Source organism: Coregonus lavaretus (assembly GCF_964263955.1).
Source record: "Coregonus lavaretus genome assembly, chromosome: 26".
In the NCBI taxonomy this organism is placed as follows: domain Eukaryota; kingdom Metazoa; phylum Chordata; class Actinopteri; order Salmoniformes; family Salmonidae; genus Coregonus; species Coregonus lavaretus.
This window is the reverse complement of record NC_140013.1, coordinates 19376379-19448467: the sequence shown is the minus strand read 5'-3', so window position 1 is coordinate 19448467 and position 72089 is coordinate 19376379. Positions and strand designations below refer to the sequence as shown.

At 42.8% G+C, this 72089-nt stretch overlaps 2 protein-coding genes across 3 annotated transcripts; both read left to right on the top strand.

Moving 5' to 3' along the window:
- The first annotated feature begins 37459 nt into the window (after nucleotides 1-37459).
- On the top strand, nucleotides 37460-50325 carry LOC311101633 (arfaptin-2-like). 2 transcript variants are annotated; one of them, XM_084142766.1, is made up of 11 exons: nucleotides 37482-37698; nucleotides 38266-38367; nucleotides 41767-41799; nucleotides 42391-42499; nucleotides 42949-43044; nucleotides 45493-45594; nucleotides 46180-46295; nucleotides 46576-46797; nucleotides 47065-47222; nucleotides 48415-48589; nucleotides 48697-50309. In XM_084142766.1, the coding sequence occupies exons 2-11, from the start codon at nucleotides 38275-38277 to the stop codon at nucleotides 48850-48852; spliced, it is 1260 nt and encodes a 419-aa protein (XP_083998892.1). In that variant the 5' UTR covers nucleotides 37482-37698; nucleotides 38266-38274; the 3' UTR covers nucleotides 48853-50309. The 2 variants fall into 2 exon arrangements, with proteins under 2 accessions (XP_083998891.1, XP_083998892.1); XM_084142765.1 differs by lacking the exon at nucleotides 42949-43044 and having other exon boundaries at nucleotides 37460-37698; nucleotides 48697-50325.
- Nucleotides 50326-52493: 2168 nt separating this feature from the next.
- On the top strand, nucleotides 52494-61968 carry LOC311102069 (uncharacterized protein). Its single transcript, XM_084143290.1, has 13 exons — nucleotides 52494-52624; nucleotides 53048-53525; nucleotides 55442-55503; nucleotides 56637-56739; nucleotides 57012-57097; nucleotides 57240-57340; nucleotides 57454-57524; nucleotides 57728-57835; nucleotides 57926-57996; nucleotides 58137-58254; nucleotides 58925-59089; nucleotides 59365-59516; nucleotides 59661-61968. Exons 2-13 carry the CDS (start codon nucleotides 53136-53138, stop codon nucleotides 61087-61089), a joined length of 2856 nt encoding a protein of 951 aa, XP_083999416.1. The 5' UTR covers nucleotides 52494-52624; nucleotides 53048-53135; the 3' UTR covers nucleotides 61090-61968.
- The last annotated feature ends 10121 nt before the right edge of the window (nucleotides 61969-72089 follow it).

The following is a 72089-nucleotide window of genomic DNA, read 5'->3' as shown; positions in this document are numbered from 1 at the left end:
AAATTGCTGATCCAAACACCCAATTATTTACAAATGGAAATCATGGAAATTGTCAGGGGTGCCCAAACTTTTTCATACAACTGTAGAAGCAAACCGGATGGACATCATGAAAATGATTGGAGAGGTTGAGGGTAGAGGAAGTTCAGGAGTAAAAACAAACAAAATAGTGTCCATAAAATGTATATAGTATGTATTAGCTGGAAGTAGAGGCCTAAGCATTGTGTTCACTAGTTTACTCCAATTAGGGAAGGGGTGGTGGGGTTGGAAAGTAATACAGGGAAATATTTTTTTTTTAAGGATATGTATATGTATGTATGTATGTATGTGTGTGTATGTATGTATTTGCGAGGGGAAAATAACTAATGGGGGATTGGAAGTGATGCAGACAATTACATTGATGGAAGTTAGTCTATCTGCAATAATAAAGCTGATATACCCCCTAAAAAAAATTAATAAAAAAGACATGTTGCTTAGGGCCCCCAAAACGCTAGGGCCGGCCCTGCCAATCCATCACAGACACACCAGCCTGGAAGTGTTTTGAGGCCTTTTCTGCTTACGTAGCTATAAGTTGTGCTATAAATATTTATTTGAATAATTTTACCCAACAAAGAGTGTTGTCTGAATGTCTGCAGTCTGTGCCTTCCTCCCCCGCTGGCTCCTCTAGTTCAGTGGTTGGTTGGGTTCAGACCTGGGTTAAAATACTAATTGAAATCTTTCAAATACTTTGAGCGTTTGTTTTAGCCTGCCTGGAGTGCCAGATGGGCAGGGTTTGCAGTTTCAGGACAATTCTATTGATCCATTAAGCAAGGCAAACTAAATCAAGCACAGGTAAAGTATTTGAAATTATTCTTAAATAGTATTTGAACCCAGGTCTGGTTGGGTTAGAATCAGGAGGAGGAGTATTTGGGATCTTTTTCCACAAGGAGATTTCAGAGCAGAGCGTGACGACCCTTCTCCTGTTTCCTCTCTCTAATCACCTCAGCTTCAGACTCAGCTTCAGACACATTAACTCTGGCTGAGTCACACATGGCACCCGTACGGCTCTGGTCAAAAGTAATGCACTATATAGGGAATAGGGTGCCATTTGGGACGCAGCCAATGTTTGGTCTGTTAGGTCTGGGAGAAGCTTAACAGCTCTGCAGGTAGACGGCCCCAGCTATTAGCCTGTTGGCTATTACCATTCATATCAGGAGAAAAACGTTCCTTTCTTTGCCCACTTAGAGTAAAACACAGAGCCGCCGACGTGGGCCACCACCGCTTAGAAGGACTGTGAGCTCTCATTCTCCGTGGCCGACGTGAGTAAAATATTTAAGCGTGATAACCACAGAGGGCATCCTAAGCCGCATCCTCAGAGCATGTGCAGACCAACTGGCTGGAGTGTTTACGGACAATTTCTCCCTATCCCAGTCTGTTGTCCCCACTTGCTTCACCATTGTTCCTGTACCCAAGAAAGTGAAGGTAACTGAACTAAATTACTATCGCCCAGTAGCACTCACTTCTCATGAAGTGCATTGAGAGGCTAGTTAAGAATCATATCACCTCCACCTTATCTGACACCCTAGACCCACTACGATTTGCATACCGCCCCAACAGATCCACAGATGACACAATCGCCATCGCACTGCACACTACCCTATCCCATCTGGACAAGAGGAATACCTATGTAAGAATGCTGTTCATCGACTACAGCTCACACCATAGTGCCCTCGAAACTCATCACTAAGCTTGGGGCCCTGAGTCTTAACCTGGCCCTGTACAACTGGGTCCTGGACTTCCTGACGGGCCGACCTCAAGTGGTGAAGGTAGGCAACAACACCTCAGCCACGCTGATCCTCAACGCGGGGGCCCCACAAGGGTGCATGCTCAGCCCCCTCCTTTACTCCCTGTTCACCCATGATTGTGTGGCCACGCACATCTTCAACTCAATCATCAAGTTTGCTGATGACTCAACAGTGGTAGGCCTGATTACTAACAATGAAGAGACAGTCTACAGGGAGGAAGTGAGGGCCCCGGCGGAGTGGTGCCAGGAAAATAACCTCTCCCTCAACGTCAACAAAACAAAGGAGCTGATCGTGGATTTCAGGAGACAGCAGAGAGTATACCCTCATCCACATTGACGGGGCCGCAGTGGAGAGGGTGAAAAGCTTCAAGTTCCTCGGCGTGCACATCATTGACAACCTGAAGAGGTCCATTCACACAGACATTGTGGTGAAGAAGGCGCAACAGCAACTCTTCAACCTCAGGAGGCTGAAGAAATTCATCTTGGCCCCTAAGACCCTCACGAACTTCTACAGATGCACCATTGAAAGGGAAATGGGATACAGTTGAACAACTGAATGCATTCAACTGAAATGTGTATTCCGCATTTAACCCAACCCCTCTGAATCAGAGCATCCTGTCGGGCTGTATCACCGCCTGGTACGGCAATTGCAGAAAGAAAGAGAGGGAGGCCCAAACACCAGCAGTATACTTCAAGTGGAAAATATTCCAGCCTCTGCTTTCACTTTACAACTTAATTCCCCACCTCAGTAGATACTGTCTAAAAGTGTGTCCAGAATGGCACCCTATTTCCCATTCAGTGCACTGCTTTTGACCAGGGCCCATAGGTCTGTTCAAAAGTAGTGCACTTTATAGGGAATAGGGTGCCATTTGGGACGCATCCCGATACTGTATATAACGCTCAGCTGTAGTAGGCTGTAGCTTTTTTATTTTCCTTGTCAACAGTCATTTTACAGGATGAGGCAGCAGACTCTGTTCAGTACTCCCCTGATCATATAAGGAGGATCCAAGGTCCCTTTCACACTTTTTATATCACACGGGAAAACCTCCAAAAACCTAGTAGCTTCACTACGATGGATTTGAGGGAAGGGCTTCAGTATGCTGCCCTACCAGAAGACAGAAGTGTGCTACCATTGGAAGAGTGCCCTACAGAAGACAGCACTGTAGCTACCATTGGAAAATGCATCTCATTTTATAGGTTTGATCTGTGACATATATTTTTATACAGAGAGATAATCCCTTACAGTTGGCTCTAACCTTCACCAGACTGACCACCTACACTGGGCTGTGTTCAGAACACACACACACACACACGCACACACACACAAACACACGTACATACACACAAAAACACTCTCCTTTAATTATGTGCATTGGAGATAAAAAAACAAAACAAAATATGAATGTGTTATTGGTATTTCAAGGTCATTGTGTTGTGACCTCACCCACATTGGATGTATGTAACATTCTATATATTACTTCGACTCGCTCAGCTTTGCAGCTCCACCAACACCCCATTAAATCCTCAGGTGGGTTTCCAGCACTCTGATCCTCAGGTGCTTGTGTGTGTGTGTGTGTGTGTGTGTGTGTGTGTGTGTGTGTGTGTGTGTGTGTGTGTGTGTGTGGTTATGTGTGGTTATGTGTGTGGAGGGAAAGAACTCTTGGATCAACCCTTGGAAGGAGCACCTGACTTTACTACCAGTTGCAGTGAGAATAATCGCTACAGTACAGGAGAACCCATAAGTATGTAACACAATGGCAACATAATCTACCATTGTTGTTGGTCTTTCCCACCCAACGCCATGTATTACAGAACCTGGTGGGTTTATGCTTTAATTGACGTCCAGAGCCAGAAACTGTCACTACGGATTTGAGAGAAACCATTTGACTGTGTCTGTGTCCCAAATGGCACCCTATTCCCTATATAGTGCACTACTTTCGATGGGCTCTGTTCAAAAGTATTGGCTCTGGTCAAAAGTAGTGCACTATATAGGGAATAGGGTGCCATTTGGGATGCAGCCTGCAATGAAGCAAAAGCTTAAACCCAATGAAATCACAGCTAACAATGCACACATTTTATCACCAGTATGTTATTTTACAATACAGTAGCACCCAGGTGGTCGTTATGAGTTCTGGATGGAGCCTGCTATAGCTACCTATGTGTGTTTCCTATACTAGAAGACCTGTTTTGACTGGTCTGCTGTCCATCTGGCATGGCTATAAGGGAGCCAAAATGTGGTTTGTGTTGTTACAGCCCAGACCTAGGTTACATCCCAAGTGGCACCTTATTCCCTAGATAATGCACTACTTTTTACCAAAGCCTTATGGACCCTGGTCAAAAGTAGTCCACTATAAAGGGAATAGGGTGCCGTTTGGGATGCAGTTCTGGATACAGAATGTGTTTTTTATTGTTACGCCCCAGTCAGACCTAGATACCAGCGGGCCAGCAGCAGAATGGGTGGATCAAAGAGGAGTGTAGAGGAGTTTAGCAGGCCAAACAGTGTGTCACTACTGCTTGAAAACCTCCCATACTCTGGACCTGAACAACATTCATCATCACTGATTGGAGACAGGTTCCTTCCGGCCTTATCTGGACACACACACTGTGTCCCAAATGGCACCCATAGCACTCTGGTCAAATGCAGTGCACTATATAGGGAATAGGGTCATTTGAGACACACACAAAGCTGACGTTTACACTACTGTCGCTTAGCTTCAAACACCATCCCCATGCTTCATGGTTGGGTGGTTTCGCCCATAAACTACTGGCAGAATATCTCTGTTTTTCCCTCACTTTATTTCAGGTTAGATAAGTCATATGTTCCTTCTCTCTGTAAAGCTGATGCATAACCAGCCTAGATTCACTGGGTGTATAATTGTTTAAAAAATATATTCTTACCAAAGTGTTGAGGGTGGTGCACTGTGAAAGATTTATCTACAAGAAAGCCCCCATACCATGGTTGAGAGTTTGGTGCCACACACAAACACACACACACAGCATAGCGGCACCACAGTGATTGATTACATTTTCCAGTTCTCCACACAACTGGACCAGGGTTTCACCCTCTGATTAGCCAATTGAAAACCCTTCAGACAAATTGACAGAAACAGTTGCAATGCAACACTATACGAGTTACCATGGAAAATCCATTTCCATTACTACATGTCATCTTAAAACACACACTATTGACAAAATACCCGACAGTACTTTACAGAGCAAAACAATATATAAAGGAGAATGACTGTAAATGGATGACCTAGACCCAGTAAAATGTAATGTGGTATGCAACGGTTGGTTGCTCCGTCTTTTTCCCTAAGACATTACCGTTTACTGACTTTGTACTGCAATTCTAGATACGCATTAATACACAAGGGCAAAGCAACAAGAAAGACAGTGACTCTACTGTAAATCCAATCTAAACTCCCCAGATCCTTTGAGCTGCTATAAACCTGAAAGCACCCTATAGAACTGTGATGACTTGAACACCTGGACAACACTGTTAGCAATGGTAGCCAGGGTCCTGTCTCCCAACTAGATCCCCTTTTCCCTATGTGCTGATTTTTCTGCAGGTGTTTGAGAGTGAATCAAATCAAATCAAATGTTATTTGTTACATGCGCCGAATACAACAGGTGTAGACCTTACAGTGAAATGCTTACTTACAAGCCCTTAACCAACAATGCAGAAGGTGTGTGTTGGAGAGCGGGACTGAAATAGCTCTGAGAGATCTCTGTGATCTCTCTCTACAAAGAACTCATTACAATGTCTTTCTAAAACAATAAGAATATCCATTGAGTGATTTTTCCATATCTTCCACATTTCATGTCTGTTTGTCTGTCTGTGTTCTTAGGCACTGTTCAAAGCCTTGGCCGGACTACTGCATTTGGGTCCCCTGGGGTCTCCCGGGGCCCCCCAACCCCCCCATCGCAAAAATGAAAGTTTTACTTATTTTATTTAGGAAAACATGCCCACCCAGGCCCACCCGTGCCTACGCCCCTGGGTCCTCATTTGTCAATATTGCTTGAAGAAACTATTCTAAAATACTAATTAGGAACGGAATTGAGAGTAAACATAGAAAAAGTGTGATTTATTAAACAATCCTACCAAGCCTCATATGCACACTGGTAGGAGATAGCTGTTGATGAATACCAATTGTTCACAGCCTCTGTGCTCATGCACTACCTTAGCTATCTGCATTTCGAAACGCCCATAATTAACCATTATAGTCAAAATCATCCCTTTAAAGCCAATGGGGAATATACAACACTATACCATGAAATAGCTTACAACAGCCAACCAAAAAAAGCTTAGATTTTTTTTTTCTTTCCCAGAGACTGAAATAGAGGTGCTTGTGTCAGAGATTAAGTACAACGAAAAGGTTTTATTTGGCTTACTCAGTTGTGGTTTGACCTGTAAAAATGAAAACATAGCTACAAAGAGAGGACCATTAGGCAAATTCAAGTTGCCTTAGCAATGGCAAATATACTTCAAATGAGTAGGAAACACTCACCAAGAAGCCATCCATCCTCAACAGCTCCCTCCTCTAGGCATATAGGCCAACATTGCTGTTCTGCAGAATGAACGAGTTGTGCGTTCCACCTGGCCACCTCAGCAGCGTTTTTTTACGCATCACATAACCTTTCACCTGCATATTAAGAGTGGAAGCCTTTTCTGTTCACGTAGTTGAACTCATTTTGTGATGGTGCTTTTATGGCAAAGTGGGTGCCGTCTATCGCTCCGTTCGTACTTGGGAACCCATTGATGGCAAAGAAACCCATGTTGACTTCAACCTGTTGTGCGATGGTGTAGAAATGGTATGTTACAGTTTGTTTAGCTGATGATTGCGTTCAAAACATTGGCTCATCAAGAGATGTGAGTTGCCGATGCTCAAGCTCCCGCTGAAAAGTGCCGGTTGCCAAAAACCCCAGGGTGGATAGGACTTTAATGTGCACCTGAATGCTCATTCGATTGCCCATTATCTCAGTCTTTTACAATACTTCAACAATGGTTTCACTTTCATACGTACCTCTAATTGAACAAATTACTGTAATTATATATCGTAACAAATGCACTGATGTGGTCAAATTATATTATGGCCTGTTGCATGAATTCACAATGGAAATACAATTAAATTAAAACAATTGTGAATTATTAGGCCTACTCTTACAATTTCACAAATGTTCAACTAACTTTTTCCACATTCTATGCTTGACAAGTAGTTCCCTTATTCCACCACTTGGCACTGTGCGTTCGCCTGGTCATGGCTGTTCGTAAATTTACGCACACTATCAAGCAAATGTTCATATTGATAAATCTCAAACTTTGCGTGGAAATGATCCCACGCATGGTTTACGACAGATTTGTGGCTACGCGTGATTGGTAAACTAGGTCTCTGGTCTTTACTCTTTACTTCTGTGTCTTTATTTCTTTACTTCTGTGTTCTTAAGCCAAACATATCACATGGGAAATGTATTAATCTTCAATGGTGACTGAGAGAGAGAAGAGAGAGAGAGAGCGAGGTGAGAGAGAGAGAGGGAGAGGGAGAGCAGGGTGAGAGAGATAAAGAGGAGAGAATGAGAGGAGAGAATAGAATAAAACTTTATTGTCCATCCAGGATGGACATTTTTCTTTGGCATCACCTTCCATTAAAATGATCACATACACATACATTCTCACATCATACACATTTAAACGTCAGTCCATCATGTTGCATACACTAAAGACATAGAGGACATCGATACATTCACTCATGTCGTATATGATGAATGGTGGTCGTCATTGCTGATGAACAAAAGGAGTCTGCTCATACTGAACATTGATCATCAGGTTTATTCAGACCACAAGCTTCAGCATGAGTAACAGACTCGCGAGGTCTGGAGAACAGTGTCCTCCCATTCTAGGGGCTGCTCTGGGGTTTATTGTCTAAAACCCTTCTTATATAGACAATACCAAAATAAGGGTTACCCCCTCTTCTGGCCAATCACCAGTCTCCCCTCGGGCGTCACCCTCCAAGCGGCACATTTCAAATAACATCATAAAACATCCCCCCTCTGGCCTGAACAACCAACATTCTTTCAGTTCCATCTAAAAACCTTTAACACCATCATATTGTCAATACACTACATTCCCCCCTTTCGAGACAACCTAAACGTCTCGAAACCAAACAGAATAAGATTACAACAAGTAACAATTTATCTCATTGAGTATCTTTAACATTAAACCAAAACATTCTTCTCTAGAGCGTAAATTCCTTCTTATGCAATAACTGTTTATGAAGTATGAATACATTACTATGACATATGAAGAAATCTCTATGGAGTGTAAATACATTACTATGACATATGAAGAAATCTCTATGGAGTGTAAGAGCGAAAAACTGTCCAGCAGCCATCCATCCATATCAATCAAGACAGTAAAATTCTCTCACGGTCCCTCTGCCCCAGGCAACCACCGTCGGTACTCCAGATAACCTCATTAACCATGTAAATGCATTTGAAACTATGATGTAATTAAATACACATGTAAACAAAATCCTATCCATAAATATCCATTGTACGGCTGGTCCACCCATCGAATCGTACAATGAATCTCTCCCTTCCTAGACCTTCTGTCCCTAACCCCATCGAAATAAACAAAAGCATCTAAGATCCTCATCTGCATTCAATAACATCAAACATCATTCTACTAAAATCAATACCTAAGAATATGACACAATTATGTATTACACATCAAATATGTCTATATTTCATTGCAGACACTGGAATGTAGTCCACTACACTTCCTCTCCCTGTAGTGTCCTCTTCCAATGGACTTGTTGATGATGGAATCAGCCACACCCTCCTTGTTTCATCTCCTCCAGTCATATTGTCCCTTCATATTGTCTTTGTTTGAGTATTCCAATCTCCACATGTTCTCCCAAATGCTTCTGGAATGACAAGAAAATAAACGACCAAACAGTATCCTTTGCAAAACAACCACTTTCAAATTAAACCTCCATTTCACCTAAGAATTTAAAAAATTATACATAAATGATGCATGAATCACATTATCCATTCCCCCCTTTGATTCATAAATCATACTAAAAATCATACTAATATTGAAAAAACAATTTGAAAAATCATCAAATAATCCAAAATGATATTTATCCATCAGTTCCACTTGTCCATCTTTATCCAGATCAGGAACAGTCAACACCGGCATCTGAGTGTTGTCTCCAGGCACCACGTCTCCAACCTATCTCAATCTCATAACTTTCTCAAAAGTCAGTACAAACATCACACAGTGTTATCAAAGCTTAAACTAGAATCTGACCCATCACTGCCCCTACTGGCCTAATTGATCTTGCATCCTCTCAGATCTCCCAAACACATCCCTTACAATGCCTCTATAACCCCAGTGATATTATCTGAACTATCTGGACTCAAAGTATAACTAATATTTATCAATATTATCTTCCCAAATGTTACACCATACCATGAATGAAGTCCCCCCTTCTCCCTTAAACTTATTCTTCAATGATAGGCTTGAAGACTATGACATGTCGCCATGTGTCTGCTAAATGACTAAAATGTAAATGTAATGTCACCCTTTTAACCCTAGAGTTAGCTGTGTCCAATGCTATCCCTCTTATAATGGTAAAACCTCATATGGAAGCTTCAACGTTGACCTGTAACAACATCCTATCCCCCATAGGGTAAGAATATACTCTATCATCACAAACCCACCAAATATCTCTAAAATTCCCATAGTCACATTGTCAGTCAAAAGCTAATCTTTTAACCATCAAAGTCCTGCTCTTCTTACTACCTGATATATAAAAAGTAACCTATTATTTGTCATTACTACCCTTAAGGTCATACTTAGTTATCATATAACATCCCAATCTGATCTTCCCATAAACATACCCCTTACCTCATATGTTTTATTAGAACAAAAACAACTTTTATCCTCACTGGTTCACCTGAATACTTCAGGTTTCCACTGTTACCTGACTTTACTTTCCATCTAACAATTCCCATAGGATAATTCATTTACCCAAGAACACTACCTAGGCTTAAACCACTGTTCTGACAACAACATTATTTTATCTGTCAATGACTGTTGCCGACACCACAGTCATGACAAAGCATAACCCTGACCCACACCTGCCAGAGGCCGCGCGACCGTCTAACACGTCTTGGGCTGGCATCCCCAACAGACATCAACCCTCAAGATTCCTCACTGATTCTTACAGAATGAGTTAATCTATCTCTAATTTTCACAACAGAGGAACGAGCAGCACTGATCAGATGCCCCCCCCCTCTGTCATCAAAATCAAAAGACCCCATCCTGCAGCTTCCATGATGAATCTCTATTCTCCATTTCAGATTAATCTATATTGTTTCTATCTGCTCTCCTATTTTAACCCCATTCGTACCATAACCTCCTGAGTCATTAATCTAACCCCCTTTAATTTCAGAACAGTTGTTGTCGGTATCATACTCCTATATTTACTATTGCCATAGTATCATTAATCCCTTCCCCAAAGTTACCATTAACGTTGTTGATTTAGTTGATTAATTAAAACCCTTAATTCCTTCTAGTGGAAAAGCTACCACTATACTCTGTGTATTATTTACTGTTTGAGTGACTACTGTAATCTACCCTTCCTGAACTCCCTCAATGACTGTGGAGGCTACAACAGACCTCAACTCTTCCATTATAAGCATTACTCTATGAATCACATAGCCCTTTACCCAATAATTCCCAACCAAAACAAATTCTAATGCTTGCACTAGATAAGTACACATATTCTCCCTGACCTTTCTCTGTAACATTACGCAACATAAGTGAACAGTCACTCCTAACCCTCTTCTAAACTATACCTCCTTTTACTCCTGGTCCTGATAACAACACTTATTCTCCATAATTATCTCTCCATATGGGAGAAACGTCCCCATCCAAAACCCTAATAAGTATTTTTCCCCCTAAAATTGGTGCTGTATTGGTTCCCTTATAATCAAATGCAATATATTTATGACTTTAATACCTATCAATGTTGAAAGAGTTAAATTGCTTCTCCCTGTTGTTCTAATAGACTGAAGTGTTAATGTCCTTATTTACTCCTAGTTTTCCCCCAGTTTTCCCCTAAGACTTTGAACTCCTTCCTTGTACTTCCATCCATCACCACTAGTGTCACGTTTTCCCCAAATCTCAGTCCTATCTCTAAATCCCTGACTTTCAAACTTTTGATTATAACAAAAGGTACCCACAATTACCTTGATCTTCCTATTCTAAAGTGTCATTCATTACGGTTCTCTCTCACTACTAACTTTGAAACTTAGCTTACTGTCTCAGAGTCCCTTCAACCCTAATCTACTCCTAACTTATTTTAATCTAATCTTTTCTCTCATAACATTTAAAACCTTTTCCCCTGATTTATTGACAAAATCTCTTACCACCAAATTTTTGGAATATGTGATTGGGAAAGTGTCCCACCTGCTTCTGACTCATTACACACAGACTTGGCAAAACCGACTAAACACCTTTTAGCCTAACCTCAAATCTCTTTGTGTCAGGATGTAACCCAGAATAACAGTCACTCTATTAAGTTTATTTTCCCAGACAGATTGTCTAACAGGTAATCTAATACATTATCATCCTTCCTATGATATTATCTTTTAAGCAAATGATTCCCAAAAAACCCTACTTCTTAAAATATTCTACCAGACAGTCAGTCGTCTAGTGTACATCTTATTGTACAATTCAATTCTCTTCCCAACACTGCAATAACAGTATCTTCTAATATTAGTACCTTAAGAGTAAGTACTACCTCAAATCCCTATCCTAATTAGTTATCAATTAGTGAGATGTTTAACCTCTTTAGGCTGAACACAGATAAGTTTTCCCCTATTCACTATCACTTCTAATGGCCAGTGGTTTCAACTGTTAGCTATTTTCTCTTCTTCTCTAATCGATGCTCTCAGCAATGCACCCCTTCCGGATATTCTAGGCACTCTAGAATATTTAGTGTTCACCTGAAGCACAGGTGATCTTCACTTGCTCCTTGATCTTCCTCTGTTTCTTCTTCTCCAATTCTGTGTCTGTCCAGAAACTGACAGTCGATATGGAACATCTGGTCCCCCCTTGGCTGGTACAATTGCCTTTGATATTGTTCAGTTAAAGCTGTAACAGTGATTGTTGATTTGATTCACTCTGATTCTTCATAACCAACACTTCTTTTCTTCTTCTCCACCACCAGTTATAAGTTGTATTTGATAGAGTTTTCTTCGTCCGGTTCTTCTCGTTGTGGACCTATCAGTATTCTTCAAAAGGTTATCTTCTAAGTTCTGTCCTCGAAATATCGTCTTCCATCATCTTCTTACTTTTCTTCAGCATCTTTGCCTCAATGTATTCTTCTTCTCCTCCAATTCTTGGGATTAAAAATGTTCTCCACAGGTTTTCTCCTTGTCTCTTCTGTATCTTCAGCGTCTCGAGCTGTTCCTCTAGCTCCCTTACCTCTCCCAAAGTCGTCTCTTCCTCCAGGCCTGATACGCCTCGGTCTATATCTCCTATTTCTTCTTTGCCAGTCATTGTAGGATAAAATCCTCTTGAACATACAACACCTTTAATCTCCAAATCTTCATCACTTTCTTCATCAGAACTCGAATCTCTTGTCTCCTTCTTCGTTCAACTTTCATCAGAGATCAAGTCTCCAGTATCCTTCTTTCCTCTCTTGCCACTTCCTTCTGATCACAGAGTCACCTCCACCCATGGCCTCTCATCAATCACTCTCATCGTCATCATCCTCATCTCCTTAAGTTCCCAGACATCTCGGTTTTCTTCCGTCTTCTGGATTCATCTTCATCGTTGTTTCTGCTCGTATTCGTCTTCATCTCTGATGCCATAATCACCCTGCTGGATGATGTCTTTCTGCTGAATCCATATGTGAGAAAGGTGTACTAACATCTGCCATTAGTCTTTCTAACACTACTCTAACCCTACTTTGATTAAAAAATGACTATTTTAATCAATTTTCCCCTATATCAAGCCCTTTATATTCCTTTATTGTGAACTATCCTATTTTAGACTATATAAGTTATATAGGCTTCCCCCTGTAATTCTTAATATAACCTAAACAAATCCATTAACCATCCTGAATAATTAACCCCAATTCCTATTCCTATGTCACCAATATCAATTAGTGTTGAGTATATCTTACCACAACCCATCAACTGCCAGTAAATGCAAGTTAGTCATCTTCAGACTAAAATACCCCTAAACAAAGCCTTTTAACCTTACAACCCTTCAATACTCCAATTCCCATAACCCCTTGCTCTATTAGCTCTAATTATCATAAATTTACAGAAGAATCCTCAATCCATCCTGGATTCCCAACACATCTGTAATTAAACCCCAGTGATGCACATAGCCTCCAAAATGCAATTTTTAATGAAATAGTATTTGCCAAGTCTCTGTAAAATCGTCATAACATCACATATCTTGTTAGGGAAAGATCCTGTAACCATAATCAGTACCAAAACCTTTTTGACTTGATCCTCTGCCACGTGACGTGCACGTCAGCACGTCCTCTCTCTCTCTCCTTTGCTCTCGTCTGTCGTCTAGTCCTATTGCTCCTCTCATATGACAGAAGAACATACACAGAAAAAGACTTTAGTAGTTAATGCAATCACTGAGTATTTCCAACCATTCAATATTCGTTCGTTCTACCTTATTCACTCTAAGACTTTAACTCAGGACTAATTATAGATCGCCCAAAAACATTTTGCTTTTAATCCGTCATTTAATTATTTAATTCAATCTATTATAATCCGTTATCCTATATTTAATTTATAAATTCAATAGGCTACAAAACAAGTTTCATCTTTAACCAATCGCAGTTTAAACTAGAATCATCGTGTTAAAATCTCTTTATGCGTATTTGTTCCGTCGTCTGTGTTCCTCTGTCTCCCCCTGCAGTTTAACCAATGTGTTGTTTTGCAGAATCCCACGCATGCGCAAATATCATTTTAACCTCATGCTTGAGTTTTAGCATCCCCTCGTGGTGTCGTTTAGTGCCGTAAAACAAAACGTTCCCTAATCTCGTGCCATAAACTCCCCATCTGTAGGGTAGTTTCGCAAAATTAAACGCATGCCCATACATTTATTACATAAATCGCTCCAAAACATTTCATTTAATTTTAATCGTCTTTTAATTTAATTAATTATACTCCGTCAACATATATTTGATTTATAACTTTACTACATCTCGCCAAATAGTTTCACGTTCGACCAACAGCCGTTTAACACCTAAGAGATTTTTCCCCAAAATCTCTCTTATTCTGTGACTATTGTCCCTTCCGACCCCCCACATGGGACCTATGACCCTTACCCATAATGCCGTGCTTTGTAGGCTTAGCACATAACCACATGTTGTAGTTTTTAGCCCCGTAAAATCACACGCACATGCGCACAACCCCTTAAGCCCATGCTTCCCACACAATAGACCGATAGCATTACGCTACAGCGTCACTATTTTATACGTTATACTCACACAATTACACATAACAGAGCTCACATTTGCGTAGAACTTTCAGCTCCACCACATACAAACAAGTTTAAGAGGCTTGAATCCATCGCAGTGGACCTCTTAGGTTGAAATTATCATGTAGCACACAACACACTTAGCATTTAGCAGTTAGCCATTGCTAACTGCTGCCTACAACATGTAACAAAACCCAGCATTGCGTTCCTTTAATTGAGTACTGTTTCGTTTGCCCTAAATTTATTCTGCCGTGGGTAAGGCTATTTAAGTGAGCGATCCTCCCCAATGCAAATATCCCGTCGGACAGAAGTTGAGCAAGCCATCCCCAATAAATTTTCAACCAAACCCCAGTCCCAGACTGACCTGAAACTCCTAGTGCGTTCCAGGTTTTATGGCCCACCCTGTTGGTCGCCTCGTCACGAGGGCTTATCTAAACCTGCAATGCTCTAAAATTGTATACATATCTTGGCCCCGACTGTTCTTGACTTACTATTCAAGCAACACATCTCTATAAACAATTTTTAAAATTTGTATAATGATTAGCCAGACCCCAGTCATCAGCAAAAACACCACCTAAGGCACAGTCATAAGGGTACATTCCTCCAGTGTACACAAGCAGTAACAAAACCAACAACTTAGCTGTGTCTAGTCGGGTCATGACTCCAGACCAAAGTCAGCCTGAGTTAGCTTGACGACTCCAAATGCAGCAAAGAAGGATTGCATCATCCCTCCTGGCAAGCTCGCCATTATGTCGTATATGATGAATGGTGGTCGTCATTGCTGATGAACAAAAGGAGTCTGCTCATACTGAACATTGATCATCAGGTTTATTCAGACCACAAGCTTCAGCATGAGTAACAGACTCGCGAGGTCTGGAGAACAGTGTCCTCCCATTCTAGGGGCTGCTCTGGGGTTTATTGTCTAAAACCCTTCTTATATAGACAATACCAAAATAAGGGTTACCCCCTCTTCTGGCCAATCACCAGTCTCCCCTCGGGCGTCACCCTCCAAGCGGCACATTTCAAATAACATCATAAAACATCCCCCCTCTGGCCTGAACAACCAACATTCTTTCAGTTCCATCTAAAAACCTTTAACACCATCATATTGTCAATACACTACACTCACAACCGACCGCTGTCCCAACTGCACTGGATAGAGAGGGAGAGAGAGAGAGAGAGAGAGAGAGAGAGAGAGAGAGAGAGAGAGAGAGAGAGAGAGAGAGAGAGAGAGAGAGAGAGAGAGAGAGAGAGAGAGAGAGAGAGAGAGAGAGAGAGAGAGAGAGAAAGTTCGTATTTGAACTCTGTATCCAGACCAGACACCATTAAAGTAGTGTGCCAAGTGTGCATGTCTGTTCAGGGATGGGATATAAAAGGTTTCCTCCCCCAGAAGAACAGTCAGGTATTCATTACAGATCTATAACAGAAGAACAGTCAGGTATTCATTACAGATCTATAACAGAAGAACAGTCAGGTATTCATTACAGATCTATAACAGAAGAACAGTCAGGTATTCATTACAGATCTATAACAGAAGAACAGTCAGGTATTCATTACAGATCTATAACAGAAGAACAGTCAGGTATTCATTACAGATCTATAAATGAATTCTCAGGGAGAACCAGTGAGATGGTCTTGGAGACAGAGGACTAAGAGGAGAGAGGTGTTGGGAGAGGGTCTGCGTCCCAAATGGCACCCTATTCCCTACACAGTGCACTACTTTTGACCAGAACCTGATGGACCCTGGGCAAAACTAGTGCAAATGGAGAAAAGGGTGCCAAAGGAGAGAGTTATACTACCTTCCCACGTACGCCTAGAGAGGAGACAGGTGGAGGGAGGGTATATTTAACGGTTAGTCTGCAGCACCAAGACCTGTGTTAGACTTGTTAAAATCACACATGAATAATGGTCCGTGGTCGCCTCAATCCGGTGTAGTTTATCGTTGAATACAATGGTAAGTTACAGCTGATGCGTGGGGTTTCACAGTGTTGGCTTTGTCTAATCTAATGGCTTTACCTGAGGAGTGAGAGGAGGACCTGAACATACAGTAGTAGTCAGTAGTAGTAGTATTAGTAGTATTAGTATTAGTACAGTAGTAGTACAGTAGTAGTAGCAGTAGTAGTAGTAGTAGTAGTAGTAGTAGTAGTAGTAGTAGTAGCAGTAGTAGTAGTAGTAGAGTATTATTCTTACTATTATTATTATTATTATTATTAGTAGTAGTAGTAGTAGTGGTATTAGTAGTAGCGGTATTAGTAGTTTTAATAAAATAAAATAAAATAAAATACAATTTGATTTGCCACATGCGCCGAATACAACAGGTGTAGACATTACCGTGAAATGCTTACTTACAGCCCTTCACCAACAATGCATTTATTTTTTAAATAAAAAAGTAAAATAAGACAACAACAACAAAAAAGTGTTGAGAAAAAACAGTAGGGAGGCTATATACAGGGGGGTACCAGTGCAGAGTCAATGTGCGGGGGCACCGGCTAGTTGAGGTAGTTGAGGTAATATGTGCATGTGGGTAGAGTTAAAGTGACTATGCATAAATAATTAACAGAGTAGCAGCAGCGTAAAAAGATGGGGTGGGGGTGGGGGGGGGGGGGCAGTGCAAGTAGTCCGGGTAGCCATGATTAGCTGTTCAGGAGTCTTATGGCTTGGGGGTAGAAGCTGTTGAGAAGCCTTTTGGACCTAGACTTGGCGCTCCGGTACCGCTTGCCGTGCGGTAGCAGAGAGAACAGTCTATGACTAGAGTGGCTGGATTCTTTGACAATTTTGAGGGCCTTCCTCTGACACCGCCTGGTATAGAGGTCCTGGATGGCAGGAAGCTTGGCCCCAGTGATGTACTGGGCCGTACGCACTACCCTCTGTAGTGCCTTGCGGTCTTAGGCCGAGCAGTTGCCATACCAGGCGGTGATGCAACCAGTCAGGATGCTCTCGATGGTGCAGCTGTAGAACTTTTTGAGGATCTGAGGACCCATGCCAAATCTTTTCAGTCTCCTGAGGGGGCTTTGTCGTGCCCTCTTCACGACTGTCTTGGTGTGTTTGGACCATGATAGTTCGTTGGTGATGTGGACACCAAGGAACTTGAAGCTCTCAACTTGTTCCACTACAGCCCTGTCAATGAGAATGGGGGCATGCTCAGTCCTCTTTTTTTCCTTTTTCCAATCATCTCCTTTGTCTTGGTCACGTTGAGGGAGAGGTTGTTATCCTGGCACCACACGGCCAGGTCTCTGACCTCCTCCCTATAGGCTGTCTCATCGTTGTCGGTGATCAGGCCTACCACTGTTGTGTCGTCGGCAAACTTAATGATGGTGTTGGAGTCATGCCTGGCCATGCAGTCATGGGTGAACAGGGCGTACAGGAGGGGACTGAGCACGCACCCCTGAGGGGCCCCTGTGTTGAGGATCAGCATTGCAGATGTGTTGTTACCTACCCTTACCACCTGGGGACAGCCCGTCAGAAAGTCCAGGATCCAGTTGCAGAGGGAGGTGTTTAGTCCCAGGATCCTTAGCTTTGTGATGAGCTTTGAGGGTACTATGGTGTTGAACGCTGAGCTGGGTCTGGCGGTGAGGATTGGGATGGGGCTTGGGATGGTTCTGGGGCTGGGAGGAGAGGGGGTCTGATGGCTGGATCAGGCTGGGTTAGGGCTTGGGATGGGGTTTAGGAGAAGAGGGCCATGGCTGTAAATCACAGTGTGGTAATGCCTGGACGTGTGACAGGATCTACACTCCTTAAAAAATGGGTTCCAAAAGGGTTTTTCGGCTGTCCCCATAGGATAACCCTCTTTGGTTCCAGGTAGAACTCTTTTGGGTTCCATGTAGAACCCTCTGGGGAAAGGATTCTATGTGGAACCCAATAGGGTTCTACCTGGAACCAAAAAGGGTTCTTGAAAGGGTTCTCCTATAGGGGACTCTAAGTGTGAGAGGGGGTCTGGAGGCTTATAGGTGGTTCTGAGAGGGAAAAGGGTCCTGGATGTGTGACATGATTTGGTAATTAGCTGGATGGACTGGTGCTTGGTCTTGGGGTTACTGGGAGAGGAGGACTGGGGGCTGGGATTGGGCAGGGAGGGATGGACTGGAAGGTGAGAATGGGACTGATAGAAAGACTATGGGGGTAGATGTGCCTGTGTCTTAATGTAAGTGTGTGATAGGGACTGGTGGTGGGATGGGGCTGCATGGGTCTAAGTGTGAGAGGGTGTCTGAAGGGTTTATAGCTGAGGAGAAAAAAAATAGTGCTCTATTCCCCAAATAGCACTCTATTCCCTGTGTAGTGCACTATATTTGACCAGGGCCCATACCCAACCTAGCCCTAACCCTAGCTTCATGTCCACATCCCAGTTCAACCCTAACTCTAGCCTCAACCACAACTCTAACCCTAACCCTAGCTTCATGTCCACATCCTGGTTCAACTCTAACCCTAGCCTCTACCACAACCCTTACCCTAACTTTAATGCTTACCATAGCTTCATGTCCACATTCCGGTTCAACCACAACCCTTAACCACAACCACAACACCAACCTTAACCCTAGTCTGAATCTTTTACAACCCCAACCCTAACCCTATCTTCATGACTACATTCCGGTTCAACCTTAACCCTAGCCTCAAAAGTAGTGCACTATACAGGGAATATACGGAGCCATTTGGGACGTACACAAAGAGGGAGGTATTAATCAGCAGATGCTATGTCTGCTGGCTGTGTGGATGCTTCATTACATCTGGCCTGCTGCAGTGATTTACATGAACACCTGCAGGTGCTGTTCTGCTTCACTCTGCTCCTCACAGCATTCTGGGGAAGAGGGAGAGAAGAGGAGGGAGAGGTGAGGAGGGAGAGAGGAGGAGGAGAGGAGAGGAGAGGCAGGCCCTCGATTCTGGGGGAGACAAAGACTGCGTCCTAAATGGCACCCTATTCCCTATATAGTACACTACGTTTGACTAGAGCCCTGTGAGACCTGGTCAAAAGTAATGCACTAAATAGGGAATAGGGTGCCATTTGGGACACACACGAGGGAGGCAGACCACTTCTACAGTACAGTCTGCCATGTGTTTCCACGTGATAAGGAAGAGAAAGAGGGAAAGTGAGGTCAGACACAATGCTGGAGTCAACAGGCCCCTCTCCTCCTCTCTTCCCTCATCCCCCTCTCCTGCATGTAGATTTATGTGGGTCTCTAAAGGGAGCAGAGGGGGTCTGAGAGGGGACTGTGTCTGGGGACTGGGGTGCCTGGTAAAGGAGGATGTTATTCTAAACAGTATCTCAGGGAACTAGAGAAAGAATGAGTAGGAGATCACATAGAAACAACTTCCTCTTTGACTGCGTCCCAAATGGCACCCTGTTCTTTACACAGTGCTCTACTTATGACCAGAACTCTATGGGCTCTGTTCAAAAGTAATGCACTATACAGGGAATAGGGTGCCATTTGGACACAGTTTGAGTGTTTCAGCAGCACAGGATAAATTAGCCTGCTGATTGCAATCTACAAGGCAGTATATGTACAGTATACTGTGTGTTTGAGTAACATTACAGGAATCAAAATCTCCCACAGGGTGCTGTAGGGACTAGGGAGTGTGAGTGTTATGATTCCCCAGTAGAGTCATTAGCAGTGATGTAGTATTCAGGCTGCTGTTTAGAAGGGCAGAGTCACTGGTTATGAGCTTACCTGATATCATCTCTCTGATATGACAGTTATTTCCTGCTATACTGACTGCATCCCAAATGGCACCCTATTCCCTATATTGTACACTACTTTCGACCAGGGCTCATAGGGAATGCAGGGAAAAGGGTGCCATTAGAGACGCAGTGTATGGCTGAATCTGTGGGCTCTCCATTGGAAAGTCTCCAAACTTGGTGTCAAAATAGCCACAAGTGTTAAGCACCAATGTACTCCACTGCAGCACAACTCTACTTTCCAAAACGGTGATGACTGAATTCAAAACGGGAATGTAAATGTTAATGTACAGGAAGACTATATTGTATGTTGTACATAAAAACATGTGCTGTACAAAAGTTTTTATTTGCCTCAAGGAAGTTGTTAAAAAGAACAAGAGAAAACCTACCATTATGGTGTAGCTGTAGCTACCTCAGAGTTCTGCACATTCAATAAGAAATCAACTGAAAAGCAACTGATTTGTCAAATATTTCCATCTTGAATTGTTCCAAAAAGTTTCATTTTAATTCCATCAAATGAGATACCAAGGTCTTTAATTTTCTCTTTCCCATTGGCAATCCAAAGCTTCTATGGTTCAATCCACACTACTTTTATTGCACTCCTCGGTCCAAGGAAAACTATTACAGTCATCAGTGGCTCGCAGTGAACACGTTGCCATTGCTTCACTTCATTGAGATCCGTCCGTCAAAATACTTAAATTAACAACAAGGTTTAGGTCTGTATTTGAACTCAGGAGAAGTTTGTGTGGGTTGTTTGTTATCCTCCTGAGGCCAATAGCAATGCATAGTACAGCTGGTTCAATATTACTACTGGTACAATCCCTCTGACAACTACTGTCTAGTTGGAAGACTTCTGGCATGTTCTAGATCTCGGTTCCCAAACCAACTTCGTGTTATATTGCTCTCCTTAACCACCTTTTGAAACATGTACGTTCTCTGAAGAGCAGAACACCAGACACAGCAGGAACAGAGCATCTTTGTTCCAGATATTTATATCAGAAGGATTTTAAGGAGAGTCTATCACCCCAGGTGGGTCCTCATAGCTCAGATCTGTCTAAGGTGGTTCTGTCTAGTTTTCAATAAATATTCCACTGACAGTATTTCATAATAACTTTCAATTTTACAGGGATTTATAGAGAAGATAAAAAAATACAATAATAGTAAAATGAATGTATTTTACCCAAATAGGATAGCATACACTCTAACGTCCTTAGTTGGGCTAAATGTATATGATTTAAAGGGTGAAAATGAAATGCATGGTCCTTTAAGAATATGATTGTAGCTTACACAGCACTGTGAACTTTTTTAATCTGGGGGATCAGAGAGTGAAAATGTAACAGCGATAAACTTAAAGCAAACACATAAAACTAAAAGATCTACCACTACTGCTGCTGCTACGTGCGTGCAGGGCCCCTGTTCACAACCCTCTGTGTGCCAACCACAGTTAGCTAGCTAGAGCGCACAAAAACAACATTAAAAAGGGTTTTAACGCTTCAGTGAAAATGCCAACAGGCCCCTTGTGGGATTTACGACATCTAAATTGCTCAATGTGTTTACTTGCGGCTGGCTTCTGACTAGTCATGGATCTGATGGTCTGTTGCTGCAGGTGAATTTAACGGGTGTATCAAGGCCTCCTGGTGGGGTGCGGTGGGGTTTGGTGGGGTGCGGTGCGGGGGGGGGGGGGGGGGGGGGGTTGTTGCTCTCCTACTGGTTGGTGAATTTCCTGGTTGGGTTTTATAGGCACCAGGCTCGCACGGCATCCACAGGGTCAGACTGTCAGGCAAGCAGCCTGTGAACCACAGCAACGCTCCTGTGAATGAAGAAGAATGAGAAAATCACTGTTGGAGAAGTGCCCTCATGCCAGTTACTCTAGTTACAGAGACTGTCCCAAATGGCATCATATACCCTATATAGTGCTCTACTTTTGAACAGAGCTCTATGTGCCCTGGTCAAAACTAGTGCACTACATAGGGAATAGGGTGCCATTTGGGACGCATACAAAGTCTTTATATCCATAAGCTATTTCTGTCCTCAGAAGCGGATGGGTTAATAAAAAATAAAAAATAAATTACAAATAGTCTTTATACCCATTCTCTTTGTACCCACTCTCCAGTTCAGGCCTTCTCTGTGGTCCCCAAGAGGCCTGAAAATATGTTGAAGGTAAGAAGGAAGATAGAGTGTGAAAAAGAGTGTGAATTGCAGCACTGGGATTCCAATACTTTGGAGAGTAAGATTTTTGCCTTTCATCCATTTGATCTGTTTTCTGATTTTCTCACTTGTCAGGGAACTGTTATAAAAGTGAAAACTCCCAGTTCCTCTTGACAGTTTTTTTATGGACACTGGAAAGAAGAAACCTTGAGAGAGAAGAGGACGAAAGGAAGAGAGCGAGAGAGAGAGAGACAGAAAGAGAGAGAGAGAGAGAGAGAGAGAGAGAGAGAGAGAGAGAGAGAGAGAGAGAGAGAGAGAGAGAGAGAGAGGAGAGAGAGGACGAGGGGGACAGACAGGATAAACACACTTGAGTAAATACTGTTTCATATCTCTTACTCTGCCAAAACCAATTTTATTGCGATCCAAAACATAAACACCATATATTCCTTGAGGATGAGGTCTAGATTAATGAGTGCCCCATATTGATATGCAAAGTACTAATACATTCGGTAAAATATGTTAAAATCTGTTCCCCTATCAAGTTTCTACTGGGGAGGATAAACAATTATGACAGATCTGAAGTATCTCCCTTCTGTCGATGGCTTCTGTCCATATAGCTAAACTACTACCAATGGATATAGCTGATGTACTTCATTGCTAAAAGGAATACTTGAGTAGTGCTGAGTACATCTGCAATCTACAACCAACATCTTACCATCTGTTAACAGCCTATCAATCTCTCAACACTTTGTGATAAACATATATATTAAGCTTGATACCTCGCTCTATACTCTATATATCAACTACTCACTACTACTCAATCTATGTGTGGTCTCATTGCTCTATTATCAACCAGGTCAAGCTACAGGACTGTTTCGCTAGCACAGATTGGAATATGTTCCGGGATTTATCCGATAACATTGAGGAGTTTACCACATCAGTCACCGGCTTAATTAATAAGTGCATCGACGACGTCGTCCCCACAGTGACCGTATGTACATAACCCAACCAGAAGCCATGGATTACAGGCAACATCCGCTCTGAGCTAAAGGCTAGAGCTGCCGCTTTCAAGGAGTGGGACAATATTCTGCTAAGACCTCTGACAAGCCATCAAACAGGCAAAGCGTCAATACAGGACTAAGATCGAATCCTACTACGCCGGCTCTGACGCTCAACAGATGTGGCATGGCTTGCAAACTATCACGGATTACAAAGGGAAACCCAGCCGCGAGCTGTACAGCAAGGCTAACCTACCAAACGAGCTAAATGCCTTCTATGCTCGCGTCGAGGCAAGCAACACTGAACCATGCATGAGAACACCAGCTGTTCTGGACGACTGTGTGATCTCACTCTCCGTAGCCGATGTGAGTAATACCTTTAAACAGGTTAACATTCGCAAAGGTCGCAGGGCTAGATGGAATACCAGGATGCGTACTCATAGCATGCACTGACCAGCTGGCAAGTGTCTTCACTGACATTTTCAACCTGACCCGGTCTGTAATACTAACTTGTTTCAAGCAGACCACCATAGTCCCCGTGCCCAAGAACGCCAAGGTAACCTGTCTAAATGACTATCGCCCCGTAGCACTCACATCTATGGCCATGAAATGCTTTGAAAGGCTGATCATGGTCCACATCAACACCATCATCCCAGACACCCTGGACCCACTCCAATTCGCATACCAACCCAACAGATCCACAGATGATGCAATCTCTATTGCACTCCACACTGCCCTCACTCAACAGGACAAAAGGAATACCTACTGTATGTAAGAATGCTGTTCATTGACCTCAGCTCAGCTTTCAACCCCATAGTCCCCTCCAAGCTCATCACCAAGCTCGGGACCCTGGGACTAAACACCTCCTTCTGCAACTGGATCCTGGACTTCCTGATGGGCAGCCTATAGGGAGGAGGTCAGAGACATGGCAGTGTGGTGCCAGGACAACAACCTCTCCCTCCATGTCAGCAAGACAAAGGAGCTGATCGTGGACAACAGGAAACGGACTGTCCATTAGTTTAACCGCTACCACGACCCTGAACCAGGTCAAGAATGGGTTGTGTTGCAGACATAAGTCGGGTTCCTTTTGGTCTAACCATCAACACGTAGTTTTTTCCCATGGGAGACCCAGATTCTGGTCCCGTCATGACAGTTGTGTCCCAAATAGTACCCTATTCCCTTTATAGTGCAGTACTTTTGACCTGGTCCCATAGGGCTCTGGACAAAAGTAGTGAACTATAGGGAATAGGGTGCCATTTAAGGTGCACACATGGTCAATGCAACTGTGGGCAATAGGTAACAAAGCATACAGGATCAAGGAAACCACATTTACAGTCTACAGTAAGAATTTGCAGGCTAAAGTTAAAGCTTTGAAGGTCCATTTCAAGGGAGTGTTGTCATGTTCAGGTAGCAGGTAGTAGATTCTTGAAAATCCAAACTCAAACAAGCCCTTCAGCCTTCAGACACAATTATGCTGCTATTCCTCTCTTTCCTTCATCTGCTGTTTTCAAACCCTTGAGAAGAAAACATTCAAGGGCAAGGCTTTGATGGATATTGTTGTCTTTTCAGGGGTTTTATAGCTGGATGTCTACTACAGTCACGCAGAATACAGATCCATAATGATGATGTACAACTCCCTCCCAGATACACTGATTAAACCACTGGGTGGAAAAACCCTTGACAGCTTGTTTGAAATGGCACATTACAGAAACTATAAAAGGATCATCTCCATATGCTATATACTATAAACACCTTGCAGTGTTTGTAATTGTTTTCCCGGAGAATAATGACATAGCAGGCAAGACATCCACAGTGTGGTGCATTGCCATGTTTTTCTGATCTCTCGCTCTTTCTCTCTCTTCTCTCTCTCCAGTGCTCTGATTGCTGCAGTAGGAACACTATCTTTATCTCTCTCTCTCTCTCTCTCTCTCTCTCTCTCTCTCTCTCTCTCTCGCTCTCTCTCTCTCTCTCTCTCTCTCTCTCTCTCTCTCTCTCTCTCTCTCCCTCTCCCTCTCCCTCTCCCTCTCCCTCTCCCTCTCCCTCTCCCTCTCCCTCTCCCTCTCTCTCTCTCTCTCTCTCTCTCTCTCTCTCTCTCTCTCTCTCTCTCTCTCGCTCTCTCACTCTTCTCTCTCTCCGGTGCTCTGATTGCTGCAGTAGGAACACAGTGGTCTGTGTCAGGACGGGTCGCCTGCCAACATCTGGAAGCGCGCTTAATGATCATTAAAACACAAGATGAACCCTTCACTAAAATGGCAGGAGGGAGGAGGACAGGGAGGGGAGAGCGGTGGTCGAGGAGGTCTCACGCTCCCCTCACATGCACGCAGGCAGTGGCTCCGTCAGCTCCGTGACATTGGTCTTCGCCAGGGCTCCATACATTAAGAATTTAAATTTAAAAGGGCCTTGTTCTCTGTTAATGGCTGCCAGTAAACTCACTTTTCTCCTGTGTGTGGCTTTTTGTGAACTGGGTTAGCCTCAGAGCCACAGAGCTTGATACAGTATTTACAATACAATCATCTAGGGACACCATTGAGGTGTTCTGACTGTTGCCTTTTACATTGAGATTGTGTTCTCAGCCTGGCAATATAAGCATTAGATAACTGAAATGAATAAATAATTTCACAACCAGGACTGTACAGTATATAACTCATAATAAACATTATCATGCAATGTGATTAAAGGACAACTCCACCCAAAAACTATATTTTGGTATTTGTTTCATAAGTCCATTGTTGATATAGTCCCAAAATGTTTTGCATGTCAGCAATCAAGTTTTCAAGATATGTAACTTTCAAAATACAGCAATATGGCCCGTATGATGCATTTTACATCATATTACACAAAAGCAGCATCATACGGGCCAGATTCCTGTATTTTGAAAGTTACATATCTTCAAAACTTGATTGCTGACATGCAAAACATTTTGGGACTATATCAACAATGGACTTATGAAACAAATACCAAAATATAGTTTTTGGGTGGAGTTTTCCATTAACACAGCCATTGCACTGAAATGCACAGGATTAAATTAACATTGTCATAACAAAACACATGATCATAACAGAAAGCCATTTTGCTCTGCAGTTCTGGGTTTTACAGTGGCATGCCAGTACAGCTGAGCATTTCCAGTTTCCTCTGGTCTTGTGCAACTCAAGCCAGGAAGGTAGCTCCTGTCCTGATTTCCCTCTCTTCCGCTTGGAGAAAGCAAAACAACTGGTTTATCAATTCAGAGCAGCGAGTCCATGAGAAGATGGCCAGCGAGCGCACCTCTTTGTGGTCCATGAATAATGCTGGAGGTCAAGGGTGAGGTTAGAGGATGTTGAGTCTGTCACTCTCTTCAAACACTAAGTAAAAACATACTACATGCATTTTTCACTGGCTAACACGGACGGAACTACTGGCTCGCAGGCAGTATATCCTTGGGGGGAACAAACTCAATATACTTTAAAATGACTAAAACCAGGGCCTCCTGAGTGGCGCAGGGGTCTAAGGCACTGCATCGCTGTGCTTGAGGCGTCACTACAACTGGCCGTGATCGGGAGTCCCATATTGCGGCGCACAATTTGCCCAGGGTCATCCGGGTTAGGGGAGGGTTTGTCCAGGGGGGCTTTACTTGGCTCATAGCGCTCTAGCGACTCCTTGTGGCGGGCCGGGCGCCTGCAGGCTGACCTCGGTCGTCAGGTGAACATTGTTTCCTCCGGTGCGGCTGGCTTCCAGGTTAAGGGGGTGTTAAGAAGCCCGGTTTGGCGGTCATGTTTCGCAGGACGCATGACTCGACCTTCGCCTCCCGAGCCCGTTGATGATAAACATCTTGGACCTAGTATGTAAAGGTTTGTATTGTCTCTCAATCAGCATCTCAGCTTACAGTCTCTGCTGGGCGTTTGCCTTGAAAGATGAGCTACAGAGAGAGAGAGAGTATTAACAAAGGAGATATATCACATGAACAAAGGAGACCTAGTTTGCGTCCCAAATGGCACCCTATTCCCTTTATGGGATATTCCCCTATGGGCTCTGGTCAAAAGTAGTGTACTTTATAGGGAATATGGTGCCATTTCGTCCGCATACCAAGCTTCTCTCCACCATTGATATTAATGCATTTCAGTCCTGTAGCCTGTTGCTTTATGATGTTATAGACATGATAAGAGGTCATGTTCCGGAGGAGGCAGTCACCAGCACCAGCCAACTGTATCATCTACATTCATGAACAGACTGACTCACAGTGGGAAGCATATGCGTCCCAAATGCTTCCCAAATGGCACCCTATTCCCTATGTAGTGCACTTATTTTGACCAGGGCCATGGGGCTCTGGGCAATAGTAGTGCACTATGTAGGAAATATGGTGCCATTTGGGACGCACTCATGATAAGTCTCACCGACATAGTAGACCTCTAGACTGGGACTGTGGTTTATTCTGGGGTCGTTGAGGTGCTCTTTCTTTGTGTACTTCTTTAGGGTCGCTCCGATTTCTCATCTGATGGAGTCGTTCACACTCTGCTTAAACAGAATACATATATATATATATATATATATATATATATATATATATATATATATATATATATATATATATATATATGAAATAGACTAGTGTGTTATTCAGTATCCTCAGGCCATCATACTGTTGAGGGGATGTATCAAAGATCTATCAAAGACAAGCGGATCTGTCCCTTGTCGGCAACTAGGCACTTTCTCTACTATCTTTCTCTGACTACACTGCCAGTTTTTGACTTCCATCATAAACTCCCTTCTACTTGGTCTGTGTCCCAAATGGCACCCTGTTCCCTTTTGACAAGAGTCCTATGAGCCCTGGTCAAAATAAGTGCACTATATACGGAATAGGGTGCCATTTGGGATGTGACCTTGCTCTTTTCTCTGTGATGAAGGTAGTGTGTCAAGGTTTTGACACATTTTGAACAGCTTCTCTCCTGACTAAAAGGTAGTCTTAGAGACTACTAGAAGACAGATTATTCAGTCTTAACACCAGCAGCCATACACCCTTTTCCTGTTATGGGAAGTTCTTGAATTTCTACCGGAATATCATTAGGTTGGCTAACCCTCAGTCTTGCCTGTAGTGTAGGGCCTGCAGTGTTACAAAGCTACTGACCTGTCCTGTGTGACTCAGTTGGTAGAGCGTGGCAATGCCAATGCCAGGATTGTGAGTTTGATTCCCGCTGGGGACACACATAAGAAAATATATGCTAGTAAGACTGGATAAAAGCATCTGCTAAATGGTAGATATTATTCAGATTCTTACACAGTTGCAAACTTGGTTATTCATTTTAATGTCACCTCCATGAGCCTTTCCAGGTCATGCTACAGTAGCCAGAGGCTTATTCAAACCTCTCTGCTTCTTCTGTTCACATCTGTAAACTTCATGACCTAGAACCTTCAACAGTAGGCGATGCCAAAGATGGTTCTGTGGCTATGCTCCAGTCCAGTCATGTAAATCTCACATCTGTGACTGTATCAGATTTACAAATACAAATTTTCACTGTATTCCCCATGCTTACAGTGACACCCTCTGGCGAAGTTTGGTACCTTAATTACTACATTATTATTTTTAAAAAATATATATAACAGACAATGAGACATCATTGAGTTCAAGAACTGACAAGAACATAAAAGACAAACCAAACAAAAACAGAAACATTAGTTATGACAGCATAAGATAATGTGACAATGACACTTATTCCAGAAAATAATTTGTTATAATATTGGACTGTAGAAAAGCTTTAATAATTATTTAGTAATTTCAGAGACTCAATTAAAAACATAGTCTATCAAAAACACTTTAAAGCAGAGGGTTGATTTAAAAAAGTTGGTTTTGTGGATATAAAATTTACCAACCAACCAAAATCATGACATTAGTTATTCATTTCAAAGAGTTCAGAGTACTGTCAGGCAAGGTTATAACATCATTGCATTTAATATCAATAGAGTGACCAGTTTTACTCAGTATGTACTCCTTCATATCTCTCCAAAATCTAATAATGTACAAACAACTGTAAAACAAATGTGTCCGCATTTCAGGTTCATCATTGCAGAAGGTAAACTTGTTGTCAATGTCTGTAAACCTTGACACCATTGTGTTGGAGGGGTACATATTGTGCAAAATCTTTAGGTGCACCTCTTTTATCTTATTAGAAATACAACATTTAAAAGGACAAAGCCAAGCCTTTCACCATTTCATATCTGATAGTTGTGAATTCCAAAAGGATTTCCCTCTTGGTGTGATCTTTCTTTTGCTATAAAAAATATTATCTTATGTGTTTATTTGTACACTTGGGACTTTTGATATCAATACCATTAATAAATAGACTAGGTTCTATTCTAAGTGTATCTTGAAAACACATATTACTTTTCATTAGCTGGGAAATACCAGAGGGAATAACATTAACCACAGAGCGATATTCTTTGTGTGTAACATGAAAGGCTTTGACTCTTAAAAATACCTCATAACTTAACATTTGGCCACCACTATCAAACATGTCACCTACAAAGATGATATTTTTCTCTATCCAATGTTGCATAAAAATAATTGTTTTTAATAGTGATATTACCATTATTCCACAGAATAACTTTATGAGTCGAAAAGTCATGCACAAAACACAATTTCCATACCAAGGGCTTGGTTATAAAATTTTGATAATTTAAGTGGCAGTTTAGTTATGTTGTAATTACAAGACAACAAAAATAGTAAACCCCCAATTTTCTTCATAATATTATGAGGAATAAAGAACCATCAGTGGTGGAAATGTACTCAATTGTCATACTTGAGTAAAAGTAAAGATACCTTAATAGAAAATGAATCAAGTAAAAGTGAAAGTCACCCAGTAAAATACTACTTGAGTAAAAGTCTAAAAGTATTTGGTTGAAATATACTTAAGCATCGAAAGTAAAAGTATAAATCATTTCAAATTCCTTATATTAAGCAAACCAGACAGCACTTTATTTTATTTTTATTTTTTACAGATTGCCAGGAGCACACTCCAACACTCAGACATAATTTACAAACAAAGCATTTATGTTTAGTGAGTCCGCCAGATCAGAGGCAGTAGGGATGACCAGGGATGTTCTCTTGATAAGTATGTGAATTGGACCATTTTCCTGTCAAAATGTGGGTGTCAGGGAAAATGTATGGAGTAAAAAGTACATTGTTTTATTTAGGAATGTAGTGAAGTAAAAGTAAAAGTTGTCAATAATATAAATAGTAAAGTAAAGTACAGATACCCCAAAAAACTACTTAAGTACTGTGGTGCTTTAAAGTATGTTTACTTACACCACTGAGAACCATAAAGATTCTGGAGTTTCTATGCATTTTTTCAACCATTTAATCTTAAAGGTATTGTTCATATCCACAAAATCCAATAACTCAAAACCTCCTTCTGCCCTAGTTGCAGAGAGAATTTCATTTTAAAAGGTAGTGATGTTTGTTTTTCCACACAAACCAAACAACCCAAATCACTAAATGGTGGAGGGCAGAAGGGGGTTGATGTAGAGTGAGACTGCCAGAAGAGAGAACGGTGTTGAGTGTGCGGACGGAAAAAAGATGGCGGAAGCGGATGAGCAAGTGGATTCTGAATCTAATCAAGGAGAATTGGAATATTGTCCAAAATAATGGAAAACGGAGCAAAGTAGAGTACAGTGATGAGAATGTAACATCGTATCTAGTAGGAGTACGGTTTATTAGTGAGGAGCAGCTGATCGAATTACCAATCTTGAGGAATCCATTTGAGATATCCAAACTGGTGGAGAGAGTGCTGGGTAGAGTGAAGGATGTGAGGATCACAAGAGGCTGGCTGGTTTTGATTTTTTGTGCTTCTGAGGATCTGAAGAAACGTGTGTTGCGTCTCACCCGATTTAATAAGTTTGAAGTGTCGTGTGTGTCGCTTAGGAACAGGGCAAACCTCAAGGGGGTTATATCTGGAGTCTCGTAGGAAGTAGATGTTGAAGAGATGAAAAATATTCCTGGAGTGTTGATGATGAATTGTGTGGTGAATGAAGAAAAAGTGAAGAGTCTATCTGTTCTTTTGTTTTTTATTATGGAGTCTCTCCCTACTCAAGTGCAGTTAGGGTATATTAACTACAGAGTCAGAACATTTATCTCAAGACCATAGCAGTGTGACCATTGTAAAGCTTTTGGTCATGTTTCAAGTGTTCGCAGAAGGGAGAAGCCGAGATGTCCAAGTTGTGGAAAATATCATATTATGTGTTATAAAAGTGATGAAAATGTGACATGTTGCAATTGTGGTGGGAACCATGAAGCCACATCTTTTGAATGCCCCACAAGGGTGAAAGAGAATGAGGTGGCCAAAGTCAGGGCTATCCAGAGCATATCATATGCAGCAGCTGATAAAAGGGTTGAGGGTTTGAATGGTGCACCTGAAGAGTCCATGGTGGTGGATAGGCCTTCACTGCAGGCTGCAGGGGTTGCCTTTCACCAGCAGGATCCTGACATTTTAAAGGTTAAGAAGGTGGACTTTGTGAATGTATAGCTATGGTGATAAATGACACTGCCAAGGTGGAGAGAAGGTCTATGAAGATAGAAATCATTGTGGAAGCGGCAGAGCGGTCCCTGGGGCTGAAAGATTTCTCGGCGAAGGAGTTACATGAAATATTGTCACAAGCCGTACCACCCTCTCAGGCCTTAGAGCCCTAGAGCCTGAGAAGGGAGATATGGAGAATTGAAAGAAGGAAGAAGTGGAAAAAAAGTTTTGTTTGTCAATGTACTATTTTTAATCGGTGGATTATTTATTATTATTATTTTTTTTATTTTTTTTATAATTGGGGGTAGATCAGCTTTAATATTCCATCAATGTAAGTGTCTGCATCACTTCCAATCCCCCATATGTTTTTTTTCTTGCAAATATATATATATATATATATACATATATACATATATACATATATACATATTTACATATACATATTTACATATACATACACACACACACATATATATATATATATATATATATATATACAGTGAGGGAAAAAAGTATTTGATCCCCTGCTGATTTTGTACGTTTGCCCACTGACAAAGACATGATCAGTCTATCATTTTAATGGTAGGTTTATTTGAACAGTGAGAGACAGAATAACAACAACAAAATCCAGAAAAACGCATGTCAAAAATGTTATAAATTGATTTGTATTTTAATGAGGGAAATAAGTATTTGACCCCCTCTCAATCAGAAAGATTTCTGGCTCCCAGGTGTCTTTTATACAGGTAACGAGCTGAGATTAGGAGCACACTCTTAAAGGGAGTGCTCCTGATCTCAGCTTATTACCTGTATAAAAGACACCTGTCCACAGAAGCAATCAATCAATCAGATTCCAAACTCTCCAACATGGCCAAGACCAAAGAGCTCTCCAAGGATGTTAGGGACAAGATTGTAGACCTACACAAGGCTGGAATGGGCTACAAGACCATCGCCAAGCAGCTTGGTGAGAAGGTGACCACAGTTGGTGTGATTATTTGCAAATGGAAGAAACACAAAAGAACTGTCAATCTCCCTCGGCCTGGGGCTCCATGCAAGATCTCACCTCGTGGAGTTGCAATGATAATGAGAACGGTGAGGAATCAGCCCAGAACTACACGGGAGGATCTTGTCAATGATCTCAAGGCAGCTGGGACCATAGTCACCAAGAAAACAATTGGTAACACACTACGCCGTGAAGGACTGAAATCCTGCAGCGCCCGCAAGGTCCCCCTGCACAAGGAAGCACATATACAGGCCCGTCTGAAGTTTGCCAATGAACATCTGAATGATTCAGAGGAGAACTGGGTTACAGTGTTGTGGTCAGATGAGACCAAAATCGAGCTCTTTGGCATCAACTCAACTCGCCGTGTTTGGCGGAGGAGGAATGCTGCCTATGACCCCAAGAACACCATCCCAACCGTCAAACATGGAGGTGGAAACATTATGCTTTGGGGGTGTTTTTCTGCTAAGGGGACAGGACAACTTCACCGCATCAAAGGGACGATGGACGGGGCATTGTACCGTCAAATCTTGGGTGAGAACCTCCTTCCCTCAGCCAGGGCATTGAAAATGGGTCGTGGATGGGTATTCCAGCATGACAATGACCCAAAACACACGGCCAAGGCAACATAGGAGTGGCTCAAGAAGAAGCACATTAAGGTCCTGGAGTGGCCTAGCCAGTCTCCAGACCTTAATCCCATAGAAAATCTGTGGAGGGAGCTGAAAGTTGCCAAACGTCAGCCTCGAAACCTTAATGACTTGGAGAAGATCTGCAAAGAGGAGTGGGACAAAATCCCTCCTGAGATGTGTGCAAACCTGGTGGCCAACTACAAGAAATGTCTGACCTCTGTGATTGCCAACAAGGGTTTTGCCACCAAGTACTAAGTCATGTTTTGTAGAGGGGTCAAATACTTATTTCCCTCATTAAAATGCAAATCAATTTATAACATTTTTGACATGCGTATTTCTGGATTTTTTTGTTGCTATTCTGTCTCTCACTGTTCAAATAAACCTACCCTTACAATTATAGACTGATCATGTCTTTGTCAGTGGGCAAACGTACAAAATCAGCAGGGGATCAAATACTTTTTTCCCTCACTGTACATATACAGTTGAAGTCGGAAGTTTACATACACCTTAGCCAAATACATTTAAACTCAGTTTTTCACAATTCCTGACATTTAATCCTAGTAAAAAATTCCCTGTTTCAGGTCAGTTAGGATCACCACTTTATTTTAAGAATGTGAAATGTCAGAATAATAGTAGAGATAATGATTTATTTCAGCTTTTATTTATTTCATCACATTCCAGTGGGTCAGAAGTTTACATACACTCAATTAGTATTTGGTAGCATTGCCTATAAATTGTTTAACTTGGGTCAAACGTTTCAGGTAGCCTTCCACAAGCATCACACAATAAGTTGGGTGAATTTTGACCCATTCCTCCTGACAGAGCTGGTGTAACTGAGTCAGGTTTGTAGGCCTCCTTGCTCGCACACGCTTCTTCAGTTCTGCCCACACATTTTCTATAGGATTGAGGTCAGGGCTTTGTGATGGCCACTCCAATACCTTGACTTTGTTGTCCTTAAGCCATTTTGCCACAACTTTGGAAGTATGCTTGGGGTCATTGTCCATTTGGAAGACCCATTTGCGACCAAGCTTAAATTTCCTGACTGTTGTCTTGAAATTTCCTGACTGTTGTCTTTGCTGCAGTCCCTCCTGCAGCAAAGCACCCCCACAGCATGATGCTGCCACCCCGTGCTTCACGTTTGGGAAGGTGTTCTTCGGCTTGCAAGCAACCGCCCTTTTCCTCCAAACATAACGATGGTCATTATGGCCAAACAGTTATATTTTTGTTTCATCAGACCAGAGGACATTTCTCCAAAAAGTACGATCTTTGTCCCCATGTGCAGTTGCAAACCGTAGCCTGGCTTTTTTATGGCGGTTTTGGAGCAGTGGCTTCTTCCTTGCTGAGCGGCCTTTCAGGTTATGTCGATATAGAACTCGTTTTACTGTGGATATAGATACTTTTGTACTTGTTTCCTCCAGCATCTTCACAAGGTACTTTGCTGTTGTTCTGAGATTGATTTGCACTCACACCAAAGTACGTTAATCTCTAGGAGACAGAACACGTCTCCTTCCTGAGCGGTATGACGGCTGCGTGGTCCCATGGTGTTTATACTTGCGTACTATTGTTTGTACAGATGAACGTGGTACCTTCAGGCATTTGGAAATTGCTTCCAAGGATGAACCAGACTTGTGGAGGTCTACAATTTTTCTTCTGAGGTCTTGGCTGATTTCTTTTGATTTTCCCATGATGTCAAGCAAAGAGGCACTGAGTTTGAAGGTAGGCCTTGAAATAAATCCACAGGTACACCTCCAATTGACTCAAATGATGTCAATTAGCCTATCAGAAGCTTCTAAAGCCATGACATAATTTTTTGAATTTTCCAAGCTGTTTAAAGGCACAGTCAATTTAGTGTATGTAAACGTCTGACCCACTGGAATTGTGATACAGTGAATTATAAGTGAAATAATCTGTCTGTAAACAATTGTTGGAAAATTTGAACAAAGTAGATGTTCTATCCGACTTGCCAAAACTATAGTTTGTTAACAAGAAATTTGTGGAGTGGTTGAAAAACGAGTTTTAATGACTCCAACCTAAGTGTATGTAAACTTCCAACTTCAACTGTATATATACACACATACACATACACATATTTTTTTATATTTTTTTTATTTCACCTTTATTTAACCAGGTAAACCAGTTGAGAACAAGTTCTCATTTACAACTGCGACCTGGCCAAGATAAAGCAAAGCAGTGCGATAAAAACAACAACACAGAGTTACATATGGGGTAAAACAAAACAAAGTCAAAAAAATACAACAGAAATACATATATATACAGTGTGTGCAAATTTAGCAAGTTATGGAGGTAAGGCAATAAAATAGGCTATAGTGCAAAATAATTACAATTAGTATTAACACTGGAATGATAGATGTGCAAGAGATGATGTGCAAATAGAGATACTGGGGTACAAATGAGCAAAATAAATAACAATATATGGATGAGGTAGTTGGGCGGGCTAATTTCAGATGGGCTGTGTACAGGTGCAGTGATCGGTAAGGTGCTCTGACAACTGATGCTTAAAGTTAGTGAGGGAGATAAGTGTCTCCAGCTTCAGAGAATTTTGCAATTTGTTCCAGTCATTGGCAGCAGAGAACTGGAAGGAATTGCGGCCAAAGGAGGTGTTGGCTTTGGGGATGACCAGTGAGATATACCCGCTGGAGCGCAGACTACGGGTGGGTGTTGCTATGGTGACCAATGAGCTAAGATAAGGCTGGGATTTGCCCAGCAGTGATTTATAGATGGCCTGGAGCCAGTGGGTTTGGCGACGAATATGTAGTGAGGACCAGCCAACAAGAGCGTACAGGTCACAGTGGTGGGTATTATATGGGGCTTTGGAGACAAAACGGATGGCACTGTGATAGACTACATCCAATTTGCTGAGTAGAGTGTTGGAGGCTATTTTGTAAATGACATCGCCGAAGTCAAGGATCGGTAGGATAGTCAGTTTTACGAGGGCATGTTTGGCAGCATGAGTGAAGGAGGCTTTGTTGCGAAATAGGAAACCGATTCTAGATTTAACTTTGGATTGGAGATTCTTAATGTGAGTCTGGAAGGAGAGTTTACAGTCTAACCAGACACCTAGATATTTGTAGTTGTCCACATACTCTAGGTCAGACCCGTCGAGAGTAGTGATTCTAGTCGGGTGGGCGGGTGCAAGCAGCGTTCGGTTGAAGAGCATGCATTTAGTTTTACTAGTGTTTAAGAGCAGTTGGAGGCTACTGAAGGAGTGTTGTATGGAATTGAAGCTCGTTTGGAGGTTTGTTAACACAGTGTCCAATGAAGGGCCAGATGTATACAAAATGGTGTCGTCTGCGTAGAGGTGGATCTGAGAGTCACCAGCAGCAAGAGCGACGTCATTGATATACACAGAGAAAAGAGTCGGCCCAAGAATTGAACCCTGTGGCACCCCCATAGAGACTGCCATAGGTCCAGACAACAGGCCCTCCGATTTGACACATTGAACTCTATCTGAGAAGTAGTTGGTGAACCAGGCGAGGCAGTCATTTGAGAAACCAAGGCTATTTAGTCTGCCAATAAGAATGCGGTGGTTGACAGAGTCGAAAGCCTTGGCCAGGTCAATGAAAACGGCTGCACAGTACTGTCTATTATCGATCGCGGTTATAATATACACATACATACACACACATACACACACATATATATACATTCATACATATATACATACATCCATACACACACACATATCCTTTTTTAAATTATATTACATTACTTTCCAACCCCACCACCCCTTCCCCAATTGGAGTAAACTAGTGAACAACAACGCTGGTGGATTAAGTTAGTTTCCCTATTATGTATAGATTTCTTTCTACCTTGTTTTGGTTTCAACCCGTCCAGTTGGTGGCTGCAATACACCTTTTTGAGTTGTAGTCCGCCATAAGATGGAGACAGTGGAGCATGTTCTATTTCAGTGCCAGAAATATGTGGGAGAAAGGGAGTGATTGTTATTAGATTTGAGGAGTAATGGGGTTGAACAGCCAGGATTAAGTGAACTGCTGGGGAAATCTTCAGGGGATGCAGTATTTCGTTTCCTTAGGGAGACGAGATTATTGGGTAGGATTTAGACCTTCATTGTCTCTGGTTCACACTCCAGTCCAGTTGGTGGCGGTAATGCACCTTAAAGTTGGTTGCCAACCGCCGTGTAAAAGCCACAGCAGAAGAAGCAGAAGGGGTTGATGTCATCAGGTGTTCGACGTGGCGACTTGACGTAACGTTACTTGTAGGGCCAGAGGAGGGAGGGAGGGACTGGGTTTCAGGGATTTTATCTGCATACTGTGTTCGGTTCTACCGGGGGATACTAACGGAATCACGACTACAGTCATGCGTTCATCAACAGACGAAAAATAAACATTGCAACGGTGTCATTCCGTTCATAATAGTAATATTTTATGAAATACCGTGCGGAATAAGCAGCTACATTTGACATTTTGGGAGACTGGACTACTGCACCTAAACAGCAGGTAATGTTAGCTAGCTAGCAGATCATGCTAACTGAGATCATCATCATTTTCGCCAGGTCCACCAGTTTAGCCAGCTGGCTAGGGCTGCTAGGTTGGAGGTGGCTAGCTTGGTGTCGTATTGCTGGGACTAGCAAGCTAACTAGATACAACACGAATAATGATCACGAATAGCTAGCTATTGCTGTTGTAGTGTGTTGTATTGTGAAATGTGATGCCTTGTTGTGAGAGCAGGTTATCGCTGCCTTCAGCACTGTAACGGTACCAGTGCAGTGGACAGCTCAGCCAGCTAGCTAAGGAATGTGGACACTGCATCTTTACATCGCAGCTGGCTACGCTGGATATTATGCTCAATTACGCAGATGCTACCCATATTTATATTGAAACCATTCCTATCATTAATGTGAAAAGCTCAGTGTGTGTGATGATCGTGCTCTCACTCTCTCTCTCCTCCCCCCCCCCCTCTCTCTCTCCTCTCCCCCCCCCTCTCTCTCTCTCCTCTCCCCTCTCTCTCTCTCTCTCTCCCTCCATCTGCCATCTGTCTCTCTCCCAATGCTCTCTATCCTGCAGATTACCACCATGGCAGACAGTTTTATGGGCAAGGCTGCTACCATGGAGATTCCTATCAACAGCAATGGAGAGACCCTGGACGAGGATGACAGTTTGGAGCAGGTGGGTCATATGGTCTGTGTCCCAAATAGCACCATATTCTCTATGTAGTGCACTACTTTTGACCAGGGCCCATAGGGCTGTGGTCAAAAGTAGGGCACTATGGGAATTAGGAGTGGGCGATATACCGGTTTGATAGTAAAAACCGGTATTGTGCCGCGCCATGATATGGATTTAGCAATATCATGGATACCGCGATTTATTCAGAATTCATAAATTCGAATTTTGCATCAATATTTTTTTGTTCCAAATTTCAACTGAGTGATAGTACTAAGTAGCTACATCTTTTTTTTTTTTTTTTTATCCAACCTTTCTTGGTTCTTACGAATAAAAGAATGTATGTTAATATGTTGACCTATTTTTATGAGCGCACGTCGCATGCACTTGTTGCACGCATGTAGTGCTAGCAACAAAGAAGTGTGCAGGCAGCTGCAGTTAGGAGGCAGGTTAACTATTGGGGGAAAACTTTACAATCCAGGATGAGCGAAAACACAGAAATTGATGTTGCTCAAGAGCAGGAGGATAAATTGGTTAAGAAGAAAGGGGGCACCTCTGTTGTTTGGAACTGGTTTGGCTTTAAAATCTCCGACCCCGACCAAAACACTACCCTATGCAAGTTGTGTCGTCGTGTTGTCTTAGCAAAAGGTGGAAACACGACCAACCTGTTCAATCACTTAAAAAACATACATGTCCGTGAGTATGAACAATGCACCAGAATGCGTGAGACAGTAAGCCCAGGAGCTCGCCCGAAGACAAGCCAGACTCGCACTCAACAATCAATTATATCATCATTTGCTGCCGGTACTTGCTATGAGAAGACGAGCAAAAAATGGATAGACATCACAGCTGCGATTACAAATCACATAGCGAAGGACATGGTACCGATTCAAACTGTGGAGAAAGAGGGGTTCAGAAAGTTGATTCAAACTCTGGACCCAAGATATGAGATCCCGAGCCGCAAATATTTTAGCCAAAAATGCCTGCCACAGCTTTACACAGAATGCTGGGACAGAGTTTACAGTGAGATAAATAACATTCCATTCTTCTCCACTACTGCCGATCTATGGTCAAGTCGTACCACAGAACCTTATATAAGCCTCACAATCCATTACATAGACGGTGACTGGAAACTGAAAAGTAAGTGCCTACAGACGTCTTATTTCCCAGACGACCACACCGGGGAAATAATTGCAGGTGGGCTGAGGGACATACTGTCGTCCTGGGGATTAAAAGAGTCGCGTCAAGTTTGTATGACGACCGACAGCGGATCGAACATGATCAAGGCATTGCAGCTGAACAAGTGGGCAAACCTTGGATGTTTCGGACACAGGCTGCACAATGCTATTGGTAAGTTTCAGGACTGTAGCCTAGGCCTACCCTGTATGATGCTTATTATTAAGAAAAAATACAGCTCACATCAGCCATGTACCGTAGGCTAAATCTAAGCACATCAGATTTGTAAAATGTGTAACAGTTGAATGTAAATGCCGTAAATCCTCAAACAAAGATTAAAAGTTATATTGTATTGTGATTTCTATATAAAAATGCATTATTATAAATTATTATTGTATTGTGATTCGATTATTTTTCACCCTATTATTTTGATTTCTTATTCCCAATTTCCAGAGAGGAGTGTCCAAAACGCTCCCGGGCCACAGGGGTGTGCGATTTCCCGGGCCACAGGGGTTTGCAAAAAGGTGGTTAGCACGTTCTCATACAGCTGGAAAAAGCAGAAGGCCCTGATGACAGCACAGAATGAACTAAGCCTGCCCCTGCACAAGCTCATCACAGAATCTCCGACAAGGTGGGGATCTCGTCTGAAAATGATGGAAAGAGTCCTGGAGCAGGAAAAGGCCATTACACAGGTCCTGGCAGGGGACAAAAAGACACGGCACCTTGTACCTACCTGGCAAGACATCCAGGTCTTGGAATCAGTCACAGCAGCACTGAAGCCACTCCAGGACTTTACAGATGCCCTGTCAGGAGAAGCGTATGTGAGCGTGTCCTATTTGAAGCCTGTCATCAATCTGTTAAATGCAGAGGTTCTAAATCTGAGCAAGGACGATACAGAACTGACCAAAGAGATCAAGATCAAGGTTCTTGATTACTTGAATAACAAGTACACTGACCCTGCAACAGATGAGCTGCTCTCCATGGCTACCTTTCTAGATCCAAGGTTCAAGACCAGGTACATGTCCGCTGAGAAACTGGAGGACATTAAGGTATTTATTCATTTGTTCTTGTTTTATTGCTTCAAATGTAAAGCACTTTGGGCTGCATTTTATGTATGAAAGGTGCTATACAAATAAAGTTTAATTATTTTCATTTTTTAAGGTGAGAGCTGCCTCAGAGACCGAAGCCCTCCTGGTGGAGAACACAGCCCTGGGAAAATCGTCTCTTGCAGAGGATCACACTGACAGGGAGAAAGAAGCTTCCACTGCTCATCAATCAGGCAAGAAGCCCAAGAAGAGCCTTGGGAGCTTCTTTAAGCAGACCAGCAGTGCACCTGCCTCATGTTCAGAGAGGCAGATCATTGAGCAAGAGCTGAATAGCTACATTCTGGCAACGGCAGCAGACAGCGAGTCTGATCCTTTGGAGTGGTGGCGATTTCACGGATCTAATTTTCCACGTGTGAGTTGTCTGGCAAAGAAATACTTATGCATCCCTGCCACAAGTGCCCCCTCTGAGAGGGCATTCAGCACTGGGGGCAATGTGGTGACATGTCACAGGGCAGCACTAAAGCCAGAAACAGTCAACATGCTGGTATTCCTGGCACGGAACTTGTGAAGAAAGTTCTAGTGAAGATTTGTTGATATTGTTGATAATTGATGGTTGAGGCTTGAAAGGTTTAGTTTCAAACGGTTAGTTTTTTACATATCTACGGACCGTAGCCAAAACAAACACACGTATTTGAATTTGTAATTACCTTATTTTCTTTATCTCCTGTTATTTTTTATTTAATTTTACTTAATATCTAATTTATATATATATATATATATATAGGCCTACCTACCTCATGTTTACGGAATGCATGTTTGCACAATACAAATAAAAACATTTCAGGTCCATACGGTCCAATGCCTCACTCTTTCTGGTTATATAAGGTTCAAATACATATTTTTCCTTAACTAATATAATTTAACCAAGAAGGGATATTAAAATGTGATTCATATTTTTTTACGTCATATATCGTGATATCATATCGATATCGTCTGGACAGTGGAAAATATCGTGATATGAATTTTAGCTCATATCGCCCACCCCTAATGGGAATAGGGTGCCATTTGGGATACAGTTACTATGTACAGTTTTTATATGTATACTGTGTGTGGTGACCTCTCATTACATCAACTATTTGTTTGTGTATTTTATTGTACTGTATTATGTCTCACTTCTGTGCAGGCTGGAAAGATTCAGTGGACCTTAGATGAGAAGGTAGGGATATGCAGTAGAAGGGATGAGAGAGAGTGTGTCACGTTGTGGTAGGATAACTGTAGATGTAGATGTAGTGTACATGTTAACATAGAAGACTTTCAGACTAACCACAATAAACCTCTATCAATTGTTTTTCACCTAATCTACTGAACCATTTTCATGTGTGAGTGTCTGTGTACAACAGAGATTAGGCCTATATGGAAGGTCTTCGTCAGGTTGACAATAAACTCTACAGGAGGATTACGCATTAGTCAGTCCCTCCAGGATTCAGATGTTTTTTTTGTGGTTGCAAAATCATAAATTCCCGCATATTATGCAGGGCTTGCAAATTTGACCAATCACTGCACTATTTCTGCATAAAATAGTCAAATCATCGCAATATTATTGTATAAAACTGACCCATCACCGCAGTACAAAAAGAGGGCTTGTAATTTCAACCAATCACCGCACATTTACCACATAATGTCAGAATTGGCGCAGCAAAATCAAGCATTTTTGGCTGCAAATATCATACATCTCTGCGAAATCCGTGAGGGACTGATTAGAGTTAGGCTATATCTATTCCATTGATGTGTTGTGGCTTCACTTTAGGACCTGCAGCAGGTGATGGTGTCTGGTCCCAACCTGAATGAGACCAGCATCGTTTCTGGAGGCTACGGAGGACCTGCAGGGGGCATCATACCCACCTCCTCCATCAAAGGTACACACAGCTCTACTGCTCTCACTAGTTGACTAGCTCCATTAAAGGTACAGACAGCTCTCTATCGCTCCCTACTGCTCTCACTGCAGTGCATTACTGGAATGTCCACTTAATTATGTCCACTTAGGCCTTATTGAATCAATGAATAGCCTAGTCCCTTTACCAAGGTCTGTGCTGCTTGCTTTGTTTATTAGCATTAAGAATGGTGAAGACTACATTTTCAACTGCCCCAATGTGGTTTGTCATGATGGAATTCAACTCAGTTTTTATTTATTTTAGGAGCTTGCCTGCATGCTGTTCTGCATCAGTGACTCTCTATTTTGACCTAATCTTCTGTTCTTTCAGGAGTCTATGAGTAGCAGACAGTCTCTACTGTATAGGCTATTTTGATTTTGAGAGCTACTTCCTACTCTCTCTTACTGACTATCTTAACCAACCCTGTCCCCCAGGCCCTGCTATCTGCTTCAACCCTCAGTATGTGGACAGGAGACGCCCCCCTGCCCCTAACTGTGCCCTTGTCCCTGGAGCCGAACCTCAGGTCACAGGTGGCTTCACGCCTTTCAACCGCCTTCCACATGACTGTATATTTCCCTCTTTAAAGGTAGAATCAGCTAAATGATGTTGCCACGAGCAGCACTGCAGCTATTGAGATGAGCGAGATGCAAGACTTCGCTCTCACACAGTGATTACTGATCAATTCATCTATACATTTATAATTAGTAGGTTTTTATCTGTTTTAACAAACATTTTTGTACTTGCAGTGCATTCAGAAAGTATTCAGACCCCATAATTGTTTTTTTCCCTCATCAATCTACACACAATAGACCCTTTACTCAGTACTTTGTTGAAGCACCTTTGGCAGCGATTACAGCCTTGAGTCTTCTTGGGTATGACGCTACAAGCTTGGCACACCTGTATTTGGGGAGTTTCTCCCATTCTTCTCTGCAGATCCTCTCAAGCTCTGTCAGGTTGGATGGGGAGCGTTGCTGCACAGCTATTTTCAGGTCTCTCCAGAGATGTTCAATCGGGTTCAAGTCCGGGCTCTGGCTGGGCCACTCAAGGACATTCAGAGACTTGTCTTGAAGCCACTCCTGCGTTCTCTTGGCTGTGTGCTTAGGGTCGTTGTCCTAATGGAAATTGAACCTTCGCCCTAGTCTGAGGTCCTGAGCGCTCTGGAGCAGGTTTTCATCAAGGACCTCTCTGTACTTTGCTCCGTTCATCTTTCCCCTCGATCCTGACTAGTCTCCCAGTCCCTGCCGCTGAAAAACATCCCCACAGCATGATGCTGCCACCACCATGCTTCACCGTAGGGATGGTGCCAGGTTTCCTCCAGACGTGACGCTTGGCATTCAGGCCAAATAGTTAAATCTTGGTCAGTTTGGCCAGGCGGCCAGCTCTAGGGAGAGTCTTGGTGGTTCCAAAGTTCTTCCATTTAAGAATGATGGAGGCCACTGTTTTCTTGGGGACCTTCAATGCTGCAGAAATGTTTTGGCACCCTTCCCCAGATCTGTGTCTCGGCACAATCCTGTCTTGGAGCTCTACGGACAATTCCTTCGACCTCATGGCTTGGTTTTTGCTCTGACATGCGCTGTCAACTGTGGGACCTTATGTAGACAGGTATGTGCCTTTCCAAATCATGTCCAATTTGAATTTACCCGAGGTAGACTCCAATCAAGTTGTAGAAACATCTCAAGGATGATCAATGGAACCAGGATGCATCTGAGCTCAATTTCGAGTCTCATAGCAAAGGGTCTGAATACTTATGTAAATAAGGTATTTCAGTTTTTTTTTATTCTTAATACATTAGCAAACATTTCTAAAAACCTGTTTTCGCTTTTGTCATTATGGTGTGTGGATTGAGGAGCACATTTTTTTTATTTCATCCATTTTAAGAATAAGGCTGTAACGTAAGAAAATGTGGAAAAAGTCAAGGGGTCTGAATACTTTCCGAATGCACTGTATATGTTTGTTTTTGTTGTTGTTTGATTTTCATGTAAGCCCTTGGGCTTCCAACCACACCCGTTTTAATTTGTTTTTATCTGGATTGTTGTCTATCACTTGTTTTCTTTGGTGCAAATAAATAATAATAGTCACACAGTATCTGCGCATGTGCACGGGTTCATTTCACGCTGTTCACAGCGTGGTAGCCAGGGCACCAATCTGAGAAGTTGAGCCTCGAGCTTCAACACTCTTAGTTGTTGCGGAAATTGATCCACTATGCTGTTTACTCTCTGCATCTACGTCATACTGCTGAGTCTACCGTTAACCGTTTTTTTTCCCCTCTTGTCTTTTCTTCACCTGTTTACACTTTCAAGGGTATTTTCATTAGTTACTCTTTAATTCTGTGGGAGAATGAGCCTTGCCTGTAGCCTGGGTGCTGTTTAACCCCAGACACAGTTGAAGTCCCTCTCTTCAACAACACTGTGTACCTCTTGTCTACAGATGTCACTGGAAAGAAGGGAATGCTGCTGTACTGTCCAATGCATACTGAATGCATGTCAGTGGATGTTAGCAAAAAAAACTAGCTGTTTACTAACCTGATTGACTTCATTGCAGAGCTGTTGGATTTACTGTGTTATGTTTGTGTGAATGTTTCTAATGATGAAATCCCAAATGGATAGGGCACTACTTTTGACCAGAGCCCTATGGCTCCCCTGTAGGGAATAGGGCGCCATTTTGTATGCATCCTATGTATGCAAATGTCACATGAAGCGGTTAACTAATGGAATATTGAGGTTCATTAACTCACCACATGACATGTGCATCATTTCATACATTACTACTACTTATGTTCTCAACATGTTCATATTTCATATTTTTCTCCATCTGCTTTTTAATTCTGTTGTTTTTTCGACATGGAAAACCTGCATGACTCACTATCACATCCTCTCACCCCTGTAACACCTTCATCTATTTTCTCAATCTCATATATCGCATATCCTCACATCTCCTCTCCCCATCCTCCCCCTCCCATCCCCCCATGTCTATTCCAGACCTGCGAATGAAGTCCAGGGGACAGGGTGTAGGTCTGGTCCCCGTCCAGTCAGCAGCCAGCAGGATAGCCAACCAGAACCAGACTGACCAGCCATTCACAGGTACCACAGGACTAGGGTTGCAAAATTACAGGTTTCCCAAAATTACAGGTTCCCCAAAATTCCCAGGTTTTCAAGATATCCTGGTCGGAAGATTTCCGGAATTGGAAGGTAATTCCAGAATTACTATAAGCACTAAATCCTGAATTCTGCAACCATGGTTTCTGGAAAACGTGGACATTTTTACCTGGGAATGTTACTGGAACTTTGCAGCCCTACACTGGACTCATACATCACCACCCTCCTTTACTCTGCTTCACCCTGTTCACTCATTCATTTCATTCACTCTCAACCGATCACTCAATCACTGTCATACTATTTGTCTCAAAGACATACTTGGTACATGAAAGGAATATTTCAGGTGTTTGCTTTGGGGAGTAGTGATGAGGAGAGTGCCCAAGGAAGCACTGATCTGCCTTTGTGTGTAATCTGTGTATCATAGAGCTACTGACTGAAGCTGGTTTTGTGACAGGGTTCATAGTAAATGAGATGGAAGGTCCATCTTATTTACTATAGACTTTATCAACTAGGTCTCAGCAACCAACCACTTTTAAGAGTGAGCATGTTGTTTATTATCCTTTGTGTCAGGGTCGGGGATGTGCCACAGTAATAGCAACCAGAACATGTCAGCGGAGGAGGCTAACCGTGGTGTGGCTGTGGAGAAACTAGACAGTGTTAAAAAGTGGGGCATCAACACCTACAAGGTACAGAACAAAACCTGTCTCCTGGGGATAATGTCTTGAAGCCATACTTCACTGAATCCTCACTGTGTTTTATGGGTGTGATTGCGACAGCACTGGTATGATCATTTGTCTTCATACAAGAGTAACTGTTCTATTCGGTTCTATTCTGATCACATCTCTCCAGTGTGCCAAGCATATATTTTTCTTAAAACTGCATTGTTGGTTAAGGACTTGTATGTATTCTCATCACCTCTTCTGTTCTGTCCTTTATCCTAATCACATCTCTCCATCTTTACACCAGTGTACCAAGCAGATGTTTTCGGAGCGGTTTGGCCGTGGTTCTCGGACGGTGGACCTGGAGCTGGAGGCCCAGATAGACGTGCTCAGGGACACCAAGAGGAAATACGAGTCTGTCCTGAGACTGACCAGCGCCCTGACCAGCCACTTCTACAACATGGTCCAGACCCAGCAGGCCCTGGGGGACACCTTCGCGGACCTCAGCCAGAAATCACCTGAACTACGGGTGAGAAAGACCTCTTACCCCTGAATTCTGACCCCTGACCTTAACCCGTAGACCTCAGCCCAGCCAGAAATCAGCTGCAGATGGCACACTGTGTGAAATTGGCCTCCAGAAATGTGGCCTGAAAATCCAAGCTGTAATTTTTGGTTGGAAACGAAGCCTATGAGTTTCACTTTGGAATCCAGGCTACCTTCCTGAATTGTAATCAATCCATAAATACCTCATGTAGAGGAACAGTCAGTATGTAAACGCAAGTGTTTGTGTCCACAGGATGAGTTTGGCTACAACGCAGAGACCCAGAAGTTGTTGTGTAGGAACGGGGAGGCTCTGCTTGGAGCCATCAACTTTTTTGTGTCCAGCATCAATACACTGGTCAACAAGACCATGGAGGACACATTGATGACCATCAAACTGTACGAGGCTGCAAGGTAATAATAAAGATGGGAAGATTAGAAAGGTGCAGGGCCTGGAGATACTGTAGTAGTTTCCTCCTTATAACACAACAGTTTCAAATGATCATACTGCCAAATGATGAGGTTTACAGTCTTTTTTACACAGATCTGTGCTCCTTTACACCACACAAATGTGGCCCTATATCTATGATTGCCAGATACATTATATAAAGTGTGTTTGTCTACATGACATCATAGTTCTGTGTGTCATGCTGAAGTTTGTGTACCATGCAGACCTGGAGGAGGTGAACCTGGGTTTGTGGGTTATACGTTGTTATAGGGTGTTATGTGGGTGTTTTATAGGATTGGGTGGTATACCGTATACTGAGGTATTTGGAAAAAGCCACGGGATGGTTTTTCAATACTGTCAAAACTATTTATTTCAATAAATCTGAATATTTCTAGCTACTTTTTAAGTTAATACCTGCAGTCAACTTGTGCAATACGTTAGGAGATAAAGCAGAAGCAGATTGTGTTCATTTCACCTGTCAAATTATTTTACATTATGAAGCTTACTGTAGTTCCCCAGAACAGTTAAGCCAGTCACGTGTTTGTTTGTAAATAGCACAATGGGAAACAGCTGGAGTTCATAGCGTTCTTTATCAATCAGTGAGTCTCTGTTGTGCGGTGCACATGAGGTGATGAAGTTACTAACTGTTTGCCATGAGATATCTTATAATGGCTTTCTGCCAGAAGTCAAAGCGCTCTGGATAGGTTATCTGTACAGCTGCCATTTGTTCCCTATGCTTCCAACTAGTGTTTTTTTCCTCCTCCGTTCTTCTCCCCTCTGCTCCGTGTACACATGATGCTCTTCCTTCAGAAAAGCATGCATCACAACTTTGTTCATTTGCACAATTTCTCTCATTCACTTTCACTTTTAAATGTCTACACTCACCGAAGATGACATTTGGTAGCTACTAGCTATGCTTGTATAACTTTGAGCTGAATTTGCCTGTCTTTGCAATTCATTTATGTTCATTTTCTCTCGTTAGCATTTAGCGAACAGCGTTTGAGATGTATTTTGTTTTTAGTGCCCCCTTGTGTACTATGCCGGTAATACCGTAAATCCCGGGATGGCAGAAGAACAAACGGTATGACGGTATGAAAATCTGGATACCGCCCAAGCCTATTTTTATATGCTGCCTCTCCTCCCCTTTCTCTCTCCCAGGCTGGAGTTTGATGCGTACAGGGCCGACCTGGAGGAGTTGAGTCTGGGTCCTCGTGATGCTGCCACCATGGTGCGTATAGAGCTGTCCCAGCAGCAGTACCAGGTGCAGAGAGACAAGTACGAACGACTGCGCTCAGACGTCACCATCAAACTCAAGTTCCTGGAGGAGAACAAGGTGGGTTAGTTAGTTAATTGGTTAGTTAGGTGGTTAGTTAGTTTACAATAATGCTACATCTCTCTCTCTCTCCCTCCCTCTCTCTCTGTCTCTCTCTCTGTGTGTAGGTGAAGGTGATGCACAAGCAGCTGCTCCTCTTCCATAATGCTATCTCAGCCTACTTCGCTGGGAACCAGCAGCAGTTGGAACAGACACTGAGACAGTTCAACGTCAAGTTAAAGCCCCCAGGGTCAGACAAGCCCTCCTGGCTGGAGGAGAGCTAGAGTGATCAGCTCCCAGTATTCTGGGCCCGTATGTATCAAGCATCTCAGAGTACTAGTACTGATCTAGGATCAGTTTTGCCTTTAAGATCATAATGAATAAGATTATATGGATAGGCAGGACTTGATCCTAGATCAGCACTCCCACTCTGAGATGCTTGGTACATACAGCCCCAGGTCTCAGTCAGGTCTCTGGTATATATGGGACACACAGACGGAGAGACACACTGGGGTTGGAAGAAACAAGAGGAATGGATGGATGGATAGACGGATGAACAGATATATGAAATCTACACAAACTGTATATACAAACCAGAGATGGGACAAGTAGAGACTAGTGATGATGATACTAAGAGGAAAAGAACGCTTATCTAGTTTCATTTAGTTTTGCCAATACATTGCTCATTTGTTTATAGAATGGCTATTTTATGTTGATTTGTTGTGTTAATAATTAACAGAGCCTCATTATGTTGTTGCTATGTAGTGTGACTTTTAATTTATCATACTTTGAGAAGTTATTCTAAGCTTATACTTTGCACATAAATGTAATCATTATTTTCAAACTGTTTTCGCTCTTTTGTAAAGCGTTATGTAAAGCATTCTAGAGGTCATCATTTGAAAGGTCAGTAAACATTTTACATATGTAGAGGATATTACGAATAGGCTATGTATCTGGACCAGTTACATTGTTTGCACCTGGTGAAGATTAGAGGTAGATTTATGAATGAGCAAAGGGAGAAGCCTACAGTCGGTGGTATACTATTGATGACAGAAATTATGGGTTAAATGGGCAATCCTGGATTTGTAAAACAAAGCAGTCAAGAATCAATGGCTATATATCATGAATTTAAAAGTCCATAAATGTATTTGTACCAATCCCAGATTGCCCCTTTGTCTATCAATGATTTTGAGGACAGGAAGTACAACTTTTGCGTTTACAATAATCTCCCTCTGATTAATCCTACAGATAATTTTATTACACGTATTATTACACGTTTATTATGTTATTATGTCTTTATAACATATCCAATATCCCAATAATCAAATAGAGTTAACATTTGTTCATAAAAATACCTTGACTTGGCAATCCCAAGTGGCGCAGCGGTCACTACAGACCCGGGTTCGTTTCCAGGCTGTGTCACAACCGGCCGTGACCGGGAGTCCCATAGGGCGGCGCACAATTGGCCCAGAGTCTTTTTTGTTTTCTCTCACATTTCTACATCAATGTTGTGTCTCGTTTTAAAACAGATATGGACCTGGTGTACAGTATATTAAATGATGATGGTGGTTTACAGTATATGGTTTGATATTTCCATAGAGACTTGATGTTTCCCCACAGAAGCTGTACAGTAATAACTATCCGTCCATCTGCTGTCCACTGAGTATGTTGTTGTAGTCATCATCTGTATAAGTACTGTACCATATTGTGTTGATACATTACATTGCAATACAATCCAAAACATGGCTGAAAAATGATTGGTACTTCCATCTGTGATTGTCTTCTTGACTGTTAATCAGGCGACTGTCCTGGGCTGTGTCCCAAATGGCACCTTATTGCCTAAGAGGCACACTATGTTAGAGTAGTGCATTATATAGGGAATAGGCAGTTTGTCAGGGTTAAGATCAAGCTGAGTTTTACCTGATTTGTATCTGGTGAAGTCAGAGTGAGAGCTGATAGCTGTCTGGTCTATTAAACAGCTTGTGAAGTTATAGGAGGTCTTTCGTCGGTCTGTGGACAAACCTACAGTAACTATTCCACCAGGTAGATGAGGACAGTAGGCAATATTTGACATAAAAAAAACACAATCCGTGTCTGATTGAAACTGACAGTTTCTCTTGAGATAAATCAAGATTCAAAATGTTAATTACTTTTTAATTGCTAGGATCACAATCCTACAGCTACAATGGTCCATTTCTCTAAAAATACGTAGTTGTTCATTATATTCATGCTCACTGTGATTCAGGAATGTTTCCTTTAGAAAACAAAAGTTTGGAGTATGTGACATTCTTGCTGTATCTTGTGATTCATCTCTGACATATTACTGTTTGACAGTGGATAGAGGGGTCTGATTAGCAAACGGTATGAGAACTCAATGGTTCGTCCCAAATGGCGCCCTATTCCCTACATAGAGCACTACTTTTGACCAGAGCGCTATGGGCCCTGGTCAAAAGTAGTACACTAACGGAATGGTGTGCAATTTGGGATGTGCGCCATGTTTAATCACAGAATATTGCTATTTAATCATGTCATACATGTCAACACCATGATCAGTGATGTGATGAATTCCACTGTCCTGATGTTTACATGTTTCACCTAAAAAGTCTAGGGTGCCTGAAATGTAATATCCCAAAAGGTGGTGGTCAGGCCCTGAACCGCTGAATGTGTTTAGTTAATGATACTGAAAATGTTGTATATTTTTTATTTTTTAAATTTTTAGTCATTTAGCAGACGCTCTTATCCAGAGCGACTTACAGTTAGTGAGTACATACATATTTGTATTTATTTTTCATACTGGCCCCCCGCGGGAATCGAACCCACAACCCTGGCGTTGCAAACACCATGCTCTACCAACATCCCTGCCGGCCATTCCCTCCCCTACCCTGGACGACGCTGGGCCAATTGTGCGCAAACTAGAAAAGGGATGTAGCTCAGTTGGTAGAGCATGGCATTTGCAACGCCAGGGTTGTGGGTTCGATTCCCACGGGGGGTATGAACATTTTTAAAATAAAAATAATGTATGCACTCACAAACTGTAAGTCGCTCTGGATAAGATCGTCTGCTAAATGACTAAAATTGATAAAAATAATGTCATTTTGTCCTTAACATTTAAAGATGCACAATGCAGAAATCACTCTTCCATTTCATGGTTGCAAAAATTCTAATAGTTTGCCTAATTTCAATTTATGTGACAAAACAAGCAAGTATAGTGTAGAGAATCTAAACCGCTGTGAAATATTTTTTCCATAACCAACAATATTGTCTTTTCAGCTGTTTGAAGCTGGTGTACAAAACCAAAAGTAAAAGATGCAAAAATTAAACTTAAAGGGAGCATAGAAATAGCACACATAGAACAGATCTACCGCTTCTTAGACAATGACAGATTGACAAACAATGACAGACAATGACAGATCTATAACACACATTTCTATGTGAATTTGGTGGGGTCGCCCAAAAAGTTAAATATTGCAGTTTTAATTGAAAAACGGTATAATTCCATTAATTCCTATGGAGGATTGCGCCTACTGGGGAGTGCCAATATGGCCGACCGGAAGCTGCAAAACCCCTCAATGGCCAATACGTTGTATGGGTAATCCAGGGTTTATATACGTCATTGGGCTCAGTCCGTAGGCAGGTAAAGTTGCGACACCGCGATCGTCACTAGTTAAAACAGCCACAAAGTCATAATTATTGCTAAACCCCGCCCATTTCTACAATTGATCTTCTTCAAATCTGATTTTAAACCTAACCTTAACCCTAACCTTAACCACACTGCTAACCTTATGCCTAACCCTAACCTTAAATTAACACCAAAAAGCATATTATATATATTTTTGCCAATTTTGACTATGTGCCTGTGGAACCTGACTTTGTGGCTGAGTTATCTAGTGGAAACCTGACAGCGCTGGTAGCGGACCAGTGTAGTAGTCAACTCAACTCACACCTCTGATGTTGAAGTTTGAAGAGGAAGGCGGCGGACTAACTCATGGATTACATTTAATTGTAGTTTTTGGTGTTTCGAAATTGTTTTTACTCTTGGTGGAACGTTGCAGTAAGGTAGGCTACAGAATCCTCTTCCCTTACTTTGAACGTTATAACACGTTAGTAGCCTAACGAGAAAACTTGATAAACATAGGTAGCCTAATGTATTCAGTTTTTCTGGTGGATGTATTGTTTTGATTTGTAAATTCATACACGTATTTTATCATTAGGCTGCTTTCAATGTCTTTTGAATTAAGCATTTGTTGATATGTTGTCTAATTTGAGCACTTCAGCCACAATTGTCACGAGGCTTGTTCTGTGCTGGGCAATACAGTATAGGGAAGTAAGTTATGCAAAATGCCTACCATTCTGTGTTAAAAGTTTACCGGTACTATTGTTTCTTTACAGGAGGGATCAATCAAGGAAAATGATTATATCACCCTCTTCAATAACTGACATTCAACACTAATCAAAAAACATTTCTGTGACACTTTACAGGTACACAATGGAGGTGATGATGAAGCCATAATGATGAGACCATGATCTGTTCCTGATCCTTGGTCCATCTAATTCCTTTCCACTAAAGATGCAATCAGCAGTCGCTCCTCCTCCTCCTCCTCCTCCTCCTCCTCCTCCTCCTCCTCCTCCACCACCTCCCCTCGCCCCCCCACCTCCTCCCCCTGGCCCCCCTCCCCCAGGCCCCCCTCCTCCCCCTGGCATGGGCTTCGGGCTATCCAGAGGCCTCCAGCGCAGCGGCTCCAAGATGCGTAACTTCAACTGGGATGCAATCCCCAAACACGTGGTGGTGGGCAAACACAACATCTGGACGGAAGAGAAGACCCTGGGAGATTATAAACTGGACACTCAGAGGATTGAGGAGCTGTTCAGTCACAGCCAACAGCAGGGACAGGGACAGAAGGCTCTGAACAGACAGAGTCTCAGAGGCAAGCCAACCAACGGCCAGGGCACAGAAGTGGTGAGTTGACCTAACCTACTGTACCAGGAAGCACTTCTCTAGTTTGATACTGGCAGCTGGAGTTGAATAGGAGAAGTCAAGAGGTACCACAACAGCTGGAACCACATCAGCTATTTTGCTCCTCGATCAGATATATAAGTGTGCGAGGCATACATATCCTATCTGGTCCCAGCCAAGGCCTCTCCAATGTCATTCTTCTCTTGCTCATGATTTCTCACCTGAGAGTTTGTTTTGAGCAGCTATACTCTCAGGGAGTAGATGAGAGACCGAAACAGCGAATTGAATAGGAATATTTGTTCTGTTTACGACCAGAGATATTGGATATGTTGACGTGTTCTTTAGACCCGAATTGATTTTCTCAGGGAGTGTGTGTAGTGGAGTTGTGGTGTACATCACAGTATCACAGGGTGACTTGTTGTTTTCCTACAGCCTTTCTGTTGTACCAGGCTCAGTCAGGTAGTCATAGTGGCCAGGGTTAGGGTTAAGGTGGCTAGGTGGAGGTTGGGAAATAGATCAATTCCATCAGCCCATGGTTCCTGTTTGTCTCCATGATGATACTTTTTTTGGTCTGGGCCCTGGTCAAAAGTAGTGCACTATAAAGGGAATAGGGTGCCAGTTGGGAAGCAGCCTCTCTCTTGGTGTGGCTCTAGCATGGATCAAACTCAAGTACATCAGGAAGCAACGATGTATTAGTGAAAATGTTGTGTTCAAAACAAACCAATTAGCGTGAGCGAAGCTTGGAGACGATTCTACCCTAATCCCTTTTTATATGATTCATTAACGTGCTGTAACTGGAAGGCTGTCTGCCCTTTCTGTCCACATACCTATCAAGTTTGTAACATAATTTGAATGCCAACTGCTTGATTTAACTAAACTCTCAGAGAATAGATTGATTATAAATATTTGTCCTCTGCAAGTAGCATTAGTTCACCAGCAGAGGCTATCTAATCTGATTTCTAGATAAAGCACTAGATCCCCACACTAAAAAATTGAGACTAAGCAACACAATTCTACTAAATTAATTACCATCATTTTACTATGTATCCATTTCCCTTTTTCATGTGTGATATTGTGTGGTTTATTGGAACTATGACATGTTCCTCTTAATGTTTCTCTGCTTAACAAACAGTGGATGTTTATGCAGTGGTGTTTCATTTAGTTATCCTTTGATGTATGAACTGAAGGGTGGAGTCAATATAGCCAAACTATTCTTCATCCGTTTACCCAGGGAGAGTAAATTAACCACTAATATTTGCTAATTGTTGCCATACAGTTGATACTTTTATGATACTTTTTTCTGTAACAATGAACTGGGCTGTGGGTTCAGTTAAGATACAGTACTTCCCTTTCTGTAGGTGTCGGTCGGGATTTTACAGAACTGTTGTGAATCATTGTCCTGGTATACAATGCTATTGTCATATTGACAAAGCTAATTTTGATCCTCTACTTTTGTGTCTTGTTGTTTGCTAGTGAAACCACCCTTAGGCTACCTTGGCAGTTCAATAAAGGTCAAATGTGGAGCTATTGAAACTGGCCTTTAGTCTCTTACCTGTCCTTGTTTCTAACTCAGTATAGAGGAGCAAGACTTAGGAATGTCAGTATGTTGACAGCTGTTGTAATGGCTTATCATGGGCTCTTAAAAACAAGTCAATCAAACCAGCAAAACCTTAACCGTCGTAATCAGTTGTTTCTTGGGAATGAGGATGTATTTGTGATAAAGAAGAACACTGTGTTTAAGCTAAATGCTATGCTCCTGATAAACTCAACGCCTGTTATTGATCTACTGATATTTTCATGTGTGTGTGTCTGTGTGAATGTGTGTGTTCTGGAATGACCAACTGATGTTTGTGCGTTTGTGTGTTCTATTTTTATTGACTAACTGATGTCTTCATGGCTATGTGTCCCACCACCACCAGGTCTCCATACTGAACTCCAAGAGGAGCATGAACGTTGGGATCTTCCTAAAACAGTTCAAGAGGTGTGTCAGAGAGAGGAAAATATATATTGGGTTCCAAATGGCACCCAATCCCCTATATAGTGCACTACTTTTGACCAGAGTCTGATTGAAAGTAGTGCACTATATAGGGAATAGGGTGCCATTTGGGACGTAACATAAACTGGAAGTGTGCTGAAGGTGTGGAGCTGTGGGTTTGTCAGAGCCACGTGTTTCAGGATTAAGAACACACAGTGGTTGTGTCTCAATAGCACCCTCTTCCTATAGTGATAACTGCTACTTTTGACCCCATAGGGCTCTGGTCAAAAGTAGTCCATTATATAGGGAATAGGGTGTAATTTGGGACAGCAAGGCCTGGTAGTCCTGAGGCTAGGCTGCTTAACATTCCCAGCTCTGTGTTTCTGAGGTACAGCAGCTTATACCAACAGGTCGACTCCACATGATAACTGCTGCAGGAACAGTGCAAACAGGTCATTCCACAGATTAACTATTGAAAAATGGCATTAATGTGTTTCTAAATGGTTTTCTCTGTAGGCCCACAGAATTACTGTGTTATATATTACAAAATTACTACACGCCATGGGCTACAGTATCTAATTTTCTGAAGATTGTACTGTTCTCGCAGTACAGAAAACTAAAAAAGCAATAAGCATAAAGCAGTAAAACATAAAAGCATTAGCATCCAAATGTTTTGATATTACATTTATTTTTAATGTCCATTTATGGATGCACTTTTCTGTTTTCTGTTAAATGTATTTTTGTGTCAGCATTTTTGTCCTTGTGCATCTGAGGAAATAAAACATTGTTCCAGTTCAGCTGTAGTAGGTTTATATGTGTAGCAGGTAAGGGCTTGTCTATGGTTGGTTAAGTGGAAAAAATGCTGTGAGAGGGTGTTCAACCAATGAGGTAAGAAGGAGCCTTGCTTACCAGACTTAAAGAAACATGGCAACAAGGAAATGAGCAACACATTTAGAGACCCAACCCTAGAGCATGAGTAATTCAGGAAAATAACCACTTGTAGTTGGAGATTAATGAATCACAGCCCTTCTCCTTGACTAGTCCCCTAGGAGAACCTAGTGAATGAATCAGTCGATGAAGTTTCCAAAGTCAAGTTGATTATAATACAGTAACTGATCAGTGTCTGTGTCTCTCCCCAGGCCAGTAGGGGACATGATCAACGACATCAGTTCAGGAAACGGCCTGAAATTTGGGACAGGTAAACTGAAGGAGCTGTGTAAGCTGCTGCCAGAGAAAGAAGAGGTACAGTACTTCACACAGCCTTTCCCAGTAGGCAAGCATAGATCAGGCCACTGTCGCTTTGACACCCGTGTTCCGCATAGGGCAAACTCCAGTTCGACCACCATTGGGTGAGCTGAGGTTTGCCACCAGCTTGCCGCCATTGTTGATGCTAACTACCACAGTAAACGGATCATATTTAACTTGAGAGACAGTTATAACAGTGTTCTCCCAAGTTACAACCCTTACCGTAATGCTGTGTCTTACTAAGATTGTTAACTGTTGTGTGTGTGCAGGTGAAGCAGCTAGTTGGGTTTAAAGGGGACCAGTCAGCTCTTCCTGAAGCAGACCTGTTTATGGTGCTACTGATCAAGGTTCCCAGGTGAGTGTGTGTGTGTGTGTGTGTGTGTGTTGAACCGTCTACAAACATCTAATTCATCGTTTTGTACAGTTTTGTGTTTACTAAGTCTTGAATGCCAGATGTGTTATAGAGTATAAATCATTATTCTTGCCCTTTCTGTTAGTTATGAGGAGCGGCTCAACAGTTTAGTTCTCAAAGAAGAGTTTTTCCCACTCATGGATGAAATGAAACAATCCATTGCCACCATGATCACAGCTGGAAAAGGTAAAGTCTGTGTCTGCATGTGATCTGGATCTTAATAAGGCCAGTCTGTATTTGTACTACGCTTAACTGTCTCGTTTGTCTGTCTGTCTGTCTGTCTGTCTGTCTCTCTCCAGAGCTGTTAGAGTGTGACGACCTACACTCTGTGATCCGCCTGGTGCTGAAGACTGGAAACTACATGAACGCTGTGAGTGGAAAACAATGATATCATAGAGGATATTATATACTGTATACCTTTATCTATGGTGTAAACTACTGTAAGTTGTTGGCATCTGAAGCTTTGAGTAAGCCCAAGAATAATAAGAACTCATTCTACAAGCTTTGAATAATCCTCAGGTTAATTTGTCAGCCTGGCTGACTGTCTCTCACTTGTCCTCTGTGTGTCCATAGGGAGGCTATGCTGGCAGTGCCATCGGCTTCAGGATGGCATCGCTACTGAAACTAGTGGACACAAGGGCCAACAAACCAGGCATGAACCTCATGCACTATGTAGTTATGGTAAGGAGAACCCTTATTTAAAGCTTATCCTTTATCTAGAATCTTGTTTTTCTCTGATGCAATAGTTGTTCATGTTTATGTCAATTATAGCAAGCTCAGAAGGTTGATGTGGCCCTGCTGAAATTCCCAGAAAAACTCACACACATCGCTGATGCAGCACGGTACGGATACACAGTGTCTTACACACTTCAACAATATCTCTAATATTGCTGTTTGCCCAACAATAAGGCAAATTGTAATGATTGTGCTTTTCTATTTGTCTGTATTGAGTGATTGATATTTGTGTTTTGCCCCCCTGTAGGATCCATAAGGAGGACATAGAGAGTGAGTTTCAGAGAGAGGTGAAGAAAGTAAAGGAGGCGAAGGAGGAGGCGCAGAAACAGGAGGAGCTACAGGCTCAGATGGAGGACTTTCTGAAGGTGAGGTAGCCTGCCTGTGTATTCTCCATGCCTTTCAGATCTTGTATCGCTACCTTCCCCTATACTGTATACCTATGTAATCTTTCCAGGGCCACAAATTTTGCCTGACCACATAACCTGACCAGGAAAAACTCAGGGCCCTTGTTATAGCTTTAATAACCTCTGGTGGTGAATCTACAACTCTAGGACTCCAGGCTCTGTCGTAGCTGGCCGATACCGGGAGACCCATGGGGCGGCGCACAATTGGCCCAGCGTCGTCCAGGGTAGGGGAGGGAATGGCCGGCAGGGAATGGCCGGCAGGGATGTAGCTCAGTTGGTAGAGCATGGCGTTTGCAACGCCAGGGTTGTGGGTTCGATTCCCACGGGGGCCAGTATGAATAATAAAATAAAATAATGTATGCACTCACTAACTGTAAGTCGCTCTGGATAAGAGCGTCTGCTAAATGACTAAAATGTAAATGTATGTGTAGGACCAGTGATGAGGTTGTTGATGTTTGTGGTCCCCTGTAGGTTCAGAAATTTAGTCTTCGACCCTAATGGCACCCTTTTCCCTTTTACGTATAGTGCACTACTTTTGACCAGGGCCCATAGTACTTGCACTATATGGGGAATAGGGTGTCATTTGGGACACAGCCTTAGTTATTTCTGTTCTGTGTGTGGTCCCATGTAGGAAGCAGAGTGTCGTCTGGCTGAGACTGAGCTCTCTCTGCAGTCACTGGGTTCAGTCAGTGACTCAGTGGCTGAGTACTTCTGTGAAGACCCCAGCAAGTTCAGACTAGATGAATGCTGCTCCATCTTCAACTCTTTCTGTGCGAAGTTCCTGAGGGCCATCCAGGTAAAAAATGGTTTAGAAAGTAGTGTATATACTCCTTTTACATACTATTATTTTATGCTCTCTGTATTACTGACTTTCATCTTGGCCCCCTTGGGAGCATAGCTCTCCATCTCACTCTTTTCTGTGTGAGGACTTTGGCTGGCTTTTGTCTTCATTGAGTGTCTCTCTAGTTACTGTTTTCTCTTTAGCCTTCCCTGCTTTCTTGGTAGAGTCCAGTGTTCACTGTCTCTGGCGTGTGTTATTGTGTTATTGTGTATTATTTTATCTGTGTGTAGGAGAACTTTGATCGTGAGGGGGCGGAGGTAAAGAGGAGAACCAGAGACAGACTGCTGAGTGATGCTAATGCTGCTAAACGCCGTTCCACCGCCACCTGCTCCATACGGGACAAGGACATGGAGGGTGTGGCCCTGGAGTCCATACTACAGACGTTAGTCATACTTTAATGAACATCACTCTTTTGAACTTTTCTTTTGAAATATAATCTGTTATTTTGTGTTTTTCTTTTTTTCTGTAAAAGTGTGTTGTGAAATTCATGATTACTTTGAATAAAGTTTGATTTGATTTGTTTTAGGTTCCTGACCAGTCATTTGTCCCAAAGGAGAAAAGTCAAGGGCACATCCTCCCCCACCAGTAGCAGCCTATCAGAGGTCCCCATTCAAGCAAACCTCCCCTCGGCAGAACAGGGAAACCGAGGTTCTGTTAAGGCCACAGAGGTGTGTGAGGAGAATGAGTGGAACTCGGCCAGACATCTGACTGGGACCTCTCAGAGCGACCAGAAGGACCAGTCCCACAGCAAAAAGAACCTGAAGGAGAACGTGGTTCCACATCCAGAGGAGACACAGCAGAACCCTAAGAAACCAGAGCAGAACCACAGAGGTTCTAGTTCTGGTTCTACACAGCCAACTAGGAGAACCGGTAGCAGCAGCTCCTCATCTTGCTCCTCCACAGGTAGACCCATCTCAGTGATGGTGAAGGACAAGGAGGAAGAGGAGGAGGGAAATGAGGAAGAAGCCCAGAAGTTGCGTGAAGTGTCCAGGAAGGTTCTGGGGTATCAGAGCAGCCGTGGTAGTCTTTCGTCTGGGGAGTATGTCCTGGAGCAGCAGAAGTCTCCTAATGCCACCAATAATACTAACACCTCCACAAGATCATCCAGTGCTATGAACACTAATGATACATCCTCCACCATCACCTCCCCCTCCACCTCCCCTCACCAGAGGATCTTCCAAGAAGACAGACAGCGGCTGCTGGGGGATGCATGTAGAGGCAGCGAGAGCCTGGCTAGATACCTCCTCAACCCTCACCTCTCCCCCAAGAGAATACTCACCCGCAGACACACCTTCACCCTCCCCCCTAAAGCCCCCCCTACTGAGGAAGAGGAGGAGGATGATCTGTTCACTTTTCCTACTACTCCTACTCTGGGGGTCATAGGGAGGATGAAGTCAGTAGACACTGGTCTGATGTCCCCGAAACACAGAGCCTCTGGAGGACCCAACCTCACCAACCTTCCTGGCCACTCTGAGAAGTCTTGTGTCCAAGACCTGGTGTCTAAGAGCCCCATGTCAAAACACAAAGTCTTGACAGCAAGTCTCAACATCCCCAGGGACTCTGAAAACAGAGGCTTGGTGGTACTCACCACCCCTCGCCACTCTGAGACATCTGGTGCCCAGCAGGACAAGGTGTCCAAGAGCTTGTCAGCAACAGAAATACCTACACACACAGAGCTAGGAGAGCTCAACCAAGACAAGAGCTCCTCTATAGTCAAGACAAAACCTCCCCCCTTACACCTAGAACTGAACCACAACCAGGATAAGGAGATAAAGGAGTTTTCTCCCACCCCTCTCCAGACACTCGTCTCCCAGAAACCCAAGCAGGCTGACCCTCCTCAGAGCCCCAAACACAATATGGCTAACCCTTCTAAGAGCCCGAAGCCCAAGCTTTCAGAGGGCAATGGATTCATGTCTTTCTTTAAACGCCTGGGAGAGAGGAGCAGGCCAATGTGAGGAATCTGGTCTCCAAGACCTGGTGTCCAAGAGTTTATCAGCAGAGAGACTAACACACATAGAGCTGAACCAGGAGAAGCGGACAAAGGAGTCTGTCTTGGACAGGCCCTGAGCCCGAAGCCCAAACCAGACGGCTATGGATTCATGTCCTTCTTTGTAGAAGAGCAAGCCTTGCTAACAACAAAGATATAGACTAGAGGTGCTCTAGACTCTTGATTCATCTATTTATTCAGATTCAGACTACTCAGACAGATGTTACATTGTTCTATGGACTTGGCCCTATGGACTACTGAATATATTTATATCCATCCATTGACTTTATAAAGGTTTAATTCAAGGGGATTGTTGAAGTGGATTTGTAGTGAAAAATAATGATCTGTTGGGACTGGGAGAATTTGTCCAAAAGACAAATGGAACTTTATTCCACAAGGTGGCAGAGTGAGATAACAACGCCACATGTAGTATGCTGTAGGCCACCAGAAATCACTGTTTATTTGTTGTACCACCTCATATTCCCCCAGAGAAAAGCATGACACTTGTTGTAATACGTTTACCAATGTCTTTAATAATAGTGATCAGTATTCTTCTGACTAAATAAAACCGCTGTTGAGTAGGAGGACCCAATGTGATCTTTGTCTTGGAAAATACTGGAACTATCTTTGCCATATACAATACTATTAAATTATATTGCCGGAGGATAACTTACAGAGCTGTAGAAATTGCATTAAATTAATTTAGAGCGATGAGGGCCTGTAAAGAGAAATACACAGTATTAAGATCAAAGAATTTCATGGACAAACTATTAAAGAATAAAAGTGTTTTGTATTACATTTATCACTTAATTTCTAATTTGTATTAAAGTGTTCCTCTTCTCTTGCTGTTTTGAAAAGAAAACATACGTGGTGAATATTTCCGGTATGCTCTTAGTAGTCTTATACAAACAACCAAACACTATTGTATTGCTCTTATTGGGGTCAGTGTTACAAAGACAGCCAGTCTCTTAGCCAGGCACAGCTAGTCTCTTAGCCAGGCACAGCTAGTCTCTTAGCCAGGCACAGCTAGTCTCTTAGCCAGGCACAGCTAGTCTCTTAGCCAGGCACAGCTAGTCTCTTATCCAGGCACAGCCAGCTGAATGGCAGGCAGCTCCATGTTGGGGAGGACGGCACTAATCCCAAACCAAGTTGTTGAGGTCTCAGTCTCAGAATTGAAGAGAGCCAGGACATGGGCTCTTGTCAAAAGTAGTGCACTATATAGGGAATAGGGTGCCATTTGTGATTATACCCAAGCTACCAGCACCTGGTGGCATAGCACAATGGCGGGAGAGAGCCATGGACCCATCAAGTACTCCCCAAACTGCTTCAGTGTGAGCCCCCAGCACCCCAGCCTCCACCTGCCTCCCCAAGGATGTACCCCCTGCACTCCAGCCAGCCTGCTGCTCTGCTCTGCCAGGCCCAGAGACCCCCTGCCTCTCTTGGCAGACAGGGCCTCAGCATGAAGCCCCAGAATGTACCGCTTGCATCACACTCTGCACGTACTCATGCACCCCAGTCTGCCATTCTACCAGGCGTAGGGGCCCCCTGCCTCCCCCAGCCTACCCCCAGCTAGGCCAGGCAGGCAGGCCTGATCCCAGGGGGTGGGTGAGGGATTAACTTGTTGTGTTGCAGAGATCTCTGGGAGAGCGGAGTGAATATGGGTTAAACCTATTGAACTTCTGGGCTCTCCAGGCAACGGACATCAGAGTGTGGCACTGTTTGTGACTTGAGTCGTGATGTATTATTTTGATAAACATTTGTGATGATCCTCATGAAAAAACAACAAACAATACTAAAAACCCCTTAATTAAATCATGAGCTTTCCAGAAATATATTAAATATTGAATGCTGTCCTCCTGCTCTAAATCCTGCGCTTGATAAGCATACAAACAGACAGACAGACATATGTGTGGATAAGAGCTTCCATTATGTAGAATTATCACTGAGGACAGTTATTGCTTGAACATTATATGCTTGCATCCCAAATGGGATCCTATTTCCTATATAGTGTACTACTTTGGAACAGAGGTAGTACACTATATAGGAAATAGGGTGCCATTTGGGACACAGACGTTATGTATGTGTAGAGAAGGAGCAGCTAGTCTGTCTCTGTTATCTACTGTACAGTCTGGTTTCTGCTATCTGCGGCTATTGAGTCTGCCTGTCTGTCTGGCTGCCATCTGGGCTGGATGCAGTCTCCATAGCAACCCCATCTCTTACAATGCAACCCTGAGAGGGCCGTCTATGCCGCCCCTCCCCCTCTTTACCCCCTCCCCACCTGTGTCAGCATAAACACAACACCTCCTATTGCCACCATGTATCTCCCTCCTCTCTCTCGCCTTTGACTCCCTCTCTCTCTTTCTATCTCCTCCACCTAGATGCACCAGTTTTCTAAACCCCTTAATGAAGTACTTTATGGCTGTGGAGAACAAAAGAATCATGAGGATCACAAAGCCTTTGTTGTTGAAACACTAGAGATGCTCCTGGACTGAGTCCCAAACGGCACTCTTTCCCTCAATAGGGCATCACTATATAGTGAGCTACAGTACTTACAGGGTGCCATTTGGGACGCCACCTCTGGTCTTATTGGGTGTGGATTGAGGTATTTTTAGACACCTCTTCTGAAAGCATCGCCTTGCATGCTCCACTGCACCCCACAAGTACCCGCCATCCATACCCCCCAACCCCTTAGCACCACCCTGTCCTCTTGTCTTTCACCCTTCAGGATACAGAAGTCCCAGCTGGTCTGCTCTACTGTTTTCACAACCCTCCATCTCCTCCTCCCTCCCTCCATCGCTCCCTCCACTTCTCTTCTCATCTTCTCATCCTGTACTGACTGAGCATAAAGATAAGCCATTTATACTGTGGGTTTATCATCCCCTAGATCCATTATTTGGAATCTTGTTCGGAATCCTAGTTCAAGCTCACCCCTCAATGGGTAGGCATCTAAATGATCTGTATAGAAGTCTAGGCCATTAGGCTACCCCTGAAGCTATATTTATGGTAAATACAGTCATTAGGGCATGGCCATTGTCTTCTCTGCAGCTTCTCTATGTGTTCCTTATGTCTTAAATAGCACCCTGATTCAGACAGTAGGGGAACCAGAGGAAGCAGTGAAAAGCATCCTTTGTCCTTTTATGGGCAGGGGGCGGGGTTAAAACAGGTCACACCCTACTGCAGCAGACAGTCTGTATCCCTCCATCACATTCTGAGGATGCTCTATACATTTACATCTAATTTACATACATTATATCCCATTGGACAGCCAAACTCCTCCTACTGCTCTCTAGCCAATCCTCCAACAGTCTTTGTATGGGTCCCGCCTCTCCCTCCCTTCCTTTCGCTTCTCCTTCCCATCCCGGTCTCTCTCTCCTTCTCTTCCCAAACACAGCAGACCCTGCGCTTTTATTCCTGTCTCACGGTTCTCGCTGTGGATTATGTTATAAAACATTAGGACTTTGACAATGGACAGCTCTCTGTGTGGACTTGGATGCTGACACTTCTCTCTAAGGCTGCCTGGAAATTCATGTGAGTACAATCCTCCCATTCAGTCTCTCTCTCTCGCTGTCTGTCTGTATTCTCTGTGCTTTCTCCCCAGCCAGCCGTAGTGCAGTGCCATGTCCAGGATTTCTCGCTACATATGGATGCAAGGAAGCGTTTGAATAATTGATTACAGTATCTCGTCTGGCATCTGCCTCCGTTCAGTGAATCTCAGAACAGGAACAGCAGTGATTATTGAGCACTCTGCTTCTACGGCTCAGAGCTGCTGCTGTAGCTTTTCTATTCATAAGAGGGGGGAATGGCATTGTATGTGAGTGGGAAATGGCACATGCACGCACACACACCTCTCCATTTTGGCTCCAGGCTGCTTGCTCTGCTCAGTGGCAGGTGGGCATCTATACTGCAGTCTATGGGCAGGGCTCGTGGCTGGAGGAGGTTACTGTATTTTGGAGAATGTATCATATATGTCTATCTATGTTTATGTTATGCTTCAATGTTACGCTCTTAGGAAAAAAAGGTGATAAAATGGTTCTTCAGCTGTCCCCGTAGGAGAACACTTTGAAGAACCCTTTTTGGTTCCAGATAGAACCCTTTTGGTTCCAGGTAGAAACCATTTGGGTTCCATGAAGAACCCTTTCAAAGGGTTCTACATGGAACCCTAAAGGGTTCTACCTGAAAACAAAAAGGGTTCTTTCTACCTGGATCCAAAAAGGGTTCTCATTTACATTTACATTTTAGTCATTTAGCAGACGCTCTTATCCAGAGCGACTTACCTATGGAGACAGTTGAAGAACCCTTTTGGAACCCTTTTTTCTAAGAGTGTATGTTAGCAAATGATATTATGTTATGTTTCAGTGTTATGTAATGTAATATAATGTAATGATGTTATGTTTCAGTTTTATGTTAGGTAATGATGTTATGTTATGTTTCAGTGTTATGTAATGTAATAATGTTATATTTCAGTGTTATGTAAGGTAATGATGTTAGGCTATGTTTCAGTGTTATGTTAGGTCATAATGTTATGTTTCAGTGTTATGTTAGGTAATGATGTTATGTTTCAGTGTTATGTAAGGTGATGATGTTATGTTGTTTCAGTGTTAGGTAATGGTACAGTAAGCTCATACTGTCAGACAGGAACATGTGAATCAGCAGGTTAGATCTATGTTCAAGTCATTCTACGGCTCTTCATTTGGCATTGTATTGCCACTGGGTGGGCTGTCTAGCTACCTCCCCTATCCTGCATCAAACATTATAGATGTCCAGTAGTGTCCCACATTGTTGATTGACTTTCTTAGTGAGATGTGCTTTAGTCTGTTGCAGTGCTGGGTTATGTTGGGTTGTAGAAGACTGCTTTGACTACTGGGTAGACTGTGTTTGATGCTGTTCCTACTGACTAAGGGTTGCATGTCTGACTGAGGGTTGCAGTCAGGTCTTATTAAAGGTGGGAGCTGACTACAGCTAACAGCTGTTCCCAGATCTGTTAGTATATTACAGTGTGCACTATTAGGGCAGCTGAACACAACCCTGGTCTTGCTCAGAGCAGGCAGACCTGATCAGACGGACATCAGCAACCATGACACAGGCCACAGTCTACCAGAGCATGGTCTGAAGCTAGGCATGGTCTGACTGGTTACAGGATCCTGTCACTACTACTACACTATTACTATTACACTATTACTGTAGTGTTATAATGTAATACTGTGTGCTAATACAGAATTGTGCTGTGCTGTATTAATAATGTCATAGTATGAGTCTTTGCTGTAATTCCATGCTGCTTTAGGGGAATTAATAGACAATAGTTCATTGTGACTGTGAATGCTGTGGGATTGTAGAATAGAGAAAAAGAGTCTGGAATCTTGTTTGGAATCCTAGTTCAAGAGAGTACGCTTTGGCAATATGTACAGTGCATTCAGAAAGTATTCAGACCTCTTTACTTTTTCCACAGTTTGTTACATTACAGCCTTATTCTAAAATGGATTAAATTGTTTTTTCCCCCTCATCAATCTACACACAATACCCCATAATGACAAAGCGAAAACAGTTTTATTTTTTATTTTAGCAAATGTATAACAAATTAAAAACAGAAATACCTTATTTACTTAAGTATTCAGACCCTTTAATATGAGACTCGAAATTGATCTCAGGTGCATCCTGGTTCCATTGATCATCCTTGAGATGTTTCTACAACTTGATTGGAGTCCACCTGTGGTAAATTCAATTGATTGTACATGATTTGGAAAGGCACACACCTGTCTGTATAAGGTCCCACAGTTGACAGTGCATGTCAGAGCAAAAACCAAGCCATGAGGTCCAAGGTATGGTCCGTAGAGCTCAGAGACAGGATTGTGTCGAGGCACAGATCTGGGGAAGGGTACCAAAACATTTCTGCAGCATTGAAGGTCCCCAAGAACACAGTGGCCTCCATCATTCTTAAATGGAAGAAGTTTTGAACCACCAAGACTCTTCCTAGAGCTGGCCGCCTGGCCAAATGGAGCAATCGGGGGAGAAGGGCCTTGGTCAGGGAGGTGACCAAGAACCCGATGGTCACTCTGACAGAGCTTTAGAGTTCCTCTGTGAAGATGAGAGAACCTTCCAGAAGGACAACCATCTCTGCAGCACTCCACCAATCAGGCCTTTATGGTAGAGTGGCTAGACGGAAGCCACTCCTCAGTAAAAGGCACATGACAGCCCGCTTGGAGTTTGCCAAAAGGCACCTAAAGGACTCTCAGATCATGAGAAACAAGATTCTCTGGTCTGATTAAACCAAGATTGAACTCTTTGGCCTAAATGCCAAGCGTCACGTCTGGAGGAAACCTGGCACCATCCCTACGGTGAAGCATGGTGGTGGTAGCATCATGCTGTGGGGATGTTTTTCAGCAGCTCCACAGCACTCAGGACCTCAGACTGGGGCGAAGGTTCGCCTTCCAACAGGACAACGACCCTAAGCACACAGCCAAGACAACGCAGGAGTGGCTTCGGGACAAGTCTCTGAATGTCCTTGAGTGGCCCAGCCAGAGTCCAAACTTGAACCCGATCGAACATCTCTGGAGAGACCTGAAAATAGCTGTGCAGCGACGCTCCCCATCCAACCTGACAAAGCTTGAGAGGATCTGCAGAGAAGAATGGGAGAAACTCCCCAAATACAGGTGTGCAAAGCTTGTAGCATCATACCCAAGAAGATTCGAGGCTGTAATTGCTGCCAACAGTGCTTCAACAAAGTACTGAGTAAAGGGCCTGAATACTTATGTAAATGTGATATTTCAAAAACCTATTTTTGCTTTGTCATTCTGGGGTATTGGGTGTAGATTGATGAGGGGGGGGAATCAATTTAATCCATTTTAGAATAAGGCTGTAACGTAACAAAATGTGGAAAAGGTAATGGGGTCTGAATACTTTCCGAATGCACTGTACATTGTTACGTCATGCCAATAAAGCAAATTTAATTTAATTGAATTGAGAGAGAGAGAGCGCATACTATACTGTATTTCAAGATCTAGCTCTGTTTGTAAATTCAGAGCAACTGACCACCTGCAGAAGAGTTGAGTTCATGAAAGACAGTGCTGATTATTCAGTGAACATCTATGTGGTTCCTTGGGGTCACCAGCAACCAGTTGTCATCAGAGATGTCTCAGCTGTCACTGATGTAATTTTACCACTACAAACGGTGGGAACTGGGAAGAATAGCATTGTTTACCTTGTCTCCTATCAGTCTGTAAGCCACAGGAACAGCTGTGTTCATTTTACTGTGAAGTGAATTGATTGGTTTAAAATACACAAACATTTGGTTTGACTTGATGTGATTTGTTGGAACGTTATTAGATTAGATAGTGACAGTGTTTAAGACTCAGAGGGCAGCCAGCAGGAGACTCATTCCTCTTAACTGTATTTGACCCTTACCACTATTAGTATCAACACATCACATCACAGTCCTCTTTCTCTAATCTCCAAACAGGAAGGGACAGGCATAACGTTCCTATTAATGAGATCTAATAATAGTTTTCAGAAGTAGGGTTGTGATCATCCACAATAGAATAGTCCTGTAATGCATAACAGTATTAATGGAAGTTCTCAGAGTCAGTATCTACAGTGGTTCAGCATTGGTCTGATTGGGTGAGTCTAAGAGAAAAACAGCATTTAACCTTGTCATCTAACAACCTTGGAGCAATTTTGCGCCTATATTGACCATGCATTCAGCATTGGTGTAGTCTTAGAAATCCCAGACCTAGGGCAACAGTATTATGTATGTCAGAACATTGTTAATGTGGGAGGAAACCCGTCTGCCTAGGGAAACTAGCATTGGTCTGATTGGGTGAGTCTAGGTGAAAAGCAGCATTTAATATGCTGTTTCCGAGGTAGGGATTTTAATCTCCTATAGCATCATAGCTGGCTGGTTATAGTGAGGTGCTTTGTGCTCCTCCTGACCCCTGGCTCTGAGATCATGGACTATGTCCGCATCCCAAAAGGCATCATATCCCCTTTGAGCCCTGGTCAATAGTAGTGCACTATGGAATAGGATGCCATTTGCGACACACCCATGGGCTTTATTAGGCTTCTGAATTCAGAACACGGAGACACTGAGCACCATTAAAAAAACATTTTAACATTTTTAGTCATTTAGCAGACGCTCTTATCCAGAGCGAATCGAACCCACAACCCTGGCATTGCAAGCACCATGCTCTACCAACTGAGCTACATGGGGCCCAGGTTCACTATATATCTGTCTATGACTGTTATGTGCCTGTGCTGTATACAGTATTGTATACCAGTATGTTTATTTGTGTATGGAGAGGAGAGATAAGCTCTCATTTCCATTTGAATGTGTTGAGGCTGATTGCGTCCAGCCTAGCCTCATCTATCTCTCCTGAATCAATAAACTCAAATCATGACTACAGTATGGGCTATTTCAAATGGCACCCTATTCACTATGTATTGAACTACCTGTGGCCAGAGCTATACAATATAGTGTATCATTTGAGACAAAGTGGGCCTCCTATGGACCCTGGTCAAAAGTAGTGCACTATATAGGGAATAGGGTGCCATTTGGGATGCAAACAGGGCATATGTGAGTGACAGTAGTTAGCAGCAGATTGCAGCCTGGCTTGAAAGGAGTCTGGGCGATGGCTTGTGGCTGAGTGTGTGTGTGTTCATGGATGCATGCGGTGTGTGTGTTTGTGCGTGTGAGTGTGCAGGCGGTAGCTTCTGTAACATGCCACATACATGGGTGTGTGTATCCTAATGAGCTGCTATTGTGCTGCGGACTGATAGACAGGCTTCTCTTGATGTGTCCATGTCCTCTGTCTTTCCCTCTGTGACATTAGTCATCAACAGTCCTGTAGTGTTAAGCTCTGACTGTGTCCTAAATGGTACCCTATTCCTTATATAGTTTACTTATTTTGACCAGGTGAAAAGTAGTGCACTACATAGGGAATAGATAGGGTGCCATTTGGGATGCAATCAGTGTCTATTTTTTCTTATCCACATGCCTCCAGAAACCACCTATTGGAATTGTACTCATCTCACACAATAAGAAGATAAAACAAGACAGAGCATAACAGAGCTTTACTCTTTTCTGATCCATTATTGACATGATTGTCTCTCTTTTATCAAATTATCTCAAGCTATCTCACTAAACAGGAATGGCTGGTGTATCCTGGTCTCTCTTAGCTTTAAGACTCAATTCCTCTTTTGAAGTGTTGAGATATACATTTAGTGGAAAACAGACACTTCTATTTATCCCTAAAAAGTATTTCAGTCAAATACTGTAGTTATACACATTTTTGAAGTGCAAAATTAAAAGTCCCAGATGGTTTTGGTAAATCTCTTATTCCAGGTCTGTGTCCGTTGCGCTTACAGTAAATGACACGTCAATGAAAGGTCCGTCAGGAGGTAATGGATGGAGACAGACAGACGTCCTCATGCAGCACCCTGACATGTAAAGAGTAAGGACACTGATATGAGTTCTAAATGGCAACCTATCCCCAATGGTACCCTATTCCTAATATAGTGCACTACTTTTGACCAGGGCTCTTGGGCTCTCTGGTCAAAGTAGTGCATTACATAGGGAATAGGGTGCCATTGGGGACTCAGCCTTGGTGCTATGCCGGTGTGCAACAGTATGTCTGCTGTATGAATGATGATCGATGCTGTATGAAGGATGATCGATGGGTAGACTGAGAGCCAAGGCCTTTTCTCTAAGGTGAAATATGGATGGCCAGCATGCTTGAGTTACTCTTGACTATCAGCTGTACCTTCCAATTACTCTTTAACAAGGTTTGTTTCTTCTCTGAGCATCCATGTACTTTAAACTTGGGGTCAGCTGCGTTGACTTCACATATTTTCAGCCTCTACATAGGACTACAGAACAGTCCTCGAGCTCCGTAAACTAGAGGCGATTTAAATAACGCTGGAATTACTGTTCACCCATGCATGACCCAAGTATTGTAGACTACAGTCTTGCGTATAATATGTCCACTATGTCAAATCAAATCACATTTTATTTGTCACATACGCCGAAAACAACAGGTGTAGACCTTACAGTGAAATGCTTACTTACAAGCCCTTAACCAACAATGCAGTTTTAAGAAAGAATAACCCCAAAAATCACACACAAAAAAATATAATACGAAATAAAAGTAACAAATAATTAAAGAGCAGCAGTAAAAATAACAATAGCGAGGCTATATACAGGGGGTACCGGTACCGAGTCAATGTGCAGGGGCACCGGTTAGTCGAGGTAATATGTACATGTAGGTAGAGTTATTAAAGTGACTATGCATAGATAATAAACAGAGAGTAGCAGCAGCGGCAAATAGTCTGGGTAGCCATTTGATTAGATGTTCAGGCTTATGGCTTGGGGGGTAGAAGCTGTTTAGAAGCCTCTTGGACCTAGACTTGGCGCTCCGGTACCGCTTGCCGTGCGGTAGCAGAGAGAACAATCTATGACTATGACTGAAATTTTTTTGGGCCTTCCTCTGACACCGCCTGGTATAGAGGTCCTGGATGGCAGGAAGCTTGGCCCCAGTGATGTACTGGCCGTACGCACTACCCTCTGTAGTGCCTTGCGGTCGGAGGCCAAACAGTTGCCATACCAGGCAGTGATGCAATCAGTCAGGATGCTCTCGATGGTGCAGCTGTAGAACCTTTTGAGGATCTGAGGACCCATGCCTAATCTTTTCAGTCTCCATATGGGGAATAGGCTTTGTCGTGCCCTCTTCACGACTGTCTTGGTGTGTTTGGACCATGTTAGTTTGTTGGTGATGTGAACACCAAGGAACTTTAAGCTCTCAACCTGCTCCACTACAGCCTCGTCGATGAGAATGGGGGCGTGCTCGGTCCTCTTCTTTTTCCTGTAGTCCACAATCATCTCCTTTGTCTTTGTCCTATAGCTTGTACAATACATCAATTCTGTCTACTGATGTGACTGATGAACATATGTTGGATATTCTCAATGCTTGATGTGCTCCCTAT

Bases quoted from the DNA above. Each gene is read 5' to 3' on its own strand.
- LOC311101633 (XM_084142766.1), top strand. From the start codon at position 38,275: ATGGCAGACAGTTTTATGGGCAAGGCTGCTACCATGGAGATTCCTATC. The intron at 43,045-45,492 runs GTGGCTTCACGC...TGTCTATTCCAG, and splicing joins AGCCGAACCTCAGGTCACAG to ACCTGCGAATGAAGTCCAGG. The intron at 46,798-47,064 runs GTGAGAAAGACC...TTGTGTCCACAG, and splicing joins AGAAATCACCTGAACTACGG to GATGAGTTTGGCTACAACGC.
- LOC311102069 (XM_084143290.1), top strand. From the start codon at position 53,136: ATGCAATCAGCAGTCGCTCCTCCTCCTCCTCCTCCTCCTCCTCCTCCT. The intron at 56,740-57,011 runs GTACAGTACTTC...GTGTGTGTGCAG, and splicing joins TGCTGCCAGAGAAAGAAGAG to GTGAAGCAGCTAGTTGGGTT. The intron at 58,255-58,924 runs GTGAGGTAGCCT...GGTCCCATGTAG, and splicing joins AGATGGAGGACTTTCTGAAG to GAAGCAGAGTGTCGTCTGGC.